The sequence below is a fragment of the Zingiber officinale genome, chromosome 2A (genome assembly GCF_018446385.1).
Source record: "Zingiber officinale cultivar Zhangliang chromosome 2A, Zo_v1.1, whole genome shotgun sequence".
Classification (NCBI taxonomy): Eukaryota; Viridiplantae; Streptophyta; class Magnoliopsida; order Zingiberales; family Zingiberaceae; genus Zingiber; species Zingiber officinale.
This window is the reverse complement of record NC_055988.1, coordinates 159,095,667-159,167,755: the sequence shown is the minus strand read 5'-3', so window position 1 is coordinate 159,167,755 and position 72,089 is coordinate 159,095,667. Positions and strand designations below refer to the sequence as shown.

Here is a 72,089-nt window from a genome sequence, read left to right as displayed (position 1 = left end):
CACGTGTAAAAGAACTATAAGAAAACCAAATGCCCCGGCTTTGTAGGATGATGACTGCTTTTTAGCCTTCCTAAGCTAGCACAGGTCTTATTTTGGTTTACTTTCTTTTACAGTTACTGTTCACCTTTGAGTTACTAAGATAAGGACTGAAGAAGATCTGGAAGAGAGAAATGAAATTAGAGTATGTTTTATTAAGCCAGGTATTTTACATATGCATACATGGTTTAAGCAGCAGAACTATCTTACAGATTGACAAGCAAACTTAAGCAAACATAAGCAAACTCTTACATACTGAAACAGAAATAGTTAAAAGACATTACATACTGAAATTGACTTATTTTACATACTTACAGACAGAAAGGAAGGGCTTTGAGAGGGAGCTGGAGAGGGAGGTTGAGAGTGTGAGGAGGCTAAGAGGGAGAGAAAGTTGCTCATAGTGGATGCCTTGATAGGCAAAGGAAGATGGCCTTTTATAGGCAAGAGTGGAGAGATGTCTTCGGGAGGAAGGAAACATTTGCCTGGGAGAAAAGGAAAGCATCTTGGAAAGTAAGACAGGTGGAAGGAAGGTGTTGTTTAGGGTGAAAGGAAGGCATCTGCAAAAGAGACATGTGGAAAGTAGTATTGGTTTTAGCGGAGACATTGGTGAGTGGTGGTGGCACTGTTGAGTACTGTTGTTGTAGTAGTGGTGGCATTGTTGAGTACGGTGGTTGTCATTCTTAGTTGTCCATCATATTATCAATGTTGTCTTCTCCGGTTGAGTCTAAAGATTGTGCTTGTGAGCTAGAAGCTTGGTTTGGTGCTCCATGTCTGGCTAAGGCAGCTCGATAGGCTCTAGCTGAAAGGGCGGAACTTGCTAACCTCTTGTAACTCATTCTTTCTGCCTTCTTCTGGTAATGTTGAAATAAGGTAGTATGCTGTGTAGTAAAGTGAAAAGGGAAAAACCTGGTACCCATATCTTTTGGCCAATAAATATTTTCAGTGAATGATTCTCCAACCAGGATATAAGTATCAGGATCTTCAAGTCTGTCCCAGCCCCAATGCGTCCCTTGGACTAAAGCTCTCCAGTGTTTGAGTTGGTCAGAGAAGGAGGGAGGAGCTTCCCAATCACAGACTGGGTATGTAGGATAGTCTTGTAGCTCAGCTTGGTAAACGCCAACTTCATTTATGTTAATTTTAACTAAATGTCGGGCTGGCTCGATTTTGAGGTCCAGTTATTCTGGAAGAGTACTATCAAATGTACATACTACAAATGTTTCTTCTTCATCCAAAGTAGTAGCAATAACAGTACCAAGTTTCTTTGGGAAATCTTTAATTGAATCCGGGTTATGAATCCATAATTTATGTAAGAGGCCGAAGTCAAGAAGAGTAAAAGGGGTAATTTGTCTCCCTTTGTAAGCCGTAGTAATATAGGATTCATAATCCATGTTAGCTCTTCTGAAAACATAGAGAAGCTGGTATTGACATCCATATTTATCTGATTCTATACAAGGTGGTCCTTTCTTTTGGCATATAAGCTTTGGGCTGAACTTAACTTCATATACAATAGTCATTCCTTCAGGAGGTGTTTAGTGAAAAGCTTTTAGGGATTCACATAATTCTATAAACGTTTGTAAAGTAGATTTTTCAGCCAGACTGTGAGCATAAGTATGAATATCTTCAGGAATAGTATTTGGGAAGCCTGCCAGGCACATCTCAGATGCTCTTTGTAAAGTTGTAGTCTTATTTTGTTCTTTAAGTTAAGCCAAAGTTAGGTACTCTGGTCTGATAGGAGTATTGGTGTGTTCTGTTGAAGGTTCTGCTAGACTATTCTCAGGAGTATGTTGCACAACTTGAGCATAAGTAAAAGTATTTGTATTAGGACTAGTAGCTTGTATTGATGTTGTTTGTAGAGTTGTACTCACAAAGAAATGTGGTCCTAGATGGGCTCTGGCTGCTGTAAGAGCCTCTTCAAGTGAATAATATCCTTTAAAGTGTGGATGTTCTAGGTTTTGAATGGCTAAATTTGTTTCTTCCCATGTAGAGTATACCCCTGCCTGGGGTCCTGAAAAGACTACGTAATAGGAAAATTTCTTTCCTGTTGGTTTCTGGATAGTGGTAAGAAAGTAGTTGGAAAGAGCGTTTATTACTGCAATTTTATGTTCAGAGTTTCCTGGAAGTGTAGGGATATGCCAAATATTATCAATAAGACAATTTTGGATGTGGTCAAGTCTGTCTGTGGCAACAAAGCGAAAATGATCTTCTAGTTGTGTGAAAAGTTGTAAATCTTGAGTGCCAAAACGCATGATTTTGGGGGAAAAAGTACGAACTTTCCTCGGTTTGTCCATCCTGTAAGGACTAAAAATAAAAATGTTAATGTAACAATCTTGATAATGAATCTGCTAAAGAATTATTAACCCCTTTAATATGTTCCCATTGTATCTTAAGTCCTTTATTAATTATGGTATCTGTAAATTTTAACCAACGCTTTGTACTGAGGCCTTTTCTGATTGTTTTAGTTTATTGACCATATTTGACTATGGCTTCGCAGTCTATTCTAATAAGGATTTCTGGTTTGTTATAAATAAATAATCTAAAAGCTTCTAAACAGTACATAACAGCTAAAATTTCATAATCTAATGATGTTAAGTGTCCTTTTTCGTGGTATTTCCTAGAGGCATAATGACATAAGACTTCTGTTGATTTAGGTTCATATTTGGAAGTTTTGCGATATAAAAAACCGCCCCAACCAGTCTCACAACCATCTGTTTCAATAATTAAATAATCTGAGTCAAGAGGTAAAGTCAACTTAGGGATAGTTTTAACCAATTGTTTGATTTGCTGAACTAAAGCAATATCTTGTTGGTTGAAACGTTTTTGTCCAGTCAAAGATGTCTTATTGTATAAAGGTCCACTAATTTTTCCTATATCTTTTACATAAGATCTAGCATAATTTAGAAGACCTAGAAATGCTCTTAAAGTCTTAGTATCTTCCATTTTGTCTGGAAAGGCCAGAATTTTATTTGAAATATGAGGTTGTAAGGTGATTTGTCCTTGGCCTATTTCAACCCCTAAGAATTCAACATGTGTAACAGCTAGTTTCGTTTTCTTTCGTGAAATAAACAAACCATGTTTTTCAAACAGATTAAAGATTGTGTGTAAATAAGCATAGTATTCTTGTTTAGTTTTGGAAAAAACTAAGATATCATCTATGTAGACACAGGTGAAGTGAGCAACATTTCTAAAAATATCAACCATTTTTCGTTGAAATATTTGAAGAGCTGTTTTAAGACCAAAAGACATAACAAGCCACTCAAAATGGCCTTCAGGACAGGAGAAAGCTGTCCATTCTATAGAGTCTGGGTGCATCCGTACCTGCCAGAAACCTGATTTCATATCGAACTTTAAATACCATTTAGAATGTTGTATTTTATTCAGAAGTTGGTCTTTATCTGGTATTTTGTAGTCATCTTCTTAGCAGTTATCATTTATCCTTTTGTAATTAAATATCATTCGAGATTGACCTCATTTTTGTTTGGCTCCTTTATTTACTATAAAAGCTAGGCTTCTATGTATGGAGGTAGATCTTTGAATGGCTCCTAAATGTAGTAATTGTTGAATATGTGTTTTGCATTCTTCAGTTTCCCAGTTTGTATATCTTAAGTCTTGGGCCTTAATAGTTAGGTCAGGGTTAATGATGGCTAATTTACAATAAATTTTATCTTGTTCCCAGTATTTAGTTGGGTTGTCGCCAATAATTTCTAGTTTTTCTAGTCGGGAGATAAGAGAGTCTATATCTGGCTGATGGGTGTTGATAGTTTGAAGCAATTATTTAGGGAGAAGTAGATCATTAGGAATATCCCAGAAGGAAAGATCATTTAGAGGGCTTATCCAGCCAAGAAGTCTAGTTTTCCTGATATTCAAAAAAGGCAAGGTCACAAGATGACATGAGAGGTGTCTGTTTACATGTCCCTTTTATAGTACACTGGCAAGTAGTGTCCTTAGACTGGGTTTGAGTTTCTGTTGTCTGTGATGAAGCTGTTAAACACTTAACTACAGAGGGGTAGTCTGACATAATAGGTGCGACTATTGGGTTAGAGAAAAATAGAGCATAATCTTTTGTAAGTAAAAAGGCCCTGTCTGTTGATATGAGAAAATTTAGTCCCAGGATAAGGTGGATATTCTGATGTAGTAACGGTTTAACCCATAATTTGGAGAGAGTTTGGGGAGCACTATAGGTACCACAGTTATTATAAAATTTTATATGTATGTTTGTGATAAATTGGGTACTAGTTAGTTGTTGACCATCAAATTGTGTACTAATTAAAGGTTGTGATGAAGTTTTTATCAAATTTTTAGGTAAAATAGATAGAAGTGTAGCCTCATCTATAGTAGAATTAGTAGCTCCACTGTCTAAGAAGGATTGTAATGTAAATTCATGGTCATGTATATTTACTAAGCATTTTACCCTAACATCAAGAGTTCTATTTGTATTACAAATACTAGGGGTTTTTATAAAAACCATATCAATGTTTGGTGAATCTGTTATTTGTAAACTTTTACCCTTATTAAGTGGTGGCAATTCTTGTGGTGTCAGTTCTTCTATTTGGTTTGTTATTATCTCCACATGAGTTTCTAGTTGGTTTATTTTGGTTTCTAACGTTGATACTCTTGTTTCTAAAAGGATATTTCTAGTACTGCTTTTAGTGGATTGTGTTATTGGGATTAGAACATTAAAATAGTTCTGAAGACAAAGATTACAAGCCTGTTTTTTACAGTTTATACAGGTACCTCTTTTATCAATGGCTGGATAATAACTACACCAATAGCAAGGTATATTATCTGTTCCTGTTTTTAATTTCCAATCATGTGTACAATTAGAGTCCCTTAAATTTGTAGTTAGTTGTGTAAGCATTAGATTTGTATCTATGAGAGGCAAGTCATCCCATAATTCTTGTTCTAGGTTTATTGATTTGTAGTCAAAGTCTGTATAATATGGAGGTTGTAGGAAGGAATTTACTAGACTATAGTTTGAAGAAGGGGGAATTTCTTCCATGTCATCTACGGAAATAATAGAGTAGATGGAAGATGTATCTGATGTTGATCCCCGTGGTAGTTTTGATGTGATCAACCAAGTTGGTTAGGTCCTGCGTTTTGTTTGAACCCTGTGTCTGAGTGTGCAGGAACTTAGGAGCGCAGGAAGTCGAGCGGAAGATGCAACTAGCGAGAAGGACGGCACGGGAAGGGAGCCGACGGGCTCGGTGTGTCCGAAGGACGAGAGAGCTGCGGAAGAGTACTCCGGTGGAACGAGAAGAACGTGCGCGGTGTTCGAGGGACGAGAAGCCGGACGGAAGCCTGCTCGAGGAGAAGGCCGGGAACTGGTTCGGGTGAGCCCTATTCCGGATGGCCGCAATCACCCAAGGAGCCGAACCGGAGCAAGTCAACAGGGAGTTGACTTGTCAACGGTTCGGTCGACCGAACCAAGTCAACTGGGAGTTGACTTGTCAACGGTTCGGTCGACCGAACCTATTGATCGGTCGACCGAACCCTTCTTCAACCGAAGCCAACCCCAGCAGACACGTCGAATGCCACGTCAGAAGCTAACCGTTGGTGAAGCTGATCGGTCGACCGAACCTTCTGATCGGTCGACCAAACCCAAGTTTATCCAGAGACCAAGCCGAGCAGTTTGATCGGGCCAACTCAGCTGGAGACCGTTGGCCGATCGGTCGACCGAACAAAAGGATCGGTCGACCGAACCTGAGCTCGATCCACAAAGACTGCACCTGGACGGAAAACTAGGCAGGTACAGCAGGTTCGGTCGACCGAATCTGGGGATCGGTCGACCGATCCCTCTCGAGTCAAACCTGATCCTAAAGGATCAGGTGATCTGATAAGCTCGAGAACCCCTTTATAAAGAGGGTCTCGGGCGGCTTTAGGGAACAACGAATACAAACGAAATTCAACTCTTGTACTCTCTAGTTAAGCAATAGTTCTGTGCTCTTCAAAGTGTAAAAGGTTTCTCCGCCTTCAGAGAAGGAATTTTCTTACTGCGCCTTTCTTACTGCCCTGGATTAACAACCCTCTTGGTTGTAACCAGGTTAATTGTTGTCTCCTTTTATTTCTGCTATTAGTTTTATTATTGTTGCTTTATTATAAGAGTTGAAAAGCTTTAAGGAGGGTTACTTTTAGTTTCAGGCAATTCACTTCCCCCCTCTTGCCGGTCTCCGCTGCACCAACATCTGAGATGTCTGATTGAATTTCTACTAAATCTAAATTTGTGCAGGTGACTAATTTAGCTTTTCTAGTATATAGGTTTTTCTTATTTGGGCAGACAGAAGACAAATGTCCTGGTTCATTACAGACAAAACAAGTAATAGTGTTAGCATAAGTTTTCTTTGGTTTGTATTTTCGGACATGTTTTTCTTTATTTAAATATGGGTTCTTTTCTCTGCTTTTCCGAACATAATATGTTTTTCTTGGCCTGACATTTTTAGTTTTAGCTGGTTGTGTAGTTAATTTAGTATTTCGATAATGCTTTTGTTTTTGTTTAGGTGTCATTGAACCATACTGTAGGGGGGTATATATTTGACTACAAAACTCATATTGCTAGTTTTTTAGTTGTTTTTGAATATGGATATAAGTACATTTTTCTTTTAATACATAAATTATGTGTTGTATACATATTCCAATATTGTCATATTGTGGTGCTACTTTCATGTCTGTCCAGGCCTTGTGTATTTCCTTTCCTAATTCCCTTAGAAGTTTACTAAATAATCGTTCTCCTAATTCTGTGTTATAGTAATTTCCTGATACTGCTGTTAAGGTAAGGAAGACATTGCAAAAAGATTTTATCCAATTCCAATTAAAAAGTTGTAATTGTTTTAAATCTTTCATAGCTTCTTTTTGTTTAATATCTAATCCTGTATTAGCATCTCTTGCTGTAAAAAGTCTATGGATAGTATAATAAAAATTAAGTATATTATTACCTTGTGAGGCAATCCTAGCTATTTCTTCTGGATGAGTAGTTTTATAGGATTCCCATGCTTCTATAGCAATATCACCTAAATAATTTTCTCCTACTCTTATCATAGCTTCACTAGATTATATATCTAATTCATTTTTTGCCTGGTAGTCTCTTTTGACAGAGACTATCCATTGTTCTAAATAAGTGTCATATATAAAATTATATTATTTAATTAAATATGGACATATCATATATACTTAAATAATATAATTACATATATTATTTCTCTTATATTTACAAATTATAAATATAAGAGTCGTATGCTTTAGCCTAAATTATACCATAATTTATGATTATAAATATATTTTATAAATATTTAAAATTATCTTAATAAAATTTTTCCTAGGTACAATTTTAAAATTTAATTATTAAATTTTTTTTAAATTGTTAATAAAAAAAGAGAAAAAAAAAAGAGTATAAATGGTATCAGAGCCTTAAGATTCTCTTAGGACTAGTTTATGAACAAGCTTCAATTTTCTAATTTCCATTACGAGGAAGTTTGAGACTATTCCCAACAATTTGCTAAATCCAAAGACATAGGCTATAGCAATTCTACCTTAGTAAGCCAAGGAGACCAAATTCAAGTACAACAGAATAATACGATCCTAGCCTTACTTACTTCTTTGCATTATAGACTTACAGTCTTAGAAAATCAAATTCTTACTTTGAAAAATCACATACATAAAAACACTCAGACACAGGATCTAAAGCAAACATTAGAAAATATAAATAAAGATCTTAGTAAACTTTCCCTAGGAAAAACTATTACTAAACACCCACTTACCACATATAAATTCTTAAAAATACAAGATTCACCTTCTAATGGCTCTACAAACCAAAACAAAAGTTGAAAGTTTTTCTGGCTCCTCACATACACCAGACCTCAAAAGAATCTCTCTATGATATCCAGAAAATCTACAAGCACTCAGGCTAGCTATCAATTAGAAGAACTTATAGATATAGACCAAAACTTAGACACTTTCTCTAATGAACAATTAAATACACTAAACCCAAAACGATTATATCATCAAGGGTTGTTATCTTTTTCCACTTCACTTTATAGACATCATAGAACCCAACCATTACACCTACCAGATGGGGGAGAAGAAAGATTTAATCTTATGAATGAAGAATCAACGAGACTACTGTTACAAAGAAAACATAATTATATTCACCTAGGACTTATTGTGTTTGGCCTCAGAGGACTTACTCGAAAAAGCATAGGAGCTAAAGTCTTTTTAGTACTATATGACTCAAGATTCTCTGATAATGACAAAGAGGTTATTGGACTTATAGAAGTAGATATGAATAGTAATCTAGGAATTACGTATTTTTGTCCTAATTTTAATATGACCATTCCATATTTTATTGACCATATTAAAATTTCTGTTCAAGCCAGAGGATATGATGATTTTCAGAAACATAATATTCAAATAGACATAATCTTTCTCGGAAAAACAATGACTAGCATAAACAACAGTTTCAAAGTACAAATTAATAATATAATAGAAACTCTCACGACAAGGGGAATCTATTTCATCAAACCCAAAGACTTTTCATTTGACTTACTTGCTGGATTAGACTGAAATCTTAACCTAGATCTAAATATTACCCCACAAACACTACAACCAAGAGAATCCATAATCTATAAAGATAGACATGGCAAATCAAGAGTAAGATTTCATAATTACAAACCCTCAACTTCCCAAGAAGACGGCCAGGAAAATAACCAACCTACTTTAAATCTAATGAATATAGAGATCAATACACACTCACAAAAAGAGAAAGACAACTTCCTATTTTATGATGATTTAAATGAATACGTCTACCTTCCATTTGAAATAGCTAATTATTTTACACAAGAAGATCTTACAGAATTAGAAACTTTTGACATACTGCATCATAAGCTAGATGAAGATTGGATGTTATATTTTGATGAGGACCATAATATTATAGCTAAAAAGAAAGACTACTTTTCCAACGTTCCTTTAATGAATCCTGCAGAATCTAGTGCTACCAATATACCACAACATTTACAGGTAAGATACCCAGAAAGTTTTATGAGAACAATGGATTATGGAGAAGGGCATCCTCCAAGAACACAAATTCATCCTTATACCAACAATAATCCTTTTTAAGAACTATAGGGAAAAGAAGACCACCAGAAATTACATACTTTGGAAAGAATTCAGTCTTACTTAATATAGGAAAATGTGACGACCCACAAATGTATGACACTTATTTAGAACAATGGATAGTCTCTGTCAAAAGAGACTACCAGGCAAAACATGAATTAGATATATAATCTAGTGAAGCTATGATAAGAGTAGGAGAAAATTATTTAGGTGATGTTGCTAGAGTAGCATGGGAATCCTATAAAACTACTCATCCAGAAGAAATAGCTAGGATTGCCTCACAAGGTAATAATATACTTAATTTTTGTTATACTATCCACAGACTTTTTACATCAAGAGATGCTAATATAAGATTAGATATTAGACAAAAAGAAGTTATGAAAGATTCAGAACAATTACAACTTTTTAATTGGAATTGGATAAAACCTTTTTGCAATGACTTCCTTGTCTTAACAGCAGTATCAGGAAATTACTGTAACCTAGAATTAGGAGAACGACTATTTAGTAAACTTCCAGGGGAATTAGGAAAGGAAATACACAAGGCCTGGACAGACATGAAAGTAGCACCACAATATGACAATATAGGAATACGTATACAACACATAATTTCTGTATTAAAAGAAAAATGTACTTATATCCATATTCAAAAACAACTTAAAAACCAACAATATGGGTTTTGTAGTCAAATATATACCCCCCTACAGTATGGTTCAATGACACCTAAACAAAAACAAAAGCATTATCGAAATACTAAATTAACTACACAACCAGCTAAAACTAAAAATGTCAGGCCAAGAAAAACATATTATGTTCGGAAAAGCAGAGAAAAGAACCCATATTTAAATAAAGAAAAACATGTCCGAAAATACAAACCAAAGAAAACTTATGCTAACACTATTACTTGTTTTGTCTGTAATGAACCAGGACATTTGTCTTCTGTCTGCCCAAATAAGAAAAACCTATATACTAGAAAAGCTAAATTAGTCACCTGCACAAATTTAGATTTAGTAGAAATTCAATCAGACGTCTCAAACACATCTTCCATCTACTCTATTATTTCCGTAGATGACATGGAAGAAATTCCCCCTTCTTCAGACTATAGTCTAGTAAATTCCTTCCTACAACCTCCATATTATACAGACTTTGACTACAAATCAATAAGCCTAGAACAAGAATTATGGGATGACTTGCCTCTCATAGATACAAATCTAATGCTTACACAACTAACTACACATTTAAGTAACTCTAATTGTATACATGATTGGAAATTAAAAACAGGAACAAATAATATACCTTGCTATTGGTGTAGTTATTATCCAGCCATTGATAAAAGAGGTATCTATATAAACTGTAAAAAACAGGCTTGTAATCTTTGTCTTCAGAACTATTTTAATGTTCTAATCCCAATAACACAATCCACTAAAAGCAGTACTAGAAATATCCTTTTAGAAACAAGAGTATCAACGTTAGAAACCAGAATAAATCAACTAGAAACTCATGTGGAGATAATAACAAACCAAATAGAAGAACTGACACCACAAGAATTGCCACCACTTAATAAGGGTAAAAATTTACAAATAACAGATTCACCAAACATTGATATGGTTTTTATAAAAAATCCTAGTATTTGTAATACAAATAGAACTCTTGATGTTAGGGTAAAATGCTTAGTAAATATACATGGCCATGAATTTACATTACAATCCTTCTTAGACAGTGGAGCTACTAATTCTACTATAGATAAGGCTACACTTCTATCTATTTTACCTAAAAATTTAATCAAAACTTCATCACAACCTTTAATTAGTACACAATTTGATGGTCAACAACTAACTAATACCCAATTTAGCACAAATATACATATAAAATTTTATAATAACTGTGGTACCTATAGTGCTCCCCAAACTCTCTCCAAAATATAGGTTAAACCGTTACTACATCAGAATATCCACCTTATCCTGGAACTAAATTTTCTCATATCACCAGACAGGGCCTTTTTACTTACAAAAGATTATGCTCTATTTTTCTCTAACCCAATAGTCGCACCTATTGTGTCAGACTACCCCTCTGTAGTTAAGTCTTTAATAGCTTCATCACAGACAACAGAAACCCAAACCCAATCTAAGGACACTATTTGCTAGTGTACTATAAAAGGAACATGTAAACAGTCACCTCTCATGTCATCTTGTGACCTTGCCTTTTCTGAATATTAGGAAAATTAGACTTCTTGGCTGGACAAGACCTCTAAATGATCTTTCCTTCTGGGATATTCCTAATGATCTACTTCTCTCTAAACAATTACTTCAAACTATCAACACCCATCAGCCATATATAGACTCTCTTATCTCCCGACTAGAAAAACTAGAAATTATTGGCGACAACCCAACTAAATACTAGGAACAGAATAAAATTTATTGTAAATTAGCAATCATTAACCCTGACCTAACTATTAAGGCTCAAGACTTAAGATATACAAACTGGGAAACTGAAGAATGCAAAACACATATTCAACAATTACTACATTTAGGAGCCATTCAGAGATCTACCTCCAGACATAGAAGCCTAGCTTTTATAGAAAATAAAGGAGCCAAACAAAAATGAGGTCAATCCCGAATGATATTTAATTAAAAAAGGATAAATGATAACTGCCAAGAAGATGACTATAAAATACTAGATAAAGACCAACTTCTGAATAAAATACAATATTCTAAATGGTATTCAACGTTCGATATGAAATCAGGTTTCTGGCAGGTACGGATGCACCCAGACTTTATAGAATGGACAGCTTTCTCCTGTCCTGAAGGCCACTTTGAGTGGCTTATTATGCCTTTTGGTCTTAAAATTGCTCCTCAAATATTTTAACAAAAAATAGATGATATTTTTAGAAATGTTGCTCACTTCACTTATGTCTACATAGATGATATCTTAGTTTTTTTCCAAAACTAAACAAGAATACTATGCTCATTTACACACAATCTTTAATCTATTTGAAAAACATTGTTTGATTATTTCACAAAAGAAAATGAAACTAGTTATTACACATGTTGAATTCTTAGGGGTTGAAATAGGCCAAGGACAAATCACCTTACAACCTCATATTTCAAATAAAATTCTGGCCTTTCCAGACAAAATGGAAGATACTAAGACTTTAAGAGCATTTCTAGGTCTTCTAAATTTTGCTAGATCCTATCTAAAAGATATAGGAAAAATTAGTAGACCTTTATACAATAAGACATCTTTGACTGAACAAAAACGTTTCAACTAACAAGATATTGCTTTAGTTCAGCAAATCAAACAATTGGTTAAAACTATCCCTAAGTTGACTTTACCTCTTGACTCAGATTATTTAATTATTGAAACAGATGGTTGTGAGACTGGTTGGGGCGGTTTTTTATATCACAAAACTTCCAAATATGAACCTAAATCAATGGAAGTCTTATGTCGTTATGCCTCTAGGAAATACCACGAAAAAGGACACTTAACATCATTAGATTATGAAATTTTAGCTGTTATGTACTGTTTAGAAGCTTTTAGATTATTTATTTATAACAAACCAGAAATCCTTATTAGAACAGACTGCGAAGCCATAGTCAAATATGGTCAACAAACTAAAACAGTCATAAAAGGCCTTAGTACAAAGCGTTGGTTAAAATTTACAGATACCATAATTAATAAAGGACTTAAGATACAATGGGAACATATTAAAGGGGTTAATAATTCTTTAGCAGATTCATTATCAAGATTGTTACATGAACATTTTAATTTTTAGTCTTTACAGGATGGACAGACCAAGGAAAGTTTGTACTTTTCCCACCAAAACCATGCGTTTTGGCACTTAAGATTTACAACTTTTCACACAACCAGAAAATCATTTTCGCTTTGTTGCCAGAGACAGACTTGACTACATCCAAAATTGTCTTATTGATAATATTTGGCATATCCCTACACTTCCAGGAAGCTCTGGACATAAAATTACAGTAATAAACGCTCTTTCCAACTACTTTCTTATCACTATCCAGAAACCAACAGGAAAGAAATTTGCCTGTTATGTAGTCTTTTCAGGACCCTAGGCAGAGGTATACTCTACATGAGAAGAAACAAACTTAGTCATTCAAAACCTAGAACATCCATACTTTAAAGGCTATTATTCACTTGAAGAGGCTTTTACAGCAGCCAGAGCCCATCTAGGACCACATTTCTTTGTGAGTACAACTCTACAAACAACATCAATACAAGCTACTAGTCCTAATACAAATACTTTTACTTATGCTCAAGTTGTGCAACATACTCCTGAGAATAGTCTGGCAGAACCTTCAATAGAACACACCAATACTCCTATCAGACCAGAGTACCTAACTTTGGCTTAACTTAAAGAACAAAATAAGACTACAACTTTACAAAGAGCATCTGAGATGCGCTTGGCAGGCTTCCCAAATAATATACCTGAAGATATTCATACTTATGTTCACAGTCTGGCTGAAAAATCTACTTTACAAACGTTTATAGAATTATGTGAAGCCCTAAAAGCTTTTCACAAAACACCTCCTGAAGGAATGACTATTGTATATGAAGCTGAGTTCAGCCCAAAGCTTAAATGCTAAAAGAAAGGACCACCTTGTATAGAATCAAATAAATATGGATGTCAATGCCAACTTCTCTATGCTTTCAGAAGAGTTAACATGGATTATGAATCCTACATTACTACGACTTACAAAGGGAGACAAATTACCCCTTTTACTCTTCTTGACTTCGGCCTCTTACATAAATTATGGATTCATGACCCAGATTCAGTTAAAGATTTCTCAAAGAAACTTGGTACTGTTATTTCTACTGCTCTGGAAGAAGAAGAAACGTTTGTAGTATGCACATTTGACAGTACTCCTCCAGAATGGCTGGACCTCAAAATCGAGGCAGCCCGACATTTAGTTAAAATTGGCATAAATGAAGTTGACGGTTACCAAGCCGAGCTACAAGACTATCCTACAGACCCAAACTGTGATTGGGAAGCTCCTCCCTCCTTCTCCGACCAACTCAAACACTGGAGAGCTTCAGTCCAAGGGACGTATTGAGGCTGGGACAGACTTAAAGATCCTGATACTTATATCCTGGTTGGAGAATCATTCACTGAAAATATTTATTGGCCAAAAGATATGGGTACCAGGTTTTTCCCTTTTCACTTTACTACACAGCATACTACCCTGTTTCAACATTACTAGAAGAAGACAGAAAGAATGAGTAACAAGAGGTTAGTAAGTTCCGCCCTTTCAGCTAGAGCCTATCGAGCTGCCTTAGTCAGACACAGAGCACCAAACCAAGCTTCCAGCTCACAATCACCATCTTTAGACTCAACCGGAGAAGACAACATTGATAATATGATGGACAGCTAAGAATGGCAACCACCGTACTCAATAATGCCACCACTACTACAACAACAGTACTCAACAGTGCCACCACTACTCAACAGTGTCACCACCACTCACCAATGTCTCCACTAAAACCAATACTATTTTCCACCTATCTCTTTTGCAGATGCCTTCCTTTCACCCTAAACAACACCTTCCTTCCACCCTAAACAACACCTTCCTTCCACCTGTCTTACTTTCCAAGATGCTTTCGTTCTCTCCCAAGCAAATGTTTCCTTCCTCCCGAAGACATCTCTCCTCTCTTGCCTATAAAAGGCCATCTTCCTCTGCCTATCAAGGCATCCACTACGAGCAACTTTCTCTCCCTCTTAGCCTCCTCACACTCTCAACCTCCCTCTCCAGCTCCCTCTCAAAGCCTTTCCTTTCTGTCTGTAAGTATGTAAAATAAGTCAATTTCAGTATGTAATGTCTTTTAACTATTTCTGTTTCAGTATGTAAGAGTTTGCTTATGTTTGCTTAAGTTTGCTTGTCAATTTGTAAGATAGTTCTGCTGCTTAAACCATGTATGCATCTGTAAAATACCTGGCTTAATAAAACATACTCTTATTTCATTTCTCTCTTCCAGATCTTCTTCAGTCCTTATCTCAGTAACTCAAAGGTGAACAGTAATAATAAAAGAAAGTAAACCAAAATAAGACCTGTGCTGGCTCAGGAAGACTAAAAAGTAGTCATCATCCTATAAAATCGGGACATTTGATTTTCTTATAATTCTTTTACAAATGAGACTCATGAGAAGACCCTCCTAGAAGTTATATATATATATATATATATATATATATATATATATATATATATATATATATATATATATATATATATATATATATATATATATATTCTGAAAAGTACATTACTGCAAAATCAATAGTACAAACAACAATAGAGTAGGGAAAAGAATAGTGGTGGCTAGATATTAATGAGACCCACAAAAATTTGGTAAAAACTTGTTCTTGATTTTGAAACAAAGTTTTTTATTAAACAAAAAATTTAAGTCATCCAATACTAGTAGGTTTAAAAATGGAAGTTTATTTTTTAAATCCAACAATTTAGTCCCCATTGGGATGCCCTTAGAGGTTAGAAAAATGCTTCTGCATTTTAAACCTAGAATATTTCTTTTAGTTTTCTACCTAAAATACTCCTTTCTTATTATGGAATTTTTAAGGCACAAACTGATTTGTAATTTAGCTTGCAATTCAACGTTTGAAAAGATAATTTATATGACTATGTATGCTATTTGAAATATATGAATGGTGTTGATTTGGAAATCTCTAATTGCAAGTGAGTTGTAGTTTGTGATCTTATGTTAAGCTAACCCATACGTTTTTGAACTAATGAAAGGCTGACATGATTTACATGCCCCGACCCTAGAGAGAGAGAGTAATTTAGGTATTTACTGAGAATTGAGAATTAGGTGCTCCATTTTTAGTTACCTGTCCTTTTTCTCGCCCCAATATATATATATTTCCTAAAAAGAAATATTAATTCCTTTCCCAATTAAAAGGAACGGAACAGCTGAGCAAATCGCAGAGAGAAGCAGGTCGCATTGAGTAACCGAAGTGTAGACATGGGTGCTAGATGAGGGCATCTTGAATGGAAAAACTTTAAAAGTAAAGTTTTTTTATTTTGTAGGTACCACATTAAAAGTAAAATTTCTTATGTTTTCTCTCTATTATAAAGAAACTTCTTTATAATTTTTTTTATGACCCCACACTTAATAATTCACATATCTTTTAAAAAATATCAATTATTTGTTAATGGATTATTCTTATATCATCAAATTTGTTAAAAAATAATATAATACAACATTAAATAATAAATTATTATAAAAAAATATATAAAAAATAACCTTTTACTCAACGCGCTAGTAGCATATCCAAATATGTTCAACCAAGTCGACTCAAAGCTGATAATGTACTTAATTATCACATAGCTCATAGTTTCTCCGAAAATATTCTTGAAACTTTTAGATAGAATCCTGAAATATCTGTGTTGGAGGATCTTTTTTATCATCCGATCAATTAATTATTGCATCCCCTCATCCTCAATAATTATGTTGTGCAAAATAATATACGTATACATGATATCTTTTAAATTATTCTTATACCAAAATCATCCTGGATCTTGATAATTGCCTAACAAGATTGAAACACCCTAACTGCTCACTCAACATATTTTTTTTGCATCTTTTTGTCTTTGCTTGAAAAACTTTTCTCTTGGAATCCTGGTAGGGGTGGGATCGGGTCGGGACCCGTCCCGTAACCCCCTTTCCCAATACCCGTCCCGATAAGAATTGGAATTTTTTTCTCCCGATCCCGTACCCGAAAAATGTCGGGATCCGAATGTTCGGGATCCTGTATATTCGGGATCGGGTAGGGACCCACAAGAATATCCCGAAAAATATTTTTTTTAAAAAAAATCTATGGAGACTCAATAATTTTTTAGTACAATACAAATAAATTAAAATGATTTCATGGTACATAACCATTAAAAACTAAAATATCTTCTTAGGACATCATAAATATATTAAAACTAATAAAAAAAACTAAAACTACTACTTAGTTTATACTTTATACCTAATACAAGAAAATCCAAAAATAAAAGTTATCATGTCAGTCATTGTATCAATAATGAATTGATGATATGGTGACCTTAGTCCTTAGAAATGCTTGGATTCAACCTACAGAAAAAAAGATCACAAAAAGTATTCTTTATATCATTTTATCAGTTTTCATATGCTAAAATAAACTGACTATCTTCTTTACACATTGCCAATAAATTATTTAGAAATAAAATTATAATGAAATATGAGAAAAACGGAGAGACAAAAAAAAACATAATGGTTAGATGCTTAAAATATATAAAAAAATAATAATATAAAAATAATATTTTTAATATAAAAAATAATATTATAATATAATTGGGTCAGGACGGGATTCCCGTCGGGAGAAAAAAAAATTTTCCGATCCCTTTCCCGATAGTGATCGGGACGGGAAAAATCCCGAACCTTCGGGTTGGGAAAATGTCGGGTCGGGATATTTTCGGGTCGGAAATGGGATGGGATTCGGGAAGGGTCGAGATTTTGGAGACTTTTTCCAACCCTAATCCTGGGGGTATGAAGAGCTCTTGACTAAAGTAGCGTATTTAGGGTAAACCCCATTAGTTAAATAGTACCCTTTCTATATTGTGTATCATTTGCTATAAAATTAACCTTTAGTGTATTTCCTTGTAGAACTTTATTGAATAAATATGATTTATTAAGCATATTGATATCATTACGTAATTTTGGATTTCAAAAAAAAATTTGTCATATCCATAAGTCTGTAGATGCAGCCGCTTCAAATACAAGTGTTGGGACCCTATGATCGCCTAAGTAAACTGACATTTCCAAGCAACGGGATAATTTCTCCATTCTCAATGCATACAATCAATGCTACCCAACATGTCAAGGAACCCGTGTCTGTGTTCATGCATTTCAAGTAAACGTTGGATGACAAGAACATTAGGCATTCTTAAGTATTGTAGCCTAAATAATTCAATCACACATTGACAAAAGTTGAGCAAGAAATCCAAAGCAATTATTTCATATATTCATAGGTATTCATCACAAATGTTAACAGAAGATCCATATGTCAATTTACAAATAATGATCGTGCATTTCTGAAGGGGTGATAAACCATGTCTTTCCGCTACATCAACCCTCTATTAAAAATATTCGGAATGATTTCGTAAGGCATTGACTCTGCTAAGAAATAACCCTCTTCGCATTTGAAGTCATTGTCGGAATACTTCATCGGGATATACTGGTTGATCAGAGAAGTAATCATTCAAGACGCAAATCATGCCCGACTTCACAATATTGATTTAAATACCTTCCATGAATTTTGTCGAAAGAACTTTGAGCTGCTAGAACTTTCATTTCCTTATGCTAAGTAGCATCAACATCATTTGATCCAAGTCATCATCTGAATTAGCCAAAAAATTTCTCCATTGATTGCAGAGAATAAAATGCTTAGAGCGATTGGGATGTGATGAAACATTTGAAATAAATGACTACTATCGGTTTGTGAAAACAATGTTAGGAGTATGGAGGATTATAACTTCCATACATGAATATAAAAAAGTATTTGTAACAATTAATTTATAATGATTTTTTTTAAATAGGCTAAAAAAATCGGAAAAAATGGTTTGAAATAAAAATGGTAGGGAAAAAAACAAAAACGGTAGGAAAAAAGAAAGACAAAAACAACGGCTATATTATAAAAAATATTCTTTTTTAACTATGACTTACCATTTGACAAAAACTTAGGTTTGATATTTAAAACCCAACTGATGGTTTCAAAAAAAAAATTAATCAATTTTAGTAAACCAAATTATTTCTCCTCGTTTTAGTAAACTCATTTTAATATAAATAATATTAATATAGATAAAAATGAATTACATAAATGAAATAAAAAATAATAAATTTTATAAAGATCATCTTAAACACATCCACTACATACCATATCACTTTTTAATACTTTCACAAAATTTAAAATGTAAGTTAAGTTGATCTCTTGTCATTCCAGTATTTACAATGGCGGAGCCACATTCAAGCCTACTTAGGCTTTAGCCTAGGGGCCCGAGGGAGTTTAGAAAGGGATAAGCTTAAGTTTATTATGGAAAAAGAAAAAAAAAATACGAGTACAGCTCAGGGGCAACAATATTAGCGTCGACATTGATAGCCCGCTGCAAGGGATCAACCGGAGCTAGCTCCACCATTGTACTAGTATCCTTCATAAAGATTTCATACTCATTCATTATCATTTCGTGCTTTTGCATCTCAATTCGCTCTCTTTGTAATTCTTTGATTTTTGCTACATATTATTGAATTTCATATCATCAATGTCTTTAGTTTTAGATTTGCCCTTCCTTTTTGCTGTTTTTGCTCTATTGGACGAGTATAAACTTTACAACCATCTACATCAATAGGAGTATCTGGATTGGATGAGAATGTGTGCTCCCTTGATTCTGAGGTCTTACATTGTTTGTTAGCATGATGACTAACTTTTTGTTGAGCATATTTCTTATAATCTCTAAGAACTTGTCAAACATGTTCATAATTAAATTACTTGTTGCAATGATTTTCTTGTCACATTTTATGTGCTCTCATAAACACATCCTCATCACTACACCTGCTTTCATGATATGTATAAAAGTTATTGTACATGGCTATAAATTCATTCACCATCATATGGAGCATATAGAAATGTGATTTTGTCTCCTCGGATGGGTCTAGTGGCTAGCACATGAGGTGTTACCACCAATGAGGTCTGGGGTTCGAATTTCGACAAAGCCGAGGTAAATGTCTCCCTTATGTGCTAGTCACTATTCCAAAGGCTAGTAGCCACCCGTGATTTACCTCCTCCGTGTTGGCCCTGGGACGGGTTGGCGGGGGCGCTGGGGGCGAGCGTATTCGCCTTTTGCCACCAATATAGAAATGTGATTTTACATTCACCGTAGGTTATGCCAATACTTGTAGAAATCCATGATTCGTGTCCAGATATTTTGTTCCTTTTGATCATTACCGATGATTTAATTAGTGCTAAGATTAATTGATCCATGCCTTTGCAAGGTGGATCTCTTCGTGCATTGACCACTTGGCTCATTTGGTGTGTCACACACACCAAAACTCGCTTTGCCCAACTCTAGAATCGCAAATGGTGACACTGATTCTTTGTCCATCTTAGATACATCTATGCTAGCCTTCCTTGATTCATCCAAGAGTATGAATGATGGTTGTGGAGAAGAAATTCCATAAGAAGGGGGTGACATTACAAATTGGTTTATCATAGGCTGTCAATATTCGGGAGGGTATATATAAAATGGAGGTTGAGGGAAATTACTTGGAGGAGTCAACAAATTTTGAGAACTTTAAAAATTTAAAGGAAATTATGGAATATACGAAACATTTGAAAAAATTTAGAATAGTACGTAAAAGTAGAAAATTAAGAATATTGAACATCAACACGAATGTGTAAACTTTGCAAAATTGTATTTTTAAAATTGGAAAAATTTCTAAAGGATCCATTATAATTTGGATCCATTTTGGATGAAAAGAAAAAGGATAAAATGGATTAGAAAAAATAATAATAGAATGACTTGATTGAGCATAGGATGAATTAGAAAAATTTATAGAGAGAATAAATATATATAGGTATCCAAATTAGCCATTGCAAATGGAAAAAAAACGAAACAGTTGGAAAATAAACACTAGGAATAAAAACGGCCAGAAAAAAAAGAAAAAACGGAAGAAACAAATGACAAGAAAATAAAAAGTAAAAAAATAACAGTTAATTTCATAAAAAAATATTATTTTTTTAATTAGGGTTCACTATTCGACAAAAACTTGGCTTCCCAGCCGATGGTTTCGAAAAAGATAAATCTGGCCACAACGGTGGCCAATTTTTTTACACAAATTTGAAGAACAAAAATATGAAGAAAATCTCCATTAAAGATGTCCTAATACAGCTCAATATTATTACTATATTTTTTATATTTACTTAGTATAAATATGATTTGTCCCTTCAAACTAAATATGTATAGTCAGTGTAAAACTCTGTTATTTTTACACACGACTTGAGTTATTTGGATGACTAAATCTTAAAATTTTTTCTTCTATATTTCTCACATTTCAACTCAATGCACATATATTATATTGTCTCTTTCCTTCATTTACGTTATTTTCCTTGATTTTATATATATATATATATAATGTTAAACACGCATATCATAAATTAATTAATTTGAAAACCATCTTGGTCTTAAAAAAATTGTTATAAATGACCAAAAACTAATTTACAAATTAGTTTGGTAAGTCAAGAGCTTTATTTGATTTAAAATCTTTTAATACTCTTGCAATTATTTTTCTAGCATATTTAAATTTATTAAAGATGAATAATACAGTAAATATTTATTTTTCATTTTTCAAAAGTATAAATTGAAAATAATTTTTTTTAGTCATCAAATAAGCTCTTGAAGTGCAAACCAGCAAATTTTAAGGTTCTTTTGCTTTTCTTGGTGGTGCAAGTCACGTGTCAATACCGCGTACATAGTGTAGCTTTGGGTTAGAACCGCAGTTGTATGCTGCGATGAGGCGGGCTTGGAAAGACGGGGAACGAAATGGACAATTGCTCACTTGTAACAGACAACAGCACAATCTGGCAATAGATACAAGGAAAGCTGGAAGATAAGGGACAAATGGACGGTTTGTATCAGCTGAAGACGCTTATGCTGTCCATTAAAGATACAACAAAAAAAAACCACTTACCATCTAATTACTTTGGGCTTCTTGTCAACTTAAACGGCACAATTGGCATACTAAGTACCCGCGACGAATACCTTGATCGAACGGCTGTGATTTCAACGGCGAACACGTGGCGCAACTACCTCGAGAATACCGAGTGGGCAATGCAATAATTTGGCATTCTCTGTTCGGGCAAATGGGTCGCTTAGGGACTCGCTTCCCAGATAAGACTTCCGATCTATAAATAGGGTGCTCTCTGAGAATCAAAAGAAAAAGGGCAAAAAATATATTACGAGCTGAAAGTCTTCCTTGAGCGTCCTCGTCTCCGCTGTCTTCCTCTGTTCTCTGTGCCGAGGGCTCGAGCTAGGGTTTTCTCGTCTTCGATCGAGGAGGGCGACTCGGCGATCGTGGGTTCGTGGTCGAATTCCATTTGCCAGAATGGCGTACCAGGGAAAGAAGCTGGTCAATGATCCGAATGGTCTCTTCTCAGTTACTTTTTTTTTCTTCGTTTGCTTTCTATGATTTCTGTTCATTCGATTTTTTCTTATCTATGGTGAATATTGCGATTGCTGTGATCTGACTGCATTGTGGAGTCTATCGTTGAGTGTTCTTGATTTTCATTGGATACTGCCTCGTATAGATGAATGCCTGCTCTAAGGGTTTCTATTATTCGATTAGATGCTGATGAGCTCGTTTTTAGTTATATATTAGCTGATTTTCTTGTTTTTGGAACAAGTATTAGGATCAGAATAGCTCTGATCCCAGCTGATAGGATTCGAACACCCTTCTACATGCAGTGAGAAGAAAGAAACATAGAGAACGCGGAGAAGTAAAGCACTGACGGCTTCAAGAAAAATATATAAATAAAGCTGAGTCAGATGCTTATGTGGGGTTTGACTAGATTATGGAAGTATAGCCACATGGAATGATCTTAGTTTGTCGGCATCAAAAGCTCATACAAACAACATAACATATTCTCCTTTTAGAATACAAAGAGTCTAGGACACACATTGGGAAAATCCTGAAGTTTTACATAATGGTTGATCTGGGAATATGATTGGATCTTGATCATGATCAGGATTTCACCCCCACCCCATATCTGTTGTTTATCATACTGCACGGTGTGCTAGCCAAGTTCTACTTGTTTGACAATACATTGTTGTATCAGATGCTGGCTTATACTTGTGATCATCTCAACTTACTTGAATATGTCTTGATAGCTTGGCACTGCCTTTGGTCTTTGGTTCTTTATTTTTGTTTTATGAAATCATGATTTTAGATGCTTGATATTATCTTAATCGGGGGAATTTTGACTTGTATGAGGTCTGTGCTAGTGAAATAGTGCCATTATCTTGAGCAAATCTTATCATCCTTGGATTTTATGTTAAAGAAAACCTTGGATTATTGGTGATCTTTCATAAGAGAGAATGCTGATGATTCTTTTCCTTTTAGATTTTTTGTTATTTTTTGTGTAATAATAGAGGTCCTTAATCTAGATCTTAAGATTTAGGTAAGTTATCATCTTAGATTCATTATAAGGATTTTACTGTTCAACTTAGACTCTCAATAATGTCTCCGAGATGGGGTTTTCCCATTTTAATTTGATAGTTTATGCTACTTTTAATGATTAAGAACATGCAGTCATTGTTAAGGTGATCACTTTGAATTGACTTCTACATGTATCTTAAGAAAAGAACACTGTGTTCCAACTTAAATATGACTAGGCTGTTGATTAGTATGCATGCCCTAGGTTCTGACACTTGTTTACTTTTTTAACCATATTTGTTGCTTTATGGATATCCAATGAATTCTCTTAAACTGGTTAAAGTTGATTTAGCTTTTGAATTGCTGATATGGTTACAAGTGGAAGTGTTGTTGTTCAATGATTTGGATGCATACCTCGGGCATATCTGTTTTATTATACAGTGGCAAATGTGAATCTTTTGCACGTTGGAGAGGATGCATGTGTTGAGCTGTTGACTTCTTCCTTTTTGCAGACAAATTCCTTGTTTTTAACCCTAATGTAAAATGATTTGTATTTAATAAGGAGTTGATTTGGCTAACCAAAATGCAGATGTGGTAACTGAATTTATTGAGGGATTAGTTGAAACTTATCCTGGTTTACAGTACTTGGATGGCTTTCCACAGGTATATTTCTTGTGAAAGTATGCCATGAATCATCTAATCTTTGTAAATAAATTCTCACTCTATCTCGCAGATTAAGGTAGTACTACGTGCTGATGTCTTGAGTGCTACATACAATAAAGTGGCTGTCATATCTGGTACTGCTTGCTATTAAGTTATCCTTCTCTTTGCGTGTTTGTTTACGTATTATCTTATTCTCTGAAAAATTGATACGTGTCTTATGCCTCAATGCCAATTCTAGTTTAAAGCCTAGAGGTTCTTGTGAACCTGTCTGTATAATTAACCAAACAAATTTGGTATCTGCATATAGTCAATTTGATGTCCAAAAAACCCTTCTATTTGTACTCCTTATCAATGTTTTTCTCATCAAAGCTAAAACTATATCCACATTATGCACATGCATTTTTTTTGCCTAGCACTGGATGCAAGTGGGTCATATAGGCATTCCATCTTCCCAAGTTCAACCCTTCAAAAATACATGTCCACAAGTGCACCTATGATTAGAGGAATGAACATGTGTATTTGTTGATAACAGGATATATCATGACAAATTAGCCATGTCAGAGGACTGTTATGCTTGAGCATTTCTGTGGCATTTCAATCTTGCAGCCTGCTCAAAGTAATCTGTCAGGAATGACATCCATCTAACTTTAAATTGCAGGAGGTGGAGGTGGGCATGAACCTGCTCAAGCAGGATTTGTTGGTCCAGGGATGTTAACAGCTGCCATATGTGGTGATGTTTTTACCTCCCCGCCAGTCGACTCTATTTTGGCTGTACGTCTTTTTAAACATGTAAATCTACTTATCATGTCCATATGAAATATAAGCTCACTTGGGTTCGACTTTGCAGGGTATTCGAGCTGTAACAGGTCCCAAGGGTTGCCTTTTGATAGTCACGGTACTATAGTGTTTGTCTTGGAATGTGCATTTGTAAATAATCCCTTTTTTCCTTTGATTTTCTATTTGAATGTTTGAGGAATATTAACAATTGACAGTATTGTTATTTTTTTTTGACAACTATATGTGAGCAGAATTATACTGGTGATCGACTGAATTTTGGATTGGCAGCTGAGCAAGCAAAAGCAGAGGGATATAAAGTTGAGGTAATTGAAACAAATTCTCTCATATTTATATGATATTTAGTTATTAATGATTCTTTGGCATTTATTTGATTTGATATCCTTAGATGGTTGTCGTTGGAGATGATTGTGCTCTTCCACCACCTCGTGGCATAGCTGGACGAAGAGGATTAGCAGGAACAATTCTAGTTCATAAGGTGTTGTCTTTGGCGCCAATCAAAATCCAATTATGCTTGACCCCAATATGTTCTTCATCTAGCTCTGAAGAGTTATCCCATATCCACTATTGCAGGGAGACCAAAGGCTTAAAATTGCATGTAGAAATAAGACCTTATTCTTTAATAGTTACACCAATTTAATGTGTTAAGCCTAATTTTGACATTTAGAATTTGTGCTGAAAAAAATTCTGCTATGTACTAATTCCTTTGTCCATATTTTAGGTTGCTGGAGCCGCTGCAGATGCTGGTGTACCCCTTGCTGATGTTGCTGCAGAAGCAAAGCATGCTTCTGAAATGGTGGGTACAATGGGAGTTGCACTATCAGTCTGTACACTTCCTGGTCAGGTCACATCAGATCGCCTAGGTCCAGGATTGATGGAACTTGGACTTGGAATTGTAAGTTATGTTCTAATTCAATGGTAAAAACCACTTTCAACATAAAATATACTAAGAAGGATGTTACCTGATAATCTATCAGCATAAAGAAGCACTGTTCTTCACTGCCATTCTCATTTTTAGCAAAATATGATGCTTATCTTTTCAAGTCGTCTTTTCAGCATGGAGAACCAGGCGCTGCTGTTGTTGATCTTCAGCCAGTTGATGTTGTGGTCTCTCATGTTCTCAAGCAGATATTGTCAGCGGTATGCTGCTGTAGCACGAGAATCATTTATTCAAGTATATATAGTGTCTTCGGTCATAGAACAGTTAAACCAATATCATCAAAGTGTTGACCAAGTGTCTCTTTTCTCATGGATAGAACATGAGTTACATAGCATCATGACAATTATAGAAAAGGCATTACAAACAGCATGCAATATATCTCAAGCTTTTGCTAATCACCAGCATTGAGTGCAAAAGGAAAACATATAGAAAATAACTAAATAACTGAAATATGTCAACTAGAAAAAATTGTAATAGGCTAAAGTCATATATTGAAATTGAAAGATAACAACTAACAATATTCACAAATTACTAAAAGCATATGCAATAAAAAATTAGAAAGGAATGCAAGCAAAGAAGTCTCTATAAGTTTGAACGAGTAAATCTGTATTAAAGTTGAACAACAAAATAAGTTTCAGAGCAACATCTAACAACTTGATTCAACAGCCCTAGTACTTTGCCTCAGGATCATTTATAGACAAGATAACAGCTAACAATATTCACAAATTACTAAAGGCACATGCAATGACAGATCAGAAAGGAATGCAAACAAAGATGTCTCCGTGGGTTTGAGCAAGTAAATCTTGATGAAAGTCCAACAACAAATAAGTTTCAAAGCAGCATCTAAGAGCTTGGTTTGGCAGCCCTAGTACTTAACTCAGGAGCATTTATAGACAAGACCAAGGGGCATGATAACTAGGAAAACTTCTAGGAATGCAACATTATGACACTTGAAAGCAAAAATGCTGTAATTGAGTAGCCCAATCAAATTTTTAAGTATTGTTTCAGCCTAAAGTTTTGGCTTCAGCTCGGAATGGTATAGTTTTATATGATGTCATGTTGACACTTTGCATACTTAAAATAATGTCGAGATCTATTCAAATGAAGACCGATAATACTTTTATACGCAACTTGTTTGCCTTCAAATGAGCCAGTAGAAATTAAAAAAACAAATAAATTAAATTTTTAATGACACAATTGAAACTAGATTAGACAGTTATAGAATATAAATGCATTTGGTTATTGCTGTTGCTATTGCTATTACTTCTGTTATGGATATTTATTCCTATTCTCACTCCTTTCTCTTTATAATGTCTCATCTTCTCCCTTTGACCATAGAATTGAAGGATATCATGTGAAGTGAATATTTTTGTCAATTGATTCAGGATGGACCTACGGAGACAAACTTTGCTTGGTTGGTCCCTTCCAATTGTGTTGGCACTAGTGACACAATGCCATTTATTCATGCCAGCATAGTTTCAGTATTGGTTAACAACTATAATAATACATTTTTGGCTAATATACTGAGACAATCCTTATGTCAGTTGGTACCTTCTACATTGTGTTAGTGCGAGTGACACAGTGACAATTTACCCATGTCAACATACATGATATCAGTTATTGGCCATAATGATACATTTAGGCTGTGGCAACCCATACCCATCAACATTTAAAAATTTATGACTTTGAACAGAATCCCGAGCATAAGAAAGTTTTGAAAGGGCTGTGGCCATATTAAAAGGATTAGTAGAAGACTAGTGGAAGTGGCCAGCTTGATGAAGGGTTAGTTGCCACCAATAGAAGTGCTTGAGGCAACTATTTTTAAGTCATGGTTTCCCAATTCTCATTAGGTAGCATTTCCTGGGATCACAACTTTGCAAATGATGTCAATGGCAGAAATACTTCCAGACACAAGCAAGAAGGCTTTTCTAGTCTGTCAATCTGCCGTAAGGAAAGGAACTTGTTGATCAAAACAACATTGTAGCAATAAAAAAGAATCAAGCTTTCAAGGAGCAAGGTGGTTAGTTTGGAAATGGTATGAGATTTAATGAGCCTGCTCTCTTACCTTCGAGGTCTGTTCTATGTAGCTTTATCAGGCTTAGATATAGTACTTTATTTGAAGGAAGCCTAATGTCAACAACATAGCCCAGACTAGGTGCTCTTGGTTTGACTAACTCACAATTCCACTTTATATAAACTAGTAGTTCAAATGATTTGATAGAGCTAGTGCTGCTATTCCTTAGTATGAGTAGCTTAATGAAACTTTGATGCGGTCAGTCTTATGAATGATTGAACTCTTCATCTAATCCCTCTATATCCGTGTTAGATACCAACACTCAAGTGGACACTCAGATGTCTCTATTCTATTGGTCAGGTGTAAGGCGGAGAGGTTCCTTATAAGGTGAAAAGGTTCTCATCACATGAAGAGGTGGAGATGATGACTTTGCAAGATGATTCCTGGTAAACATGACTTGCTTATAAAGTGAAGATTTGAAGGTGACTCCTTAGAGGTGTAGAGGTAGAGGTGACTCACAGCGTGAAAAGGCTAAGTTGACTCTGTATAAGTTGAAGAAGTGTGGATGATCCCTTGTTAGGTGAAGGGTGGTGGTGACTTTGATTGGATGAGTTGAAATTGATTCCTTTGAGGTGAAGAGATGTAGGTGACTCCAAATAAGATGAATTTGGAAACTCCCTTGTAAATCCAATGTGAGTTCTGAGAGCTCAAAACTAAGCAAAGAGACAGAGGAAGGGTTGAGAGTCTCCTTTTGGTCAAAAGCATCCAAGACATCTGTAGGTTTTTGAGATGGGTCATGTTTACTTGCTAGGCTATAATGCCAGCTATGGGTGGATATTTGTCATTCTTTATTTTGACCATGTGGATGAGATAGTTTTATTTATTACCTGGCTAGATTTGTATTATTGGGTATCATAGTGCATTTATCCATTGGCAGTTAAAACTTAGAACCATGTAGTTATATTATGATATAATATGTTTCTTCTTGTCTGATTTACCCTTTCCAATTCATATGTTCTAGTTTAATGCTGTATACATATGAGGCATTCATATAGAAAACCATATCCACGTTTCCTGATATTAACAATCAAAGAATAGTTGGAGTTTTTTTTTCTACATCGACAGTGAAGTAGTCTTCCAATACTTGCAGGAAACTCAATATGTCCCAATCACCAGGGGCAGCCGAGTGGTTCTGATGATTAATGGGTATGGGTTCTTACATTATTTTGTAGTTTCTTAGAGTCTTGTAATTATTTTGCAGCATATATATATATATATATATATATATTCTCATATTTACCTAATTCCTATTGTATTAATTTTTCTAAAGAGCAGCACAATGTACTTGATTAACTAGTAACTTGAAGTAGCTAATTAGAAATTTATTGATATGTGAATTGAACATAAATGGTTAACTCTACTCTATTAATTTGTGCTTTAAAGAGCAGCACATTGTGCTTGACTAACTAGTAACTTGAAGTAGCTTATTATTAATTTGTTGACCTGTGAATTGAACATAAAATGGTTTCCTTGGAATTGAGATTCTAATTTCTTAAGTTCACCTATTAAAGTTGGGTGCCAATATAGTGTCTTGATGTGGAAGAAAGAAGTTATTTATGGAGCTATAAAGCAACAACCACCATGTCACATGCTTGTTTCCTTGTTTTCCTATTAAAAATACATAATTATTAACCAGTGACATTACCGGGTACTTTATGTCTCTAAGATGCTTTTGCTGAAAACTGATCATATTTGTTGAATTAGTGCCACAAACTTGGTTCCACAGATAAACCTTAACACATTACCTAATTTTCTCTCTCTGAATCAAATTAGTGGGTATACAATTGCCATCTTTGTTATTTTTAATGTGAAACTGCAAACTAGATGATGTTGATGTGCAATAGTGGAAGTATCTGTTTTGGTTTCCTTAATCTAAGTTTGGACTTGGTATCTATCAACCACTGATATTGTTCTTATTCCTATTTTCTTTTATTGCTTCTCTTGAATTTTTTGAGAACTATGAATTGAAAAATATTGCTCCTAAATTCTAGATTTTGTAAAATATGTGATGCAAAATGAGCAAGAAGGTGATAAACCTTTGTGCCTTGGTGAATGAATCACAAAATTGTGTGCATCAATTGATTTCCTGTAAAAAGAAATGATTGCCAAACAACAAATTAACTTGAAGATAATAAAACAATGACATAATCTAAATAAATATATCGCTACAGATTTAGGAAACAAACAACCAGGTTATAGAATAACTTATCCTATAAAATAAATAATAAATTTCCTATCTTGATTTCAATAATAAACACTTGCAACTTTTAAACAATTTTTAAAATCTAAAATTAGTATTCTAAAATATTCTAAATCTTAATTTTCTAATTTAAATTGTACATTCTCACTCACCAAGGAACTACAAATAAAATGTTACTATATTCATGTTTTCTCCAATAAGAAATTATTATAACATTTGATGTAAATAAATCTATATGTACCTAGCTATACATATTTGTATTTGGTAATTTGACCACCTTAAACACCTAACTATTGAATATCCATTATGGTTTAAAATCTCGAGTCTCGAGTTATATTAGAGTTTCAATTTAACTGGAACAATACACTTTCGGTATCGTATTATGCCGTGCCATTATGGTCTATGTATTTGAAAATATAAATATATTAATTAAAAATAAAAAATTTAATTTAAATAATTAAAAAATTAAAAATACAAAAAATATTTTTTTTAAAAAAGAAAAAAAAATAAAATTAACGAGATCCCCACGCCTCCATATGATAAATAAATCAAAATTTTATTATATATTTTCAAATTTAAAAAAATAAAAAAATATATTAAATTAATATGATAGTTTTATTAGGCTTTGATTAAATCTATTTAGATTATTAACTAAGTTTAAGTTTAATTATTCCCTAAACGTCCCTGCCACGATGCATGTGTCCTTGCCGTGACGCGGGCATGAGCATCTCCAGTGCGACCCATGGAGGTCTTGGTTGCCTCTGTGACCCATAGAGGTCGTGGTGGCCTTTGCGTCAATGTAGGGAGGGCAACTGTGAGGTCGCCGTGCCCTCCGCAACCTTGCGGCGACCTCACGATGGCCTCGTAGTCACGGTGTCGATAGGTACCGGTGTTTATCCCACATTGGAATGGTAAATAGTGCCCGTTTCGCGCTGCATGCCTCTGTATTTCAATCCTTGATATCCACACAAATTTGAGGTCAATAGATCTATAAACCATTGGGTTCTCCACTTGATCTCCTCTTGCACTTAGTTTGCTCCTAGTTGGTGATCTATTGCCAAACATTAAATAATTCGTCTAAATAACTTATTTAGGCAAATGGAAACCTTAAAGTAATAAATCCAATTCCAATGTGTAAGGAAATGGTATGATTGATCACAAAGTGGGAACAGTCTCTATATGTTCACTGTAGTCTTAGTGTCTAAAAAATCAGTGTTGAGGATGAGAACATTGACTAAAGATAAAAAATTATATTTGAAAAATTAAACCATTGTTCAAATGTATTGGTAAGTTAAATAACTAGACATTTAAATCAATTTTATTAACACAAATCAGCTTAACAAAATGGGAAAAATGGTTCTTGGAGGACTTTTTAATTTAAATGCATGAATGCAAGAAGATTTATACTACTCGGTAGAAATATGTTCTTACCATCAATATTTATCTTGTATATGCTTAGTGGAATCCTAAATTTTTGTGAAAATAAAAACAACTTTATAGTCGGTTGAGTTTCAGAGCCATAAGTAACTAAAAAGGCACACGTATCAATGAAAGTTTAATTGTCCAAATGGATGTTTTGCATTCTTATTTCATTATCTTTGTTTTCCTTAATTTTCTCTTTTCTTCTTTTAGGTTAGCATGAACAATCAATTATTATTCAAAATGGTCAAGTCAATAATAATTTCTTTAACATGAACTTTAACAATTCATCTCGAGAATACAGCATTATGTCATGGTTTGTGTGCTTGTTTTCTAAAGGGGTCAAAATATCACAAGACACTTTTAAAGTTAGGATATGTAAATTGGCCAAAGGTTCATTGAATTTAAGTAAAGTAGGGGCTCTAGGTGTTATCTTTAGAGTCAGTGCCACTTTCGGACATTTTTCTTTTTCAACTTAGATTTTATGCTTTTGTTTTGAAATTGTGGTCACAATAGTATTTACTAACTACAATTTTCTTACACTATCGAAACTGGTTTTGTAATAAGTCTACTTTGATAGGTGGATGAAAGTAATCCACTTATTGCTTTAAAGAGGGTGGGGGAGGGGTGGGCTTCAATGCTCATTCCTATATTACATCTTTATAAAGTTTCACATTGGGAACCATATTCTGTCATACTTTAGAATGATTGTTTTAGATTTTTATTTTACTATGGAGTTGATCCTTAGAGTACATTGAAATGCATTTTTCGGTTAATACTCATTTCATCTAAAGATCATCATGGGTTCATCATTCATGGGATGGGTTCAAGTCAAAGCAAGACTAGCTTGGCTTGCATGCTTTGCTAAAAAATTTTAGTTTCTCCAACTAGTTTTACTTTGGAAAATCATGGTTGTTCAATAGGAGTTAATGTTATAATAATGATAATAATAAAACAATTTTCTATTCTGTTTATCCAAACAAAGATACATTTTGGTCTAATTGCCCACTAAAATTAGGGTCATCTATCGCAATATGTCTAGAACAATGCTCATTCCCAATATTACATCTTTATAAAGTTTTAAATTGGGAACCATATTTTGTCACATGTCAGAATCATTGATTTAGATTTTTATTTTACTATGGGTTTGAAATGTAACTCTGCTCATGATGAATTAACCTCATCATAGTTGGTCCCAAGCCTGGATAAAGCAGGGTTGTGTTAAGCTAAGACAAATATTTAATGAATGAATTTATTAAACTATTATATTAATATTAGGTCCTTCCCTTGAATGAACGTGTTGCATGGTCTAACTATAACATGTCGGCAAGGACCGTTACATCTCCAGAACTCAGGTGTAGTGTAAAGTGTATAAGAGTTTGCGTTATAGGATCCGACTTATCGTTATATCTCATGAGAACTTGAATGTAATGTTAAATATGCAAGAGTTTTCACACCACACATGTCATATAAGAACAAATATTATTGAAAACTTAATAATGTAAGATTTGAAACATAGAATATAGGAACCTTCACAGGTAACAAAATGGAGGTAGTAGATACGATGATTAAGAGAAGAATTAATATGTTATGTGTACAAGAGATAATAAGTAGGCGAGAAGATAAAGATGATAGAGAACTCAGGTTTTAAGTTATGGTACACAGGAAAGAGAAAAAAAATAGTTGGGTATTATTGTAGATAGTTCGTTAAAGAATAAAGTTACCGGAGTAAGTAGAAAGATGATAGATTATAGCTGTCAAGATAGTAGTGGTGAAAAAAATATGAACGTAATTAACATAATGCATCTCAAGTAGGATCAGATAAAGATACCAAATTAAGGTTTTGGAATGACCTAAATGAAGTATTACAAAATTCTAGTAAATGAAATGATTTTAATAGGCGACGATCTAAATGGCCATGTCGGAGTGAAAAATGAAGAATATGAGAGTGTATGAGGGTTATACGTTTGGAATAAAAAATGAAGAAGGGAAAACTATATTGGATTTTCTGTAACATATGACCTTATTTTTTTAAAAAAGAGAAGAACACTTGGTTACATTCAAAAGAGGAAATAATAAATCGTAAATTCACTTTCTTATGATTAGGAAGAGAGATAGAAAGATTTATAAAGATTGTAATGTTATTTCTAGAAAAAGCTTAACTACCTAATATAAGTTAATAGTGTTGGATATACGCTTTAAGCATAGTATTAGTAGAAGGAAAATATACATGACTCATAGAATTAAGTGGTGGAAGTTAAAGGATGGAAAATAAAATATATTTAAGGCGAAGGTTTACACTCTAATATGACATAGAATAAGATGATATTAAAGTTGAAAATAGTTAACTAAAAGTGCGCTCGGTGAGTTAAGGAATCTTGGTGGTGGAATGAGAAAGTATGAAGAAAAAACGAATAATTTATAAAAAGTTATATATTTATCAGAACGACGAAAACTTAAAAAATATACAATAGCCAAGATATAAGAAAGTAGTAAATTAATCAAAGAATGAAATTAAGATATATTAAAGATGAATGCAGTAGGTACTAGTAAATAATGGAGAAATAAAAAAGCGGTGGAAGAGGTATTTTCATTAACTTTTTAATAAATGGTTAAGTGACCAACTTAGGTAATTTAAGTAGGTCAAATGAGAATAGAAATTTAAATTTTTATCATAAAATTCAAACTTCAAAAGTAAAACAAGCTTTAAATGGAATGGAAAATAAAAAAAATCGTTGGACCGATGTTCAGATAGAGGTAGTGCTTAGGGAAACAAGGTATTGAATGACTTACAAAATTATATAACATGATATTGAAAATGAAATAAATGTCTGATTAATGGAGGATAAGTACTTTAGTTTTCTTATGTAGAATAAGAGATATGTACAAAATTATGCAAACTATAGGGATATTAAACTAATGAGTCATATTATAAAACTTTAAAAAAAAATAATAAAAAATAAAAGATTAAGGAAGGAGACCACGGTGATAAAAATTAATTTGGGTTTATGCTTACAAAGTCGTCGATAGAAGTTATGCATTAACTAATTGAAAAGTATCGGGAGCAAAAACAAAATCTACACATGATATTATATGAAAAATTCTAGAAAAGCAAGGTGTTAGCGTAACATATATTGAACTAATTAATGATATGTATGAGGATTTAACGACCAGATTGAAGATTTCATGTGAATTAATTGAAGCATTTCTAATAAAAATATGATTACATTAAGGATCAACTCTAAGTCTCTATCCTTTTATACTAATCATAGACAAACTTATTAAATACATTCAAAATACAATACCGTGATGTATATTATTTGCAGATAATATTGTTTTGGTAGATATGTGAAGTAGTAAATGCTAAATTAGAATTTTGGTGGGAAATACTATAAGTGAAAGGTTTATCCTTAGTAAAGTCAAGACAATATATGGAATTTAAGTTTAGTAACAGGAAAGTAATGAGATAATTGTTAATGTGGAAAAGAGAAAATCTCTTTATCTTATCATTAATATGTTTACATGTAGGTATTTATATACATAAGGAAAGAAAAGAAAAATCAATCTTAATTCCAATAATCAAGAGAATACAAATGAATCATAATCCCTATAATTAAGGTAATCTTCAGAAGTATTCAACACTCCCCCTCAAGTTAGAGAATATAGATCATATGCATCAAACTTGTTATATATATAGTCAATTCGGGGACCTCTAAATAACTTCGTGAATATATCTGCTAGTTGATCATGTGAATTGACAAAGCTAGTAGATATTTCTCCAGATATAACTTTCTCTTTGACAAAGTGACAATCAACTTTAATATGCTTTATCCTCTCATGAAAAACTGGGTTGTCACATATAAGTGATACTTATGTAGCCTCTCCAAACCTTAGTTCCTGAAGCAACTGTTTTAGCTATATAAGCTCTTGACTGGCTATGACCATAGCTCGATACTCTGTCTTTGCATTGGATTTTGCCACAACATTCTGCTTTTTACTTTTCTAAGAAACAAGGTTATCTCCGATAAACATACAAAACCCAGAAGTAGATCTTCTATCAGCAGGAGATCCTGCTCAATCTGCATCAGAATATCCTACAACTCGAGTATATTCTTTGTCTTCAAACAAAAGACTCTTTCCTGGTGCACCTCTGATATATCGAATAATGCGAGTCACAACATCCCAATGATCCTTGCATGGAGAGTTGAGAAATTGACTTACTGCACTTATTGCAAACGAGATATTCGGACGAGTAACAGTAAGATAGCTTAGTTTCCTTACTAATCATTTGTACCATTCAGGATTTGGAAGAGGCTCCCCTTGATTTGGTAGGAGCTTAACATTAGGATCCATGGGGTTGTTGATTGTCTTTGAGTTTAACATTCTTGTTTCTTCCAGAATATCTATTGCATACTTCCTTTGGGATATGATGATCTTCTATCCCCAAGAAATATTTGAGTTTGCCGAGATCCTTTGTCTGGAAATGTTTGAAAAGATGCTGTTTTACCTGTGAAATCTCGAGATGATCACTATCTGTGATGACGATATCATCAACACAAACAACTAAATAGATGCAACAAGTAGATGAGTGGCGATACAAGACAGAATGGTTAGCTTCGCTCCGAGTTATGTCAAACTGTTGAATTACAGTACTAAATCTACCAAACCATGCCTTGGGTGACTGCTTGAGGTCATATAAAGATATACAAGACCAAAAGACTCCTCCTGAGAAGGTTGCTCCATGTAGACCTCCTCGAGCAGGTCACCATGTAGGAATGCATTCTTGATGTCCAATTGATAGAGAGGCCAATGTCGAATCACAACAATGGACATGAAAAGGCGCATAGACATCTTGGCAACAGGAGCAAGAGTGTTCTCATAATCCAATCCAAAGATTTGAGTATAGCCTTTAGCGATGAGGCGAGCCTTAAGTCGGTCAACCGTGTCGTCTGGACTAACTTTCATCGTATACACCCATCGACAACCAACAACTGACTTCTCAGGTGATAGAGGAACGAGGTCCTAAGTTCCATTGCGCTGCAAGGCACACATTTCATTGAGCATAGCTTGCTTCCATCCTGGATGGGCAAAGACATCACCTGCAGTCTTTGGAAGAGAGACAGACGACAAAGAAGAAAGACAACAAAAGTAGGAAGGAGAAAGACAATAACTCAAGGAAATATAATGAGGAGAAGGATTACGAGTGGAATGCATACCTTTCTGAAGTGCAATGGGAATATCAGACTCATGAGACGGGACCGGAGGAAGAGGCGAAGGACTCGGCTCCAAAGGTGTGTCTATGGCAGTGTCAGTTATGGGCGGCGGCAAAGCAGGGCGAGGACAATGCCGATAAACCTACAAAGGAGGAGATGGGCTGGAGGTGATAGAGACGCCCTCGGAGGATAAAGATAGTCACTACTGGAGGCGGAGGAGAGAACTCGGATGGAGATGCGTAAGGCCCTAAAAAGGGAATCAGATCAAAGAATGTGACATCAGCAAGGATAAAGTACTGACGGAGAGTAGAAGAATAACACTTATACCCTTTCTGATATTGAGGTATCCAAGGAAGATACACTTATGAGACCGGGGAGAGAATTTATCAATGCCAGGATTAAGAGCATGAGCAAAATATATAGAACTAAAGACCCTAGGTGGTAAAGGATGAAGAGACTAATGAGGTTAAATTACATAATGAGGTATTTTACCCTAGAAAGTTGGGGAAAACATGCGATTGATGAGATAACACGCAGTAAGTATAACGTCGCCCCAAAACTGATGAGGAACGTGAGAGTGGAGAAGAAGAGCCATGGTCTTGTGGAGATGACGATTCTTACGTTTTGCAATCCCATTCTGTTGAGGGGTATGAGGGCAAGACGTGCGATGCAACAGTGAGATACCAAGAAGGTACAAAACTGAGTAGATAGATACTCGCATGCATTATCACTTTGCAAAGTTTGAAGAGAAATACCAAATTGAGTTTTGATTTCATGGAAAAAAGATTGAAAAATAGGAAATAATTCTGAATGATCCTTCGTCAGATATAACCAAGTACAACGGGGAAAATCATCTATAAAATTAACAAAATATCATGATCCTAATGTAGAAGAAATACAATTCGGACCCCAAATATCATAATGAACCAAAACAAAAGGGGGCGTAGCTCGACTGTACGAGGAGAAAAAGAACTACAAACATGCTTTCCTAATTGACACGACTCACAAGACAAAAACTCTAAGTGAAAAGACTAGGACGTAGTTGTTTCAACTTATCCAGACCTGAATGTTCCAACTGAGCATGAATAAGAAGTGGAGATGTCGTCGCCGAACTCATAAGAGAGGGTTGTTGAAGCTTGTATAGGCCATGAGACTCACATTCGAAGTTAATCCTCCTCTCTATACTCTGGTCCTATAAGGAATCAGAAGTTTTAGTAAAAGAGATGACACAATCAAAGGCCTGAGTAAGTTGGCTTATGGACAATAAATTTAAGGGAGCTCCGGGGATATAAAGAACATTATAGATAGAAAAAGACGAGGAATGGTGAACAATACCAACACCCTGGACTGAGTTTGGGAACCATTGGTTATGGTGACAAAAGGTAAATAACCGAAAGTAGAGAGAGAAGAAAAAAGATTTATTACCTGTGATATGATCGGTGGCCCTAGAGTCAAGAACCTAAGGACTCGAAGAGCGAGATATGCCAGCAAAGGAATTACCAGCGTGTGCGACGGCAATAGTGGAATCTGAAGCTTGACGATCTTCATACCATTTCAAAAAGTCATCATAGGAAGGCGGTGGGATTAGATCCGGTGGCAATTGTGCAACGGAAGCAGAAGAAATGACAGAACTTTGAGCGATTTGAGCAGCACGAGGAGGTCGACCATGGAGACTCCAACACTTATCAATCGTGTGCCCTGGTCGGTTGCAGTGATCACACCAAGGACGTCCTTTGCCACCTTTACGAGGTGGAGTTATGTTGTTTCAGACCAAAGCTGACGAGTCAACAGGAACAGAAGGAGGCAACGATAAAACTTTGACAGGGACACGGAGGAGAGTTACCTAGGTACTGTCTATGGTAGCTTCTGTGGGGTTGCTCAGGATCTGATCGTGAACATGAGAATAATCTTGGGGCAAACCATATAAAGCCATCGACAAAAAATTACTTCCGATTTTCAAGCTCCGCAATAGGAGTGGTCGCAGGTGGAAGTAGTTCATTGAAGTCACAAAGAAGGCTAGAGACTGAACCTAGATAGGTAAACATTGAATCATTAACCTATGGGCACTGAGGGTGGTCATGAGATCTTCACAAACCTAATAGAATCACCGAGAGGTGTTTGTAAATAGTTGTTGAGCCTTTGTCCAAACAGAGTTGTAGGTTTTGTGTGTGTGGAAGACATCCTTAAGAGATGGATGGATGGTGGCTTGGATATTGCAACATAATTGGACGTCAACCGTTTTCTAGAGGACGATCAATGACTTGGACATCCTCTTTGATATGAGTGAGATGTGTCTCATAACTCTATCCAACAAGCCAAAACTCGATGTGAGAGGTTCAAGAAGAGTAGTTCTTACCATCCAACTGCTCGGAAGAGAGTGGTGCAATGATGTTGTTGGTAAAGATTGAATTATCCGATTTTAGAGTGCCGGCGAAAGCCATTGATCAGTTCAATGAAAGAGGGCACCTGACGAAGAAAGGCTCGAGCGATGCAAGAAGATAGGTGAGGACGGTGGAACTACAGGAAGAATAATCCCTGTCGTCGCCAAACTGTTGATCTCTCGAGCTTCTCTCCGTCGTCGGACTGCAAGAAAGGACGAAGGACTATGTGCTCACGATGCAGGAAAACGTCGACGTCAGTTTGTGAAGAGGAGAGGAGGGTAGCAACGTCGGGCGATGTTGTGGCACAAGGAACAACGACACAAAAAAAATAGGATTTGCCTTTCAACCTTGCTCTGATATCATGTGGAAAAGAGAATCTCAATCCTAATAATCAAGGGAATACAAATCAATCGTAATCCATATAATTAAGGGAATCTTCAGAAGTATTCAACAGTTAAGATAGGAGATGACGAGTTGTCTGAAACTAAAGCTTTATGTATTGAGGATCATATATGTAAAATGAAGGAGGGATTGAGAGAGATGTCTTATATAGAATATAAGCAAGATGGTTGAAATCGAGGAGAACGTCGGGTGTTTTATGTAATTGTAAAATATCTCTAAAATTTAAAAGGAAGTTTTACAAAACAGCGGTTAGACCTGTCATGTTATATGACATTGAATGTTAGGCTATAACTCGAGCACATGAGCAGAAGATAAGAGTTGCATAAATGAGAATTTTAAGGTGGATGTGTCATACGAGGATGGACAAAATAAGAAATGAGAGCATTAGAGAGAAAGTCGAAGTTGCATCTATTGAGGGAAAACTCTGAGAGATACGTTTCAGATGATACGAATATACGACTAATAAATGTTCCAGTTGACAATATGAAACTATGACAAATATCCACATCAAACGGGGAATACTAAAAAAAGACTTAGTAATAATAAAATAATATAAAATTTATTTAAGTATAGATGATGATATAGTAGGGTATAGAGTCCAATGTCGTTGAAGGATCCATATATCCGACCCCATTTAGTGGGATTAGACTGAGTTGTTATTTTATGGATTTGAAATGGATTTTTTTTTGATCAGTTCTCTTTTCATCAAAGACCATCATGGGATGGGTTCGGGTCATAGCATGACTAGGTTGGCTTGAACACGTTGCCAAAATATTTTAATGACTAGGTTGGCTTGAACACGTTGCCAAAATATTTTAATTTCTCCAATGAGTTTTATTTTGGAAAATCATGGTTGTTTGATAAGAGTCAATGCTATAATAACACAATAGTTTTTTATCTTAGGGTCATCTATCTGAATTATTGATCGTTATTTTCATAGAAAAACTTAATTATTCTCAGTATAGGATAATGAAATTGTGGAAGAGGGTATATGTTATTTATGAAATTATATATGTATGAAGGATAAAAAAGGACAGTCACGAAGCTCCCGTCATGCGCCTTTCTTGCATATATAATTTCATATATATTTATGAAATTCTCCATTGTACGCAGTCTTACCTTACTTTTTACAAAAGGTTATTTTCAGGATTCGAATCCGTGATCTTTTGGTCATATGACAACAACTTTACCGTTGCGCCAAGCCTCCCCTTTTATATATGTATGAAGGATAATATTCATTATAATTATTTTGATGCTCTACAGTAGTTACCTTTATTTAAGCTCATTTTTACGAATATGAATGTGTTTGCGAATGATCACACCTATATACGATTATGTTTGTCAATGATAACTTTAAATTTCATAACATAAATAAATTTTATTATTTAATTTACTAAATTCATCAATTAAATTCTTTTTTCCTTGTTTTACTAATTTTTTAATTGTACGAGTAAGTGTAGTCCTAGGAACATGTTTAGCGCATGGATTAAAAGATTCTTTATAAAAATCTTCAAATGTGCATTTAGATCCAAAACTAAAAGAAAGATGTTCTACGAAAATATATTTAGCTAATGATTTTCTTAATTTATTATTCGAATATAAAATAAAACCGGAATTAGTACTACCGCTAGTTGAAGAAAATCTAGATAATTATGTTTGAGAACAGTCGAGTTCAGATTTCGTCGGATGCTTCGTTTTTACATGTTTCAACGACCTATAGACGCCACCGACTTGGAATTTGTAGGAAGCATCGCAATACTTATATTTTGCACGTAATTCTCCTGGTGGAAGAGTGACATTCTTAAAATGTTTAGTAAAAATAAAAGACTTTAGAGGAGGAATTTTTCGAATTTTAGAAGTAATTGCATCAGTACTTCCTTGTGTTTTGGGTGTTGGATTTGGAAGGTGCTCGATTTCATCATCTGTGGATTGAATGTTAGGTCCTCGTGCGAGATGATGCACCTCCATAGTCTCCTTTGTAATTGAAAATTGGATACGAAAGTGCGTAGAAATGAAGACGAAAACGTATAGAGAATACGAAATTGAGATTAAGAGTAGAGAAGATGTGTGTGAAAATGATGAAATGAACTCTCTATTTATAGAGTTTGGATAGTAATGGACACTAAATCATAGCCGTTGATTAAAAAACAGTTAAATGATCTTAACTGTTGAAAAAAACCCAAAAAACCCTCATCCCTCCCTCACCGGCTAGATCCGCTAGTTAATCGGAGGTTCCATCGGCTAGGAATCGGGCAAAAAGTAAAAAAAAAAAAATTGTGAATTGCAAGCCGAACCGGCGGTCCGTCGATTCTTGATCTATGGAATCAGAATCCGTCTGGCAGGTTACCGGACCGGTTTCGGTTAGGCCTAGCGTAACCGGGTCAACGGGTCGGGTGGACTTAGCCCAGGGTCGGGTCTAGATCCAAGCCTCCACTTGTAGCCAAATCCGATGGAGCATCCTCATCATCTTTGACCTTCACCCAGGCCCAACTCAATCAGATTAGTTAAATGTTCTCATCCTCTACATCCTTGGTGACTCTTGGTATTTCCTCCTCTGAGTCTTGGATTATTGATTTTGGTGCTTCTGAGCATATGTTAGGTACTCATAGTATTTTTTCTTCATACAGTCAATATTCTGGTACTCGTACTCTTTACTTTCGAGGATGGATGAAACAGAAGTGGGAATTGGAAATGACTCTTAGTCCTAATCTTTTATTGCATAAAGTTTATTTGGTTCCCAAGTTGTCATATAACTTACTGTCAATTAACAAACTAACTCGGGATTCAGATTGGGTGGCTAATTTTTTCCAAAACTAGTGTGTTTTTCGGGATTGGAACTCGGGGAGGACAATTGGGCGTGCTGCTGAGGTGGCTGGATTGTACTACTTTCTATGTACTAACTCTTAGGTTTGTTGTTGTCAAGTTGTTCGTAGTTTAGTCTCTTCTCACTGCCACCACCAAATAAAGCCACTCCACTGCCTTGGCCATCCTAGCTTCTCTTATATGCGTTTCTTATTTCCTTCGTTGTTTCTTCCTTTAGATCACTCTGTGAAATTTATCAATTATCTAAACACACTAAGGTTCATTTTTCAATTCATTTATATCATGCTTCGAAACCTTTTTCGCTCATATGACCTATCAGGTCCTTCACGAATTTATTCAATTTCAAATAAAGGGTAGTTTATTTCTTTTATTGATGACCATTCTCGGGTTTATTGGATATTTCTTTTACGTGAAAAATCTGAAGTTGCGTATATATTTGAGCAATTTTATAACATGATTCTTACGCAATATAACTCTTGTATCCAAATTCTTGGAACTAATAATGGAATCGAATTTTTTAATTCCTGACTAAATGATTTTTTTTCAAAAAGGGATATTATTCATCAAAGCTCATGTGTTGATACAACACAACAAAATGATGTATCTAAAAGAAAAAATCGTCATCTTCTAGAAGTTGATCGCACACTACTTTTTACTAGCAATCTACATAAATATTGTTGGGGGATATTTTAACTGCTTGCTATTTGATAAATCAGTTACCATCTCGGGTGTTAAAATTTAGAACCCCAATTTCCAATATACAAGAATGTTTTCCAAAATCTCATATCTTTTCTAATTTTTCTTTATACAGATTTGGATGCTCAGTTTTCATTCATATTTATAATCATCTTAGGTCTAAGTTAGATCCTAGAATCATGGTTTAAAATTTCGACCCGTGCCGAAGTTTCGGTCTCAGGCCGGAACAATACGGTTTCGGTATCGTATCGTGCCGTGCCAATATAGTTTCGGTATTTTTTATTTATTTATAATAATGATAAGATAAATATGTTTATTGTGTATATAAAAATAAGTTGTATATTGATTTATTATAAGTTCTCAATTATTGAATAATTTAATATTATTAGAAAAAATAATTAAAAATAATTTTATTTAAATAGAATTGATATATCAATAATTCAAATTAAAATGGAAGTATAATAATAATAATAATAATAATAATTAAAACAAGATATTATTTTATATTAATAATAATTATATAAATTAACTATTTATTCATTTAATTAATTATTAATTAAATAATATATATTTTAAATAGTAAAAAATATCAAGTAAAAAAATTTAAAAAAATAAAAAAAAATCAGAATATAAATATAATTTATTAGAATTATTTTAATTTTTTTTAGAATTTTTTTACATTTTTTAAAAAATTTAAATGAAATTTAAAATAATAAAAATATATTAGAATATAAATAAGAATTATTATATATTTTTTAAAATTTTTAAATGAAATTTAAAATATTATTTTTTCAATATATTAATTAATAAAATTTATTTAATTTATTTTAATTTTAAATATATTTTTTATATATTTTATTAGGATAATTTAACTAGGTTTATAAAAGCCTCTTCGAAATATCACATATCCTCTACCCATCCTCCTTGGGAATTGTTTAAATTAATAAAATAAAATAAATAATTATTAATAACAGAAAAAAAATGCAGTAGTGTACGCGAGATCGCACCCACCCGCGATCGATCATCACGATCTCGCGAGGGGCGTCCGGCGAAGCTGGAATCGTTGTTGGACGTCTCCGGCGGCGCCGGAAGGGTCGCTGGAAGCGTCCGGCGACCCTGCCGGACGCTTTCGGCGCCGCAGAAGGCCTCACGCGCGACGCCTTCGGCGCCGCAGGAGGCGTCCCGCGCCGCCGAGACGGGGACGTCTCCCGTGTCGGTTTCGGCCGCCCGGCGGAACGGTAAAAATCGTCCATGCCGGGCGGCACGGAACGACACTGCAAACAATGCCTAGAAGTCACAAGTACATTTTTGTTGGGTACTTTTCCAAAAAGAAAAAAGTTATAGATATTATTCTCTTTCAAAGAGAAAATATTTTATCTCTAGAGATGTCACCTTTTTTTAATATCAATCCTTTTATTCGAAATTTTCTACCAGGGGGAGTCTCTGATAAAAAATTTGACCTTATCGCATATTTCTCTAATTAATTGGGAATATTTATGGGAAACAAATCCACTTCCTAATCGAGCTTAGGGGCGGATCTTAACTCCACAAAATTAGGAACTATCTTACTTCCACAAGACCCATAAATTAAAAATTTAGAAATTCAAGATTACCCTTCTTTTGCAGATCTAGAAATTCCAAGTCAGGAAAATCCACAATCACCTCAAATATCTTCCTGTATCACTCTAGTACCGAAAATTTTCAAACCCATTGATTTTTTCTAGTAACTTACAGCAGAAGAAAGCGCATAGAAACCAATTCTGATCTGATATCTCCAACACCTTATTCATTTGGCTCAAGTTCTGGTCTTGATGATACTAAGCTACCACAATTGGATATGCCAATCACACTTCATAAAGGTATTTGTCTGATTACTTAGCATCCTATCTCACATTTTTTAGGATACTCTCATCTATTTAGACATGCGTGCTTTGGTAACAGATCTCTCAGAAACAGCAGTACCAGCCAATATTGACGAGGCTCTTAAACACAAACATTGGCATACAACGCTCTATGAAGAAATAAAAGCCTTGGAAAACAATGATACATGGGACATAGTTAATCGACCAGTAGGAAAAAACTCGATTGGCTATTGGTGGGTCTTCACGATTAAGTGCAAAAGCGATGGTCAGTTGAAAGATACAAAGCCGGTCTCGTGGCCAAGGGATACACTCAAACTTACAAAATTGACTACCAAGAGATTTCGCTCCTGTGGCAAAGATCAACACTATTCGGGTATTGCTATCTCTTACAGCAATCTTAGATTGACCACTTTACGAACTAGACGTCAAGAATGCCTTTTTCAACTGTGATTTAGCAGAAGAGGTGTACATGGATCTGCCACTTGAATAAAGGAGCCTCAGTTTGTTGTCTAAAGAAGACTCTCTACGGTCTAAAGTAATCTCCTAAGGCTTGGTTTGACATGTTTGCCAAGACGGTTCAGCAACTTGGTTACAAGCAAGCTTACACCGACCATACTCTATTTCACCATAGGGTAAAGGATAAGATTGCCATACTGATTGTTTATGTAGACGACATTATAATCACTGATAATAACCTTGAAGAGATGGAAAGGATCAAGAAACATCTTGCAGCCACATTTGAAATGAAGGATCTTGGGAAACTTCGATTTTTCCTTGGAATGGAAATTGCTCGAACCAAGGAAGGAATATTCGTCTCACAACGAAAATATATTCTTGACTTGCTAAAAGACACCGGGTTAATAGGATGTAAACATGTTGATGCTCCCATGGATCCAAATGTAAAACTTAAGACTCGTCCAGAAGATAACCGAGGCATGTTTCAACGATTTGTTGGCGAATTGATTTATCTTACGCACACCAACCTAACATCGCATTTCCAGTGAGTTGTATTAGTCAATTTCCAGAGATGAGATATCATGTAGATGAGAAAGATTACGGTCCTTTCTATGTGTGTGTGTTTATTACTCATCATAATTTTACATGCAGACCCTTGCATTATATAGTATTTCCAAACACGTTTCTATAATTGCATTAAGGTTCCTAATACTAATTATAGGGACTTATTTGTGAATGGAAATGTTTGAATATGAATATAATATTATGATGATGAATAATATAAATGGATAGAAGAGTCTGCTCAAGGTATACAAAACCTGTGATCTTGTTATGGGAAGGAGGAAAAATTTAAACCCTAAGCTTTGGGCACCTCTAGTTACAGAGTTGAGAAAGAAATTTTATTTAATTCAAAAAGAACCATTACACTCCAGTATGACACTGATTCACTAAGTAGCTCACTTGACTAAACTCTGTATGTTCTAATACTCATCTAATTATTATTTCTAACACTGTCCCATGCTTAAACTTGATTCAATCATAATACCAGTTGTGAGGTCCTAGTACAGAGGTGGTACAAGTCACTTTCATGATATGAATATGAAAGTATAGATTGGAGCTACCAGACTCAAGTTTTTAAGTAAATATTCAATTTGTACTCTCTAATAGAGATTAGAAATTGGTGCGGTGATTTCATATTTTGTTTCCTGTTGAATTTTTTGTACTAGATGTCTTCTATACAATAGTCATGCTTCAAATTACTTATTAAATGAATTACAAATGAATGTTTTTCTAGACATGTCGTCACAGGAAATTCCAACATCCAACTGTATCTGAATCCAGTTTTTCATGAATGTAGACTTGGTGCCACACCTGTGATGGAGTTGATGATTGCAGCAGGAAAGGCTGTTCCACAATTACAGCTAGAACATGGACTTGCTATTGACCGTGTTTACACTGGATCATTTATGACTTCACTCGATATGGCAGGTCAGCTTATCCAAGAAGCTCCAGTCTTCAATGTTTCTTAGCACTAATCAATAAGGCTGTATTTGAACAGGATTTTCCATTTCCATTATGAAGGCAGATCCAGCAATTCTGGCTCGTTTGGATGCCCCAACTCGGGCTCCATGTTGGCCTGTTGGTGTGGAAGGTAATTCCCCATTACTTTGTATAATTACATTATTTATTCAATTTCATCTTGTTGAATTAAAGAGAGTTTAAAGATTCATTCAATTCCAGTAGGATTACATATGTTTATATAGCTATATAACCACACAACCCTAAGAATCAACTTATTAACAAAAGATAAAAAGACATATCTACTCTTGCTTCTCACAACACTCCCCCTCAAGTTGAACATATATATCAAACATGTTCAACTTGCTAAGAGAAGAGTCGAACACAGCTTGAGGTATAGCTTTTGTAAACATATCAGCAAGTTGGTCCTCAGACTTGACATAAGGCAGACATAGCTCTCCAGAATCAAGTCTCTTCCGAATAAAGTGATGATCAATCTCAATGTGTTTAGTCCGGTCATGTTGTACCGGATTATTTGCAATATTGATTGTTGCCTTGTTGTCACAATACAGCCTGAGAGGTAATTCAACCTTTAATCCCATGTCTGTCAACAAAAAACTCAACCACAACATCTCTGCAAGACCATGTGCCATGGCTCGATATTCTGCTTCAGTACTGGACCGTGCACAAACATTTTGTTTCTTACTCCTCCAAGTTACCAAGTTTCCTCCCAAAAAAGTGCAATAGCCAGATGTGGATCTTCTATCATCTCGAGAACCAGCCCAGTCTGCATCAGAATAGCATTCCACCTTCAGATCACCACCTCCTTTAAACAGCAAGCCTTTTCCAGGACATGATTTCAAGTACCTTAAGATCTTGTCAACGGCCTTCATGTGGATAGTTTTAGGAGCATGCATGTACTGGCTTACTACATTAACAACATAGGTGATGTCAGGCCTAGTCATAGATAAATAGAGTAATTTTCCAACCAACCTTTGATATGTTCCCTTTTCTAGATTTGTAAGATCCTCCCCACTAGAACTAGTAAGATCATGATTTACTTCTATAGGAGTAGACGCTGGCCAAGAACCCAGCTTCCCTGTCTCCTTGAGTAAATCCAACACATATTTTCTCTAATATACATAGATTCCTTTTTTGATCGAGCGACTTCAATGCCCAGGAAGTACCTCAATGATCCAAGATCTTTAATTTCAAATTCTAATGTTAACTTGGACTTAAGAGCCTGGATTTCTACCTCATCATCACCTGTAACTATCATATCATCAATATAAACCAAAAGAATGGTAGTTCTGTCCTCTTTCTTTTTTATAAAGAGTGTATGATCAGCATTCCCTTGTTTAAAGCCAAACAATATCATGACTTTGCAAAACCTATCAAACCATGCTCTGGGAGATTGTTTAAGCCCATACAAAGCTTTTCTTAGCTTGCAAACCTTTCCTTTTGTTTCATTTCCAGGAGGTGGTAACATGTATACTTCTTCATAAAGGTCACCATTTAAGAAGACATTTTTAACATCTAACTGAAACAAAGGCCAATCATATTGAGCAGCAAGAGAAAGAATTACCCTGACCGAGTTCAGCTTTGCAATTGGTGCAAAAGTTTCCAAGTAATCTACCCCATATGTTTGGGTGAATCCCTTGGCAACAAGTCTGGCTTTATATCTGATCACTTCACCCTCTGAGTTATACTTGATAGCATAGACCCATTTAGAACCAACCAAGTTCTTCCCCTTTGGGGGATCAACTAATTCCCAAGTACCATTTCTGTTAAGAGCCTCCATTTCTTCATTCATTGCTTCCTGCCACCTTGAATCCCTTACAGCTTCATAATAGGAAGAAGGTATAGCATGATTTGATAACTGTGAAACAAATACATGATATGAAGGAGACAAATGAGAATATGAAACGTGGTTGGAGATAGGATGTTGAGTACATGACCTGGCACCCTTCCTAACAGCAACTGGAAGGTTCAGCTCATTCATATTTAGAGGTGTGGTTGGCTCAACTGATGAGGATAACTGCTTCACAGGATCAGGAGCCAGAGCATCCGATTCAACTAGCCGATCAATAGTAGGTCCTTGCTTGTGTCGTCGTCGTTTGTAAGTAATAATATCTGGTGAAGACTGTGAGCCCAGTGATGGAGCATCTTTTTCATTTTCCATGACATCCACTAGTGGAATAGGAGAAGGAACCACTTGAGGTACAAAGGAGGTAATATTCTCCCCCTGAGGACGAGACTGAGGAGAATAATAGGACTCGGACTCAAAAAAGGTAACATCCTTCAAGACATATCTCGTCCTAGTAATAGGATCAAAGCACTTGTAGCCTTTCTGGCAAGTGGAATACCCTATAAAAACTCCTTGTATAGAACGAGGATCAAGTTTAGAGGACTTGGGATCAAGAACATGAATAAAACAAAGAGAACCAAAAACCCGACGTGTAAGGGAGAACAACTCTACGCCAGGATGAAGAATAGTGAGAGGACACCGGTTCCCGAGACCTTTAGATGACAATCGATTGATGAGATAAGCAGCTGCAAGGACAACATCAACCCAGAAATATTTGGGTAAGTGACGTTGAAATAATAGGGCACGGGCTGTTTCAAGAATATGACGATTCTTTCTTGCCGCCACTCCATTTTGTTGTGGTGTGTAGGGACAGGATGACTCATGAAGAATTCCTGAATCCTCAAGAAAAGTATTTAGAGACTGTGCAAAGTACTCACGGGCATTGTCAGAACGAAGAATCTTCACCTTTGAGTTAAATTGGGTTTCAACCATTCTATAAAAATTTTGAATGAGACGAGGTACTTTTTCCCTGGTTTTCATCAAATAAAGCCATGTACAGTGGGTGTAGTCATCAATAAAAGAGAGAAAATATCGATAGCCATCCAAAGAAGTCACAGGAGAGGGCCCCCACACATCCGAATGAACAAGATCAAATGGAGACAAACTCTTCTTTATAGACTCAGAAAAATGTGTTCTACAATGTTTGGATAACTGATGGATTTCACATTGAAATGACTGAAGAGAAACAGAAAAGAAGAGACTAGGAAATAAAATTTTCAAAGACTGAAAAGACAAATGTCCCAACTGAGAATGTCATAAAAGAATTTCTTGATGCTTATTTTCCAAACACTTGGCTGCAAATTTCAGAGCAGATGTTGTTTCAAGCTGATAATAATAAAGACCCCCTACTTCACGGCCAGTCCCAATCGTCTGCTTGGTCTCGAGATCCTGGAAGACACAATGATCAGGGAAAAAGGTTACGGAGCAGTGTAGTTGTTTAGTAATGCTACTAACAGAAAGTAAATTAATAGAAACGGAAGGAACGTGAAGTGCAGAGGATAGGAAAAAATGATCTGTAAGTTTTATGGAACCTTTGCCCGCAACAGTGGCTTTGGTTCCATCTGCAATGATCACTTTCTCCTGCCCAGAGGATAAAGAGTAAGAAATAAAGGAGTTAGCAGCATTTGTCATGTGATCCGTAGCTCCTGAATCAATGACCCAGGGGCTGTAAAAGCTGGGACCAGTAACACTTAATCCCAAGCCACGAATACCTGTGTGCGCTTGAACTGGAGTAGAGACAGAAGATGAAGCCTGAAGTCGAGAGAGAAGATGCTGGAGGTTAACAATATCAGTAGAAGACAATCCAGTGGTAGAAGGCACAGAGGAACCAATAGTCTCTTCATTTTCTAACTTTTGGACAACAATATTATCACTATTAGGAGCCTTCTTAGCATTGTGTTTAAATTTTTCAGGTTTCTTTTTTGGATATTTTTCCCAACAGAAATCTGAATCATGATTAGTCCTCTTGCATTGCCGACAAAATCTGTCCCCTCGTCCTTTAGTTCCCCCAGGTCGGAACTTGTTTGCAGAACCAATAAAGACAGAGGTCTCCCCAATCGGAGGGCTTACTTTGGAAATCCCCTTGTTGTTCATGGTCCTTCTTCTACCTTCTTCACTTAGAATTTTGTAGTAAACTTGTTCTAGAGAGGGAGTAGGATCAAAGACCAAGGATTTGCCCTTTTAAATTTTCAAACTCTGCATTAAGTCCATATAAAAATTTAATGATTCTGTCTTTTTCCAGAAGCTTTAAATATCTCTGATGATCATCAGTGGAACTCCAATTTTCCATCCGGTAGTAGTTAAACTCATCCCACAACCCCTTCAGAGTAGTAAAATAATTGGTGACTGACATATAACCCTGTTCAAGTTTGAAAATTTGATTGCTGAGCTGATAAGTACGCAGCATATCATGTCGACGTCCATACATCTGCTCCAGTATCTTCCACATGTCATACGCTGTTTTGTTATGAAGAATGACTTGTTTGATGCCAAAACTAATAGAGTTAAGTATCCAAGTCATTAATTGAATATTGTCACGCGCCAAGTGCGAAAGTTAGGATCCTTTTCATCTGGTTTCACTTTAGAGCCGTGAAGAATATCAAGTTTATCATGGCCTTCGACATAAAGTTCAATAGCAACTGCCCAAGATGCATAATTTGTCTCGGACAATTTTACTGATACTATCTGAAGACCGGACCCTCCAGTGCCTGCCATTGTGAAAAATGGTTGTACCTGTCCTGAAGACGCCATAGGATTTGTAGAAATCCCCGAGGTTTCGCTAGCGTTGTCCGCCATTACAATCACAAAAAAGGTGCTAGAGAAATCACGACGTCGAGAGATAGCCGCTGGCACCACACAGGGAGATCAGAAGAGGGACTGTCGTTGGCGCCACACAGGGAGATCAGAAGAGGGACAGCCGCCGACGCCGCATAGGCGATGACGAAGAGGAAGGGAAAGAAAGTGGCGGCGTCGGGGAAGGAAGCAGAGATCGGCGAGGGAGGAGAAATCACGGCGTCGAGAGAAAGAAGGTGCGGCGCGTCGAGAGAAAGAAGGTGCGGCGGCACTAGGGTTAGGGTTCGGGTCGCAACTCAAAGAAAAAATTAATCTTGCTCTGATACCATGTTGAATTAAAGAGAGTTTAAAGATTCATTCAATTTCAGTAGGATTACATATGTTTATATAGTTATATAACCACACAACCCTAAGAATCAACTTATTAACAAAAGATAAAACCTATCTACCCTTGCTTCTCACAACACATCTAAACGTACATTTGTTATAAGCATGAACCCATGGAACGAACAACTTTTTTTAGTTTGAATTTTATGTTTTATCCGTATGTTTTCCTTAATATCATTGGACCTTATGAATTTTCCATTTGTATGATTGTTCGCAATTTACCATGATTAATGTTCGACAACCTAGAGCACCAATTTTATTCTTTCAAATGGGATGATTGAGATGTGAATATGATCGAAGCTACTATCCAAGTGTTTCACAATTTTGAATATGTTTTAGTATTACAGAACCTATTTGTAAAATGAATAAAAATGTTTTCTGTTCAACATAAATCTAATTGTCATATTCTTGGGGCTTCTAAATGATGATTTACCAAGTAATGCATATTAGTCAAGTGTTCTTCATTTTACAATGTACTTGGAATATGAAGGTTGTAAAATATAGGTGAAGCATATTTGACTAATGGACTCTGCATATGAACTCATTGTAACAAAAAGCACCGTACGATCCCTGAACTCTCAGGCTAGCTATGTGATGCATTGAGATCAAGATTCCATGCCTTGACAATAGTTAGTGGCAACTAAATGCTGATGTTGACTTTTGTATTTTGAGTCTGCTGCTCATCTAGTGTATGGTGCTTAGTTGATCTGGTTTTAGGTCAAGTAACAAACAATAAACAGCAAGTCGAATTGTCTCACTAAGCCAATGGACTTTTTATAGAATGTTTTCATATCCAATATAGTTTATTTGGCTATTATTGTCCTTCTTTCTTACTGTATATTTGTATGGGTTTGTTGGTTACATTGCTGGTTGCATTCATTTTTTACTTTGTCAAGGTCTAGTCTCTTGAACTGAGGTAGGTAATGTGAAGTTGTAGGTGATCGACCGCCTACCAAAATTCCTGTTCCAGTACCAGCATCAAATGCAAGTAGCAAAAAAGAGGTAGAACATCAGTTTTTAGTAGTACTTCTACTTCTCTTTTTGTTGGAAACAGTCTTTTCAAATAGCAGTTGAAGTCTAGCTCTTTGTCTAAGACGTTGACAATATATTGAGATGTTGCTTCTTTAATTTACTTCCAGTCTACAACTTCAACATCAACAAGCCATGTTAGTCCCAACTATATGAGACCAATTATATGGATTTTATCCTTCCATTGAACTATGCTAGGCATGTCACTAGTAATCAATCATTTTTAGTTTAGGTAACTTGTTTCTTTAATCATCTTTTACCCACTACATACTCAACTCTCTCCTACACTTTCAGCTCCAATTGATTCCTGTTTAACTATAAAATTTATCAATATTTTATAACATGCCTTCATTGTAACCTAGTTTTTCTCATTTTATCTACTGTACTTACATCTAATTTCTCTTATCTAATAATTGTTAAGGGGGTGATTATTAGGCTTATTGGTTAGCCCCCTCTACCTATACATGTATTACCTTATTGTAACTTCACATATACAACCGTGTGTATTAGCATGCGTATGAGTAGGTCATAAACTCTCCCTTCTCTAAGTTGTTTCCGACTGTTGCAAATATATTTATTTTAGGAGGTCATGAAGACTTAGTCAGTAAATCTATTAATATCCTTCAAACAAATGAATGTTGTGATTATCTTCTTAGATTGCACCTTTTCCCAAACAAAGTGTCATTTGATCTGAATTCCTCTCTTGTTAAATATTGGATTGAAAGGTGTGTGTGGCAGCTTAATTATGACATAACATCTGCATGGATGAAGACAACTTGTAACTCAGCAGTTGATGCCCTATTTGCATAGCAGTGTAGCTAAGGAAGATCCTCTATACAATTTTAGGAGACATTTTCTCTACCTGGGTTTAAGAGATGAACAAAATACAACTAAATGGAATCAGGAAAGATACTATATATGATATCAGTTGGGAATAAAATGTTGAAGGGAATTTGACCATGATTAACAATAGAAGATATGCCATTTATAAGTTACATGCAATGAGAACTGCATCATTCAAAAATTTGTATGGAACTTCCATGTGAAGTAGTAATGTGCAAGCTATCTTGATCGGGTGTCTATTTTTCTCTACAATGTCATGGGAAATAAGTATAGGATGACTAATAAGGATACATTGGCTAGAAAAGAACTGGAACTTATGAGAAATATACTAATTAGAATTGCCATATCAAATAGAGATTTTATTTCAATTACAGAGGCACAAAAAGATAGAAATGTTTTCAATATTATTAAGGTAATGTATTGTCTATCAAGGTAAAAAAAGTATGTAAAACCAACGAATGAAATGTCGTTCCGTGCCGCCCGACACGGATGACTTTTATCATTCCGCCGGGCAGGCGAAACCGACATCGGAGGCGTCCTCGTCTCCGATGCATCGTAGGCGACGCCGGAGGAGTCGCGGGACACCTTCGGTCGGATGCCACCTTAAGCAATCATCCATAATATTGACCAAACTTTGAAAATCATCTTAAGTCTGGTATGGAGGTCAAAGGAAAAGGAAAGCGAGCACAATGTGAAAAGTGGAAATAGGAGAGTCGTGCATGAAAATATAAGGGTAACAACATAAGAGAGGCTAACAATATAATTGATAATTTATGTTTCCATGTTCGTTAGCACCATTTGATTATTTCTCGTTTCATCAATTTTTACTTTCTTGTTTTCAACGTTATACATATTATAGTCTTATTTTATTGAAGACTTAACATAATTTATCAAGTGGATGAACAACATGCAATACACCCATTAAAGCTATGTCGTGCAAGTAAGAGTGAACGTTATGCAATCCACATAATATGAATACATCATATATAACTGTAAAAATAAAAGTAAGCAACTTGCAATCCACCCAAGAGGGATGCATTGTATATGAGAGTGAATGACCAACAATTCATTTATAATGAAATGCATCGTAGTATGCACTTATATATAGATAGGGTGAACGATCTGCAATCCACTTGAACGAGATGTATTGTATCTACATGGGTGAACGACTCACAATCCACCCAATACGAAATACATCATATGTATGCATATATACGTACATATATAGGGTGAATGACTTGCAATCCACTTGAAAAATGTCTTACATAAAAATAAAGTGAGTTAGCTGTTGGGGTTCAATCAAAGTCTCATATTGGAAATATTTGGTAAAGATCATGGGTTTAAAAGGATGTAGGATATCTCCATTGGCTGAAACCTTTTGGATAGAGCCCAAGAGCAAAACCATGAGGGCCTAGGCCTAAAGTGGACAATATCATACCATTGTGGAAATATGTAGACATCCTTTGGTCTCAACAAATGATATCAGAGTCATGATCCAGATCAAATGTCATGTGGGGTGGCCTTGAACGAAGTTGAGGGTAGGCCCGGAGCTTGTCATGAGTGACCGAATGCTCGTGAGGAGGCCCGAAACAGGCCAAGGTGATCAGATGTTTGTGGGGGGCTCAGATCAGGTCAAAATGATCGGATACTTATAGGGGATTAGGGTGACTGGATGCTCACGAGGAGGCCCGAAGCAGGTCATGAGGGATTGATGCTCGTGGGGAGACTCGAAGCAGGTCAGGGTGACTAGATGTGGAGGCTTAGAGCAAGTCAGGATGATCAGATGTGGAGGCTCGCGGGGAGGCCCAGAGCAGGTTAGGGTGACCGGATGCTCATGAGGCCCAGAGCAGGTTAAGGTGACTGGATGCTCAGGAGGAGGCTCGGACCATGAGAGTAATTGTGGTCCTTCATTTGAGGGAAGGATTGTTGGGTTTCAATCAAAGTCCCAAGATTTGGTAAAGATTATGAGTTCAAAAGGATATAGGATATCTCCATTGGCATGAGGCCTTTTGGATAGAGCCCAAGAGCAAAGTCATTAGGGCCTAGGCCCAAAGTGGACAATATCATACCATTATGGAGATATATGGATATCCTTTCAGCACAACACTAACAATCCACCTAGTAAGGTGCCTTACATAAGAGTAGGGTGAACGACCCGCAATCCACTTGGTGAAGAAAATTATCTTAATTTGGCCGAAGCCTATGAAAGTGTAGAAAGACTCGAAAATTCTTTTAAAAGCATGAAACAAATGTTCCATGTTTATAAAGAAATATTTTATTACTAACCTAGTATAAATAACTTGATAAGAATCTCTATTGATTTAGTTGAGAAGCTATGTAAGTGTTGAGTCGAAGTCCTCTCGTATTTTTTAGTTATAGGAACTATATTAATGTAATTATATATGATATTGGTCCACTCTTTATTTCTTATAATAATGCAAGTTATCCCTTATAAGTTTCATTAATAAATTTTGATAGAGTACAATAATTTGATAAAGTATCAAAGGAGAAGTAAACATAAAGGATATGATTGAGCAATAGAGGTAAATAAGTGTATGCAATTAATTTTTCTTCTAACAAGACATAATATACATAATTAAGAATTTATCTTTAATGTTCCTATGATAAATACTTAATTTGATTATCAATGAAATTATTATTTATTTTTCATCATCATGCACTAAGTTAATTTATAGAAATAATCGAGCACATATTATATACATTTTAATCTACTAAATCTTTCTTCATCAGCAATTATAAATAATTTTTTTTCCATTGTAGGGTGCATGAGAGAATGAGTTTGAAACAAGAAATAAAGAAGGGAAAATTATATTGGATTTTACTATAATATATGAACTTATATTAGTTAATACGTTTTTCAAAGTCACGTTCAAAAATTGGAAGACTTAACTACTCAATATAGGTTAGTATTGGATATGCTCATCAAGCATAGTATCAATAGAAGGAAAATGTGCATGACTCCTAGAAATAAGTAATGGAAGTTAAAAGATAGGAAATAAAGTATATTTAAGGAGAGAACAAAAATAAATGTATTAGGAGAAATACATGGGGATTTGAATACGATATAGAATAAGATGATATTAAATTTGAAAATGATAACCAAGAATGTACTTGGTGAGTTAAAGGGACGTGCACTGGCAAGTAAAGAATCTTAGTGTGAAATGAGAAAGTATAGGAGAAAGTTAAGCAAAAATGAACAACTTATAAGGTATTGGACAAAAGTCAAAAGAGCACCCCTATATTACACATGTTGTAGTAGTTACGGTTTCATATATGCTACAACTACAATAGTTGTAGCAACTATGATTTTATAACTGTTACAATATTGAAAATAACCTTAATAAAGAGGATTAAAATTTTTCGAAGCCTTCGAAAAGATTTTAAATGACTTTTTTGGCCTAAGCCTAGGTCATTACGGGTGTAGCAAATGTAGATCTTTGAACGAGTTTCAATTTGATATATTATGTATTTAGTGGTTCAACCCGAGTCAAAAGTTATGATTTCTCAAAATTTATCAAATATTCACGTTGTAGTAGCTACTAAACGCTAAAACATGCCCCTGGTTCAGGATTTAGGCCGGAAATAATTGGCAAGAGATAATAATGAGAATAATGTAGTGAATGGTAGTTGGGTAATTGTTCATGGGATGAGGTGCCCTTTTGATAACAATATCAAAGTGGGGTGTTATCTTGATGATTCTAAAAATGAGGGGGCTTATTTGATTTTTGCCTTAAGATATTATACAAAGAATGAGATTTTTTTTTAAATATATACTAGCCAAAAAAGAGAAAATAATAAATGAAGTCATGAATGAAACTTTTGAGTGCTTATATAAGCAACTAGATACAAAAGAAGGGGAAAGAGATATTTATAGAATAACTAAAGAGAGAAAGAAGACAAGAAATTTTATCCAAATAAGATGCATTAAAAATAAATGTAATAGAATATTATTAAATGATAAGGAAATAAGTGAGCGATGGAAGAGGTATTTTTTTTCAATTTTTTAATGAAGGTTTAGATAACCAATTTAACTTAGGTAATTTAAGTTGGTTAAATGAGTATAAAAACTTAATTTTTTATCATAGAATTTAAACTTTAGAAGTAGAATAATATTTAAATGAGATGTAAAATAAAAAAAATAGTTGGATCAGATAATATTCCGATAGATGTATAGAAGTGCCTAGGAAAATAAGATATTAAAGGACTTATAAAATTATTCAACTTTTATATTGAAAACGAAAAAAACACATTATTAGTGGAGGGTAAGTACTCTAGTTCCCTTATAGAGAACAAATGAGACGTACAAATTTATGCAAACTATAGGGGTATTAAACTAATAAGTCATACCATGAAATTTTGAAAAAGAGTAATAAAAAAATAAAAGGAAATCACGGTGATTGAAAATCAATTTGGATTTATGTCAACAATATAAATTATACAAAAATATCGAGTATAAAAGCAAGATTACCCATGATATTATCTTAAAAAAAACTTATGATAGAGTCCCAAAGGAAATTATATAGAAAATTCCCCAAAAAATAAGTGTTAGTGTAGTGTATATTGAATTAATCAAGTGGCAAGTGGCAAAAGGCGAAATCGCTCGCCCCCAGCGTCCTCGCCACACTCGACCTCAGACCATCACGAGGGAGGTAAATCACGATAGCCGAGAGGGCAAGTGGTGGTGGGGTGAGTTGCACAGGGTCCGGGGATTTACACCCTGACAGTCCTGCGGTTCGACCCCGCGATCTCATGTGGCAAGCATGCCACCCCTTACCATCTCGGATGACCCGTGGGGTCGTATATTGAATTAATCAAGGATATATATGAGGATGTAATAATAAGAGTGAAGACATCAGGTGGATTAATCGAAACGTTTTTCATAAAAATAGGATTACATTAAGGGTGCGTTTGGTTGGGGGTTATCCTTGTTAACCTTGGTTATCCATCCAAGGGTATCAACGAAAACCCTGCTTGATTTAGGTAATCGATGATTCCCGAGTAATGTTCCATGCCCAACACGTCAGCAAAAGGGGTATGCAACCCGGAATCGAAAAACCTCGAAAAATTGAGATTTTTTTTTATTCCGGGGTTAACAAAATTTTTTTATCTAAAATACCCTTGAATAAAAGAAAAATGTGATTAAAAAATAAAAATATAAAGAAAAAAAAATATATAAAAAATAAAATAAAAAACTTTAAAAAAATAAAAAATGTAAAAAAAACATAATAGTTTTTAAAAAAAATTAAAAAAATAGAAAAACATTAAAAATAAAAAAAATAAAAAAATTACCTAAGAGTTTAAATGATATATATGGTTGGTTTTGTAACTAAGAGTAATATAGTAAAATATTAAATCAGGTTATTCATTAAAACGTTCAAACAAACAAGTTTTTGTTGTATTACCTAGGTTGAACCAAACAACATTTGGTTATGTTTTATTCCCCGTAACCTTGGTTATGTGATTACTTGGTAATCACATAACCAATGTTATACATGATAACTTGAATCAAACGCATCCTAAGGATCAACTCTAAGTCTTTATCCTTTGTACCATAGTACATGTTGTTTGCAGATGATATTATTTGCTAAATCCGACATGTGAAGGAGGAAGTGAAAGGTTTTAAATTTAATAGAATAAAGACAATATATAGAATTTAAATTTATGCAGTGAGACAATTGTTAAGATAGAAGAGCATCTATGAACTTTAAGTATTTACGATTATTTTTGCAAAAGGATGGAGAGATTGATATATGTCTTATATATAATACAAACAGGATTTTTAAAATGAAGGAGTGCGTCAGATCTTTTTTGTGATAGTAAAGTATCTCTAAAATTTAATAGGAAGTTCTACAAAATGACGATAGACCTGTTATGTTATATGGAGCTGAATGTTGGGCTATAACTTGAGCATATGAGCATAAGATGAGAGTTGCTAAGATGAGGTTGTTAAGGTGAATGTGTGGATATAGGAGGATGAACAAGATAAAAAATAAGAACATTAGAGAGAAAATTAAAGTTACATCTATTGAAAAAAATTCTGAGAGACACATTTAAATGACATGGATATGTACTTAGACGAGTAATAAATTCTTTATTTAGAGTGAAACTATTATAAATATACACGAAAAAGAAAACTGAAAAGATTTGATTATTAATAATAAAATGGATAAAATTTATTAAAGTATAGATGATGATAAAGTAGGGGATGCAACTCAATGACATAAAAGGATTCTAGTCAATACCATCTAGTGGGGATAAAGTTTGGTGGTTGTTTGTAGTTTGTAGTTATAGGTTTAATCATGCACAAGGTAGTTCAATGAGAACATGCAGAAATAAACTCCACCTAAATTGATTGAGTCTAGTCGGCTTATTATTGTGGAGTGGTAGTGGCGGCAGCGACAACGACGGCTTGCAGCGACAGTAGTGATGGCGACAACGGCGTGCGAGGAATTTGCGGCAGCTCTAGTGGCGATGGCGGCAACATGATTTGTGGTTAAGAAAAAAGATGGGGTTGACAAAGATATGGGTTAGGGAGAATTAGAAAGAGGTTAGGGCAGATGGGAAAGACAAAGTCACAGGAGAGGAAGGAAAAAATTCGGGTCGTTGCTTTTTAATCACACTGTTGTGAAAAGATCCAAGAAGTTTTAAAATTTACAACTACACCCTTAGTAATTTTTTTGTTTATGGATATAACATAGTCAATTGGTATATAATCATCAACTCAAAGCTCTATGTTTTTCACCTCTCCTGTCCTTGAATTTTGAATGGACATAGAATTGCTAGATAAACCTTATTGATAGCTCAATGATTGGATGAGTTTACTTACTGACAATACATTCATAGGAAACTCAAGGTATATAAAAGGAAGAAGGAAAAATGGATAAATAATAACACTAATCAATGCCTCAAATGGATGAGAAGGCCCTATTGGCAATCTTACCATTAGTAAGGCAAGAGGTTAGAAAATGAAGTAATACTAGAAGCTTTTGAATTTAGTATGGGTATACGTCAAGCAAGTATTATGCCATGATGAGACATTTGTTGTAGCATGGAATTGAAGGAAATTGGAGTGTATTCCTAAGCAGAGATAATGTTAGAGCTAGGACTAGATTGTTTATTGGCAGGGTGTTCATCCTATGAAGTTAGTCCAGATTGAGCCATATGAGTGTTATATGAGGTATAGCCAATTGGAATTGCATGGAAAGTGCAAAACATATCCTTCATATCTCTAAGCTTCTCATATTAGGTGAATTGGAGTCTGCCTACCTCCTCCATTGCTTGTGTCTTTTGTTACGATCTTCGCCACCTCCATGAAACCCTCCTCACTGTGGCTGAAGTAAAATAGTAGGCCGATCTGACACAGGCATAATGGGTGGAATAGATCTGGTAGAAGTTTGCAACATCCTCATGTAGGCATCATGCAAGGAATGATGTGCCATTAAGAATTGTCGTTTTATGAAGTGATGGTGAAGTAGATGAAGAGTTCGACATTTTGAAATGAAGGCATCTCATACATTTTAAAGAAGAGAACATCACTTAACAACGAGAACCATTGTTGGTGAAACTAGAGTGCTGTTTTATTGACCACGAATGCGAAAGAGAGCCTTGTTCTAGGTTGGAATTGATTGTAGGGATGTTTTGCATAACTTGTATTACTACATCAAACATTGGTCCAGAACCAAACTGCATCTGCTATATTTGTTGTAATGTTGTGGTTGTATCTTGCAGATAAGAAGCCTAGTATCACCTACAAAATTGCATTTGATTCTAAGCAAAAATCTAGATAAGTTTGCTGAACTTATTGTTGTGTTGCACTTTTGGTTTCTGTGAGAAGTAGTATGGCTGGGTCCATAGACAGAAACAGAACTCGTAGTATACAGTATATATTGTAATGAATTTGTGGCAAGATTTCATAAATTCCTGTTCTGCATAAGAAAACTAAGACAGATTAAGAAACATTATAAAGAGAAGACTGGAATGTAAAACGGTGATTAATTCACTTAGTAGGGTAATAATAAAAATGCTTATGATTGATCAGGTATTTGTCCTTTGGTGAAGTTGTCTGATGTAAAAATTTGAAGTGGCTTATGCGCTGGAATCAATTCTTTTTGGGACTGTGTATTGTTTAATTTCTTTTCTAATTTTTCTTTTCCCCTTTGGCATAGTAGTCAGCTATTTAGATGAACCACTGTTCGCTCCCATTCATAATGCTGCTGGCACTAAATCAAAATTGACAAATTTATTTACCACACTCAAAAAATTCTTCATCACACTGTATTGTAGTTTAATATGTATATGTGAGACATTGAATTAAGTTAATGATAACATAGCTTGTTTGCTTCTTGTTGTAATTGCATACATCAGACCAGATGTAAACTGTATTTTGTTGATTTCTTAGCTTTTCATATTTTGGTGATGGCTTTATTCAGAAGTAGAAAATATTGCATTAAATTGCACCCCTTATTTCTATTTTCCTTGTAAATTATTTTTCTTCAGTCGATAGTGAGTGAACCAAGAAAGCTTAATGAGCTAGGCTGCATATTACAAGTTGCTATTGAGGCAGCTGCACAAGAGATAATTAATCTGACAGAGAAATTAAATGAGTGGGACAGTAAAGTGGGTGATGGTGATTGTGGGAGCACTGTGAGTAAACTTGATGATATCACTGATTTTCATTTTAGTAAAAGTTTGTTTTATATGTTTAAGAAATACTGTGTTTACATCTACAGATGTACAGGGGTGCTACAACTATTCTTGAAGACATTAAATGGTATGCATTCTTTCTAGTGCTATAGGCTGTAGAAAACATATCTTGGTTATGTGAAGCAAGTGAAGGATCAAAAGCCAACTAGGCATCTCCTTTTTGGATTCCTTTAGTGCACCTACTTTTAGTGTTTTTTTTTCTCACTATTTTAGGCTGGATTAGGCACATTCAATTTTCAATAAAATGTTCAAATAAACATCAACTTTTCTTTTCCAGAAAATTATGTTGTGTTTATCTTGCAGAAGGTTAATGGAAAGATTGATTTCAGATACTAAAGATCACAATATTAGATAGTTTAAAAATCCTTATTTTCACAGGAAAAATTGTTCCAAGTTTAGTCAAGCATAGTTGACATCTTGTATGCATACCAATTTACTGCCAAATTTGATTGATTTGAAGTTTCTTTTGACCATCATTTCTCTTCAAGTGTCAATAGTTGAATATATGATGATTTAAAATTATATTTGCATGATGAAGTGTCATAGAGACACAATTCAAGTGTCCTTTCTGCATGCCACCATTCATTTTCTAATTCTAGTTTACTTCACAGCTATCCACTGAATGATGCTGCAGAAACAGTAAACGAGATCGGAGCCTCGCTTAGAAGGGTTATGGGCGGAACTAGTGGAATCCTGTAGTATATCATTACTCTTTATCAAAAATTGTTTCCCTTTTTTACATGTTCGTTTTCCTGTATTCCATTGTTAGCATATGGATGCGTTTTACATTATATTATTTGTTGTGTACTAAACAGGTATGATATATTCTGCAAGGCTGCATATGCAAGCTTGAAACAAAACCAAGTTATTTCATCGAGACAATGTAAGAAAAGTTTTTGTGGCTCATAGGGTTTCTTTGCTGCGTTAGTAATTGTAACAGAGTGATGCACTGATCAGGGGCTACTGCTCTGGAGGCATCTGTAGCAGCTGTCAGTAAATATGGTGGTGCAGTTGCTGGATATCGGACTATGTTGGATGCACTAATTCCAGCATCTGAAGTTCTAAGAGAGGTAAATTAAGGCGCATGTTTTCCTTTGATATGTCCTTTATGACAAAGATTTATTTTAATATTTCTTATGGTCAGAGATTGGATGCTGGAGATGATCCTTTAAAAGCCCTTCTGTTATCTTCTGAAGCAGCAGTGACTGGGGCTGAGTCTACGAAGAATATGCGTGCCCTGGTATAATACTCTGCAGCTGATGTTGTGTTATGCATTATGCGACAAAAAAGCATCTTAAGCAGTTGCATTTGATGGTGCTGGAGTAATTAATTATATCATGTGTGATTAGTCCCACTTGAGTATTTAATTATAGGGAATATATGTAGAAATTTTATTGCAATAATATAATATTTTATCCCTCGTAATTTGGCATTAGAGTCAACTCTACTATTTTCAATATCATGTTCTTGCACCTTGTTACCCCCCAAGTCTTTCTAAAGCGGTCCAATAAGCCCCTTAAGGATGCACTTCAACTAGCCTAGGGCTCAATTAGAACTAGCAATTTTCCAAAAGAAAATAGGAAGATCTACTAAAAAAAAAGACAGGTAATAATAGTTGAGAAAATTGAGATATTTGAAGCATTTATTTCCATAATCTTCAAGCTACTTTCCTATCTTTCTCAAATTAAGATATCACTATTTAGCTCCATTTATCACTATTTGACATTCATTTAGCTTAACTTGATATCTTAACTTGAGAAGGATATTTCAATATACTTGTATCATTTATTGCAACTTAACATCCATTTAGTTGTGATACACTAGTTAAAAGCCTTTGTTGTACTAGGTCCTCATGCTGGAGTGGAGTTGATATTTAGTACTTACAATGGTAGCTCTTTCATAGGTTACACACGTTTTGTTGCCTGTATAGTTCAATGCATGCATGTCTATATACTTGTACTCTGCTCCAACCTGATAAAAGATGTACCAACACGCAGGCTGGTCGATCTTCTTATATTGCTCCTGATCTACTATCTTCTGTTCCTGATCCTGGAGCAATGGCAGCAGCAACATGGTATCGAGCTGTTGCTCAAGCTGTTGAGAGCAAATTTCATCCATCAAAAAATTAATATCTTTTGGTATACCATATGAACTACAGTTTCACACCGCAGCGGCAATTGTTCACATTTTGATGACTTTGCTCATTTGTTTTCCGCTTGTGCTAGCATGAGCTGAGAAAACTACTATACTTGTCCCTTTGTCATATTCTGCTGTATTGTAAGAACCTTGAATAAAGGAATAGTTTACTAGTTTTTTACCCCCCAATATAATGTTGTAATCTAACATTGAGAAAAAGATTCCTTTCAGCAATTTTATTCTGTTTTTTTTAAAAAAAAAATTAGCGTTGTTGCTCCATGGTGTATGGACTGAGTCATCGAACGTAAATAATGAAGGGGGAAAAAGTTCATAGTTTAGAATATGTTAAAGAATGAGTGAATTATTGGGTGGGCAGAGATCTTCATCTCCTTGTGGGTGAGCCTGTTGACTATGCGGTGATTCAGCAGGTGATCTAGGTCACGACTTGACAACTCTTTGGTGGCCAAAATATCTTTTCGGTAGTCAACTCTGATATAAGCCGGTGGAGTAATAATATGGTCGGCATTAGAATGAGGTGAGAGTTTGGATCTCTCTTTCTGAGATGATATTGTCCCATTTAAGTTGGGTTAGTTGTTTCTTAAAATGCAATAGTGTTCTTTCTAAAGCTGGAACATTTTAAAATTTGGAATTCAGTGATTTTTTAAAGCTAAATTGAATGAAAAATAAACTTAAATAGATAAAATATTTGTAGAGTTCAAAAGGCATTTGAATAAGAAAAGGTTTTATTTTTTCTGAAAGGAGTTGCTTCAAGAGGATACACGAAATAAGTGTTTTGTGTAGTTGCTTTGTGGCTATAAAAACATGTGTGGTCACATATATTGCCACATTGACTTTATGAGTTCAGTGTAGTTGTACTTATTTTCTAATTGGTAAAATTAGATCAAGGTGTTTTAATTTTTAAGCAATGTACTTAAGTGGTTAAGTTAGGTTCATATATCATGATTGAATATTAGATATCGGATAAAGTGTAACGACCCGCCTCATACTGACTAGGCTGTGAGGCCGGACCGTTACGTTATGCTGTGCTAAACTACTATTGCGGAAATCTGGATTGATTAAAATTTTACTAAACTGATTACTGTAAACTCTGATCTTAATATTCTAGGTGTACCTAGGAGTTGTACACATGCTAGGGAAGACAATCTATGCCTCTCGGATGTCCTACTCGCTATAATCAGGCACTTCAATCGATCCGTGGATCGATTGGGGCTGTCGGATCGATCCAGTAATCGATCCAGCTTGATACTGGCACGGAGGGAAACTCTGGATCGGTCGGCTGACCGATCCATAGGCTACAACGCTTCTGTATGCGGCTGGATCGGTCTACCGACCGATCCAGGAGCACCCTAATCGGTCGGCTTGACCGATCCAGTGGCTCACTGATCGGTCGGCTGACCGATCAGTGAGCTTCTGTGCTCGCTGTTCGCATATGGATCGGTCGGCTGACCGATCCATAACAGAGGCCAACTCTCTGTTCGCGACTGGATTGGTCAGCTGACCGATCCAGTGGCACAACCCATCTCTGATCGGTCTGTAAACCGATCTGGGTTTCTGATTTCGAATCAGCACCCCTGATTTCAGCACTTGTGCGTGCCAAAATCTCACATTTCACTCATGCTATACACAGAACATACCCTAATAACATAAAGCTAGCATTCTAAACTTGAAATAAAACAGGGTTTACTAGTTCGTGGCATTTAACAAATTAAAAGTGCATGGAAATAGAAATACTGAGAGTTCAATTGTTGGAATTTGCTAAATCCCCTAAGAATCTTTTATTCCAAGTTCCTGTCACACACATCATCTCTGCATTGCCCTCCAGCTTCCTCTGCTAGTCTATCTTTCCTTTACCTTTATCTGCAGTATAAGGAAAGTAGAATCTATAAGCTTAAAGCTTAGTAAGAAACCATCTACCTCACTAAAACATGCAACGATGCAAATATGCTTTTAAAGAATGCTATTTGAAAACATGTACTGGCATGACATACTATGATTGCAAGCATAAACTGAAATAACTGAACATGTAAGCTGAAACATGGCATAGCAAGCCAATCACATAGAACAATAATAGAGAACTAAGCTAACTGGAGCTAACCTGAAGCTGAAATCAAACTCAACTAACATAACTAATTCTATGAGTTTTGAAAACTAATAGCATAGTAGATCAAAATAATAATCATGTGCTGTTGGGCCCGACAACTGTACTTACTGTGCGCGCATTCCTAACTAAACCCGAGTTTGCAAGTCCCGAATTTAGTAGGGTTTACTAGGTTATCTGAACCTAAGGACGACTGTGGGAGTCCAACCCAATGAATATCTAATCCGGTACAGCGCCAACTGAAAAGTAAAATACTGAGTATAGCTAAACTGTTCTAAATTGCTGTTTCTAGGATATCTGAACCTAGAGCTAGGTTGTCTGAACCCAGAGGCGACTGTGGGAGCCCACCCATTGGACCGTAGTCTCATATAAGCTAGAATAAACTGATTTACTGATTTAGATGCTTCTAATGCATTCAACTGAGCTGTTAAAATGCCTAATTTACATTTTTACTTAACTAGCTATTTTATCGAACACCTAGTGTGCTTTAACTCCCCTCTCCATTAGGGAGACTACCTTCAGGCACCCAACAACATCTAAACCTCCAACTGAAGGGGGAAAGACGTGTCCAGCCCATCTAAAGGTACTCACTAAATCCCTAAACCTGCGAGGAGGGTTGAATGCACCCTATATGTCGAAAAATCTGCATATAACTAAACTAATGCATAGAAAACCAAACGGAAGCTACTTATACTGCAGGTGAGGGGTTTCTTACCTCCTATTCGTAATTTCTTACGATTCTAATCGCTAGGTTTCCGGAGGAGACGATCCTTTCGACGATCTTCTCGCGTCTAAGCGTTCCTCTCACGGAGGGGAGCGTCCTCGTGTCGAAGTCGTCGCCGGAAAGTACCCTTGGGACCCTAGGGATGAAACCCTAAGTGTGCTGGTGGTTGGCGCCGAGAGAAGGAAGAGAGAAAGGGTTCGGCGTGAGGCTAGGGTGAGGAGAAGAGATCACGTTAAAACCCAAAATAACTCTTCACCTAATTATTTTTCTCTATTTATATTAAGTGGGTAATTTCAGCCCAACTCTAATATAAATTTAATTGCCTCCCTTTCCTTTCAGCACGGCCCTGCTGGGTTCAACTGGTTACTAGCATTATCCCTAAGCCATAGGTCTCGGGTTCAATCCCCGCTTAGGCCGTTTTCGTTTTCTATTTATTTTTGCTACTTCTGCTACTCTAAAAATTCTGGAAAAATATCTAAAAATTCCAGAATAATTGTAGAATATTTCTAAAATAGTTTTGAGAATTTTTGGGCATTACAATCCCCCATACCTTATAAAAAGTTCGTCCTCGAACTTAGAACAATTCTGGGTACTTCTGTCTCATGCTGGCTTCTGTCTCCCAAGTTGCCTCTTCTGCTGTGTGACTATGCCAAATAACTTTGACTAATGGTACTTCCTTGTTCCGTAATTTCTTAACTGCTCGGTATATTATCTGAATAGGCCGACTGTCATAGCTCGCGGATCTGTACCGACTGGGGCTCAATCACCTGGGTGGCATCTGGGGTATGCTTCTTCAGCATAGAGACATGAAATACGTTGTGGACAGCTGACATTTCCTGGGGTAGCTCTAGCTCATATGCTACCTTGCCCACTCTTCTGCTGATAAGGTATGGTCCCACATATCTGGGACTTAGCTTGCCCTTCTTCCCAAAACGCATTACTCCCTTCATGGGAGCTACTCTGAGGAATACTGAATCCCCAACTGAAAACTCTAAAGGTCTTTTCTGGCGGCTCTGAGCTGTCTCTATCCTCTGGCGGATCTGCTGTATAGCTGCTGTGGTATCTGCTACTAGATCTGTCTGAAGCTCTAGTTCTTTCTGTTCACCACTCTCATACCAGCAGATTGGAGATCTACATCTCCGCCCATAGAGAGCCTCGTAAGGTGCCATACCGATAGTGGCCTGATAGGTGTTGTTGTATGCAAATTCTGCTAGACTCAGATATTTGCACCAACTTCCTTTGAAATCTAGGGCACATGCTCGGAGCATATCTTCGAGTACCTGATTTACTCGCTCCGTCTGACCATCTGTCTGAGGATGGAAAGCTGTGCTAAATTTTAACTTCGTGCCCAAGGCTGTCTGTACACACTCCCAGAAGTGTGATGTGAACCTACTGTCTCTGTCTGAAATAATGGTCCATGGGACTCCATGCAGCCTGACGATCTCCTTGAGATACAACTGAGCTAGTTGCTCCATGGAATAGGATATTCTGATAGCTAAGAAGTGGGCTGATTTAGTCAATCTGTCGACTATTACCCAGATGGTATCAAAACCATTCGTGGTTCTGGGTAATCCCACTATAAAATCCATAGAAATGTCTTCCCACTTCCATTCTGGTATCTGTATGGGCTGCAAAACTCCTCCTGGTCTCTGATGTTCTGCCTTAACCCTCTGACAGGTTAGGCAGGTGCTGACATATCGAGCGATGTCTCTCTTCATCTCATGCCACCAAAAACGTTTCTTCAAGTCCTGGTACATTTTGGTGGAGCCAGGATGCATCGCATAGGGAGTCTTGTGAGCCTCGTCTAGGATTTTCCTCTGTAGTTCCTCCTGATCTGGAACACATAGCCTGTCACCGAAGTACAACACCCCGCTATCTGATATTCTGAACTCTCCACCTTCTGATTCTGCTAAACCTTGCTTGATTCTTTGAATTTCAGGATCCTGCTCCTGAGCTGTCTGGATGTCACCAAGCAAGGTAGACTCTAATGTCATAGTAGAGAGCTGTCCGACTATGAGTTCGAGACCGAAATCTGAGATCTCCTTCTGTAGGGGCGGTGACATGGCTGCTAAAGATAATAGGGTAGCGCTGGACTTTCTGCTGAGGGCATCTGCTACCCTATTTGCTTTTCCTGGGTGGTAGAGGATGTCTATGTCGTAATCTTTGACTAGCTCTAGCCATCTGCGCTGTCGCATATTGAGATCCTTCTGAGTGAAGAAGTACTTCAGACTCTGATGATCTGTATACACTCTGCACTGAGCTCTATACAAGTAATATCTCCAAATTTTTAGAGCGAACACCACTGCTGCAAGCTCAAGGTCATGAGTAGGGTAATTCTTCTCATAGTCCTTGAGTTGTTTAGAGGCATAGGCTATCACCTTGCCATTTTACATCAGTACTGCTCCTAATCCCAATTTGGAGGCATCACTGTAAATGTCGAAACTGTCTGTATTTTCTGGTAAAGCTAGAATAGGAGCACTGGTCAATCTCCTTTTGAGCTCGCTGAAGCTGTGCTCACAGTCCTCTGTCCACTGAAACTTCCTGTTATTTCTGGTAAGAGCTGTCAGTGGGGAGACTATCCTGGAGAAGTCCTCTACAAATTTTCTGTAATAGCCTGCTAATCCCAGCAAGCTTCTGATCTCACTGGCGTTCTTGGGTCTTTTCCAGTTGCTCACAGCTTCTATCTTACTGGGGTCTACCATGATACCATCCATTGAGATGATATGACCCAGGAAGGACACCTGATCTAACCAAAATTCACATTTTGTGAACTTGGCGTACAACTGATTCTGCTGAAGGGTCTGCAATACTGTTTTCAGGTGCTCTGAGTGTTCTTCCTGAGTTCTGGAATAGATAAGAATGTCGTCGATGAACACGATAACAAACTTATCTAAGTATTCTCTGAATACCCTATTCATGAGGTCCATGAAAGTAGCTGGAGCATTTGTCACGCCAAAGGGCATGACTACGAACTCATAATGTCCGTATCTGGTCCTGAATACTGTCTTGGGTATATCCCCTTCTTTAACTTTCACCTGATGATAACCTGATCTGAGGTCTATTTTAGAGAACACTGCTGCTCCCTTTAACTGATCGAACAGGTCATCAATTCTGGGAAGAGGATACCTGTTCTTGATGGTAACTTGGTTTAACGCTCTGTAATCTATACACAGGCGCATGCTCCCGTCCTTCTTCTTCACGAACAATACTGGCGCTCCCCATGGTGAGTGACTAGGGCGTATGAAGCCTTTGTCAAGTAGCTCCTGTAATTGCTCATGAAGTTCCTTCAGTTCTGCTGGAGCCATGCGGTAGGGTGCTTTGGAAATAGGGTTTGTACCGGGAATGAGCTCTATCTCAAATTCGATCTCCCTATCTGGTGCTAATCCTGGTAACTCTTCAGGGAAGACTGTTGGGTAGTCACATACGACTCGGACCTCTGCTAGCTGTTGGTCCTTGTCCTGACTGGTACTGACTACGTGTGCTAAAAATCCCGTACACCCTGAATCCATTAATCTCTGTGCCTTCATAGCTGAGAGAAACCTCTTGGCCTTTCTTTTGGGTTCTCCGACGAACTCGAACTGTGCTTCTGCTTCAGGTTGGAATATGACTTTCTGCTTACGTCACTCAATGGAAGCACCGTATCTGATCAAGAAGTCCATTCCAAAAATGACATCGTAGTCAGTCATATCTAGCACGATCAGATCATAGAAGAGTTCTCTGTCTGCTATAATGACTGGCACTGCTCTGAGCCAGTGCGTGGATGCCATAATTTCTCCTGAAGGCAGTGTCGTCAGAAACTGACTACTGAGTACCTCTGGAGGTATTGCTAACTTCTCGGCAAATGCCCTGGATATATATGAATGGGTTGCCCCAGTATCGAATAAGACAGTTGTACTTTGCTGTAAAATACTAATCTGACCTGTAACAACTGTCGAGGCATTTGCTACGTCCTCTCTGGTGAGTGAGTAGATCCTCGAATTGGTCATAGCTGGAGGGGCTTCTAATCTGCCCTGGCTGATGTGTGGACCATCTAAAGCGGCATGCATCTGATGTAACTGAGCTGGCTGGCCTCCGTACTGAATCGGCTGTGGTGCAGGAAAGCTAGTCTTGTTCGGGCACTGCTTAGCCATATGCCCTTCCTGTCCACATTCAAAGCATCCTCGTGTGCCCTTACGACAAACTCCAGGATGGAATTTCCCACAAGTATCACACTTTAGATAACTGGGTTGCTTGCTGGCTGGTCCTCCTTTTGGGTAACTTCCTGGTTTGCGCTTGTTGCTGGAGTTCCCTTTCCAGTTAGAGCCATGAGAGCTGTGGCCCTGCTGCTTCTGGGTACCTGAGCCTCCTTGACCCTTAGGTTCTGAGAGGATTTGCTTCTGCTGCTTGATACTATTCTGGTAGTGCTCAGTGGTCAAGGCGCTGCTGACTAGTTCTTCGGTGGTTTGCGGCCTGTGGATGCCGCTAGCCATGTTCATTGCTATTCCCGGCCTCAGCATCTTGAGCATCAACCGGACTCGTTCTTTTTCTGTGCTGACTAGTTCTGGGCATAGACGAGCCAACCTGTTGAATTTCTTCACGGCTTCCTCCACTGAAAGGTTGCCCTGACGAAACTCTGTGAACTCGTCGTAGTGGCGGTTCGTAACTCGCATGTGAAAGAATTCCTCAAAGAACTTCTTCTCGAAGTCAGCCCACAACATCTG

The 72,089-nt window shown here is 35.9% G+C and overlaps 1 protein-coding gene across 2 annotated transcripts; it reads left to right on the top strand.

Annotated features, from left to right (window-relative positions):
* The first annotated feature begins 22,084 nt into the window (after positions 1–22,084).
* LOC122042899 (putative 3,4-dihydroxy-2-butanone kinase) lies at positions 22,085–64,780 on the top strand. 2 transcript variants are annotated; one of them, XM_042603289.1, is made up of 20 exons: positions 22,085–22,318; positions 23,915–23,988; positions 24,059–24,122; positions 24,647–24,759; positions 24,836–24,883; positions 25,017–25,088; positions 25,172–25,261; positions 25,505–25,678; positions 25,840–25,923; positions 28,888–28,943; positions 46,607–46,737; positions 46,808–46,900; positions 52,752–52,816; positions 62,204–62,350; positions 62,437–62,477; positions 63,022–63,105; positions 63,226–63,293; positions 63,368–63,480; positions 63,555–63,650; positions 64,408–64,780. In XM_042603289.1, the coding sequence occupies exons 1-20, from the start codon at positions 22,279–22,281 to the stop codon at positions 64,537–64,539; spliced, it is 1,785 nt and encodes a 594-aa protein (XP_042459223.1). In that variant the 5' UTR covers positions 22,085–22,278; the 3' UTR covers positions 64,540–64,780. The 2 variants fall into 2 exon arrangements, with proteins under 2 accessions (XP_042459223.1, XP_042459222.1); XM_042603288.1 differs by having other exon boundaries at positions 22,086–22,318; positions 52,746–52,816.
* The last annotated feature ends 7,309 nt before the right edge of the window (positions 64,781–72,089 follow it).

Bases quoted from the DNA above. Each gene is read 5' to 3' on its own strand.
- LOC122042899 (XM_042603288.1), top strand. From the start codon at position 22,279: ATGGCGTACCAGGGAAAGAAGCTGGTCAATGATCCGAATG. The intron at 24,123-24,646 runs GTACTGCTTGCT...TTTAAATTGCAG, and splicing joins TAAAGTGGCTGTCATATCTG to GAGGTGGAGGTGGGCATGAA. The intron at 24,760-24,835 runs GTACGTCTTTTT...TCGACTTTGCAG, and splicing joins CAGTCGACTCTATTTTGGCT to GGTATTCGAGCTGTAACAGG.